The sequence below is a fragment of the Bubalus kerabau genome, chromosome 7, assembly GCF_029407905.1.
Source record: "Bubalus kerabau isolate K-KA32 ecotype Philippines breed swamp buffalo chromosome 7, PCC_UOA_SB_1v2, whole genome shotgun sequence".
In the NCBI taxonomy this organism is placed as follows: Eukaryota; Metazoa; Chordata; class Mammalia; order Artiodactyla; family Bovidae; genus Bubalus; species Bubalus kerabau.
Genome location: NC_073630.1, coordinates 43137741 through 43209829, shown reverse-complemented (window position 1 = coordinate 43209829; position 72089 = coordinate 43137741). Strand labels below are relative to the sequence as shown.

The window sequence follows — 72089 nt, the reverse complement described above, 5'->3', positions numbered from 1 at the left end:
ATCCAGCTCTACCCACCAGAACACAGAAGCAAGCTTCCCTAACCAGGAAACCTTGACAAGCCACTAGTCCAACCCCACCCACAGGGAGCAACCTCCATAACAAAGAGGAACCACAAACTTCCAGCCTACAGAAAGGCTATCCCAAACACAGAAATCTAAACAAAATGAAAAGGCAGAGAGATATTCAGCAGGTAAAGTAACATGATAAATGCCCACCAAACCAAAGAAAAGAGGAGGAGATAGGGAGTCTACCTGAAAAAGAATTCAGAATAGTGATAGTAAAGATGATCCAAAATCTAGAAAACAAAATGGAGTTACAGATAAATAGTCTGGAGAGAAGGATTGAGAAGATGCAAGAAATGTTTAACAAGGACCTAGAAGAAATAAAAAAGAGTCAATCAATAATGAATAATGCAATAACTGAAATTGAAAACACTCTGCAGGGAACCAACAGTAGAATAACTAAGGCAGAAAATGGGATAAGTGAGGTGGAAGATAGAATGGTGGAAATAAATGAAGCAGAGAGAAAAAATAAAAATGAATTAAAAGAAATGATGACAACCTCAGAGAACTCTGGGACAATGTTAAACCCCCCAACATTCGAATCATAGGAGTCCCAGAAGAAGAAAACAAAAAGAAAGGCCATAAGAAAATACTTGAGGAGATAATAGTTGAGAACTTCCCTAAAATGGGGAAGGAAATAGCCACCCAAGTCCAAGAAACCCAGAGAGTCTCAAACAGGATAAACCCAAGGCAAAACACCCCAAGATACATATTAACCGAATTAATGAAGATCAAATACAAAGAGTAAATATTAAAAGCAGCAAGGGGAAAACAACAAATAATGCATAAGGGGATTCCCCTAAGGATAACAGCTAATCTTTCAATAGAAACTCTTCAGGCTAGAAGGGAAATGCAGGACATACTTAAAGTGATGAAAGAGAAAAATCTACAACCCAGATTACTATACCCAACAAGGATCTCACTCAAATATGAAGGAGAAATCAAAAGCTTTACAGACAAGCAAAAGCTGACAGAATTCAGAACCACCAAACCAGCTCTTTCACAAATGCTAAAATATTTTCTCTAGACAAGAAACACAGAAAAGGTTTATAAACTTGAACCCAAAACAACAAAGTAAATGGCACAGGGATCATATTTATCAATAATTACCTTAAATGTAAATGGGTTTAATGGCCCAACCAAAAGACAAAGATGGGCTGAATGGATACAAAAATGCACCTATATATGCTGGCTACAAGAGAGCCACCTCAAAACATACAGATTGAAAATGAAACGCTGGAAAAAGATATTTCATCCAAATGGAGACCAAAAGAAAGCAAGAGTAGCAATATTCATATCAGATAAAATAGTTTTTGAAATAAAGGCTGTAAAAAGAGACAAAGAAGGATACTACATAATGATCAAAGGATCAATCCAAGAAGAAGATAAAACAATTATAAATACATATGCACCCAACATAGGAGCACACCAATATGTAAGGCAAATGCTAAGAAGTATGAAAGGGGAAATTAACAGTAACACAATAATAGTGTGAGACTTTAATACCCCACTCACACCTATGGATAGATCAACCAAACAGAAAATTAACAAGGAAACACAAACTTTAAATGATACAATGGACCAGTTAGACCTAGGATATCTGTAGGATATTTCACCCTAAAACAATGAATTTCACCTTTTTCTCAAGTGTACATGGAACCTTCTCCAGGATAGATCACACCCTGGGCCATAAATCTAGCCTAGGTAAATTAAAAAAGCAAACAACAACAACAACAAAAAAAAAACTGAAGTCATTTCAAGCATCTTTTCTGATCACAATGAGGTAAGATTAGATGTCAACTACAGGATAAAAACTATTAAAAATACAAACATATGGAGGCTAAACAACACACTTGTGAATAACCAACAAATCAGAGAAGAAATCAAAAAAGGTATCAAAATATGCATAGTAACAAATGAATATGAAAACACGAGAACCCGAAACCTATGGGATTCAGTAAAAGCAGTGCTAAGAGGAAGGTTCACAGCAATGCAACTTACCTCAAGAAACAAGAGAAAAATCAAATAAATAATCTACTTTACACCTAAACCAACTAGAAAAAGAAGAAATGAAGAACCCCAGGGTTAGTAGAAGGAAAGAAACCATAAAAATTAGGGTAGAAATAAGTGAAAAAGAAACAAGGAAGACTATAGCAAAAATCAACAAAACTAAAAGCTGGTTCTTTGAGAAGATAAATAAAATAGACAAACCATTAGCCAGACTCATCAAGAAAAATGGGAGAGAAATCAAATCAACAAAATTAGAAATGAAAATGGAGAAATCACAACAGACAACACAGAAATACAAAGGATCATAAGAGACTACTATCAGCAAGTATATGACAATAAAATGGACAACTTGGAAGAAATGGAAGAATTCTTAGAAAAGTATAACCTTCCAAAACTGATCCAGGAAGAAATAGAAAATCTTAACAGACCCATCACAAGCACGGAAATTCAAACTGTAATAAAAAATCTTCCAACAAACAAAAGCCCAGGACCAGATGGCTTCACAGGTGAATGCTACCAAAAATTTAGAGAAGAGCTAACACCTATCCTTTTCAAACTTTTCCATAAAATTGCAGAGGAAGGTAAACTGCCAAATTAATTCTATGAGGCTCCCATTACCCTAATACCAAAACTAGACAGTTCAGTTCAGTTCCGTCGCTCAGTCTTGCCCGACTCTTTGCGACCCTATGAATCACAGCATGCCAGGCCTCCCTGTCCATCACCAACTCCCAGAGTTCACTCAAACTCATGTCCATCAAGTCAGCGATGCCATCCAGCCATCTCATCGTCTGTCATCCCCTTCTCCTCTTGCCCCCAATCCCTCCCAGCACCAGAGTCTTTTCCAATGAGTCAACTCTTCACATGAGGTGGCCAAAGTACTGGAGTTTCAGCTTTAGCATCATTCCTTCCAAAGAAATCCCAGAGCTGATCTCCTTCAGAATGGATTGGTTGGATCTCCTTGCAGTCCAAGGGACTCTCAGGAGTCTTCTCCAACACCACAGTTCAAAAGCATCAATTCTTTTTTGCTCAGCTTTCTTCACTAGACAACGATGCCACAAAAAAAGAAAACTACAGCTCAATATCACAGATGAACATAGATGCAAAAATAATTAAAAAAAATTCTAACAAACAGAATCCAACAGCATATTTAAAAGGTCATACATCATGACCAAGTGGGCTTTATCCCAGGGATGTAAGGATTCTTCAATATTCACAAATCAATCAATGTGATACACCACATTAACAAATTGAAAGATAAAAACCATATGGTTATCTCAATTATTGCAGAGAAAGCCTTTGACAAAATTCAACATCCATTTATGATAAAAACCCTCCAGAAAGTAGGCATAGATGGAACATACCTCAACATAATAAAAGCCATATATGATAAACCCACAGCAAACATTATCGTCAATGGTGAAAAATTGATAGCATTTCCCTTGAGTCAGGAAGAAGACAAGGGTGCCCACTCTAATCACTACGATTCAACACAGTTTTGGAAGTTTTAGCCACAACAATCAGAGAAGAGAAAGAAATAAAAGGGATCCAGATTGGAAAAAAGAAGTTAAAACTCTCACTGTTTAGAGATGACATGATCCTCTACATAGAAAACCATAAAGACACCACCAGAAAATTACTAGAGTTAACAATGAATATAGTAAAGTTACAGGATATAAAATTAGCACAGAGAAATCCCTTGCATTCCTATAGACTAACAATAAGAAAACAAAACAAGAAATTAAGGGAACAATTCCATTCACCATTGCAATGAAAAGAATAAAATACTTAGGAATAAATCTACCTAAAGAAACAAAAGACCTATAAATAGAAAACTATAAACACTGATGAAAGAAATCAAAGATGACACAAATAGATGGGGAAATATACCATGTTCATGGATCAGAAAAATCAATATAGTGAAAATGAGTATTCTATCCAAAGTAATCTATAGATTCAATGCAATCCCTATCAAGTTACCAAAAGTATTTTCACAGAACTAGAACAAATAATTTCAAAATTTGTGTGGAAATACAAAAAATCTCAAATAGCCAAAGCAATCTTGAAAAAGAAGAATGAAACTGGAGGAATCAACCTGCATGACTTCAGACTATACTACAAAGCTACAGTCATCAAGACAGTATGGTACTGGCACAAAGACAGAAATATAGATCAATGGAACAAAACAGAAAGCCCAGAGATAAATCCACACACCTATGGACACCTTGTCTTTGACAAAGGAAGCAAGAATATACAATGGAGAAAAGACAAGACACACTTTAACAAGTGGTGCTGGGAAAACTGGTCAGCCATCAGTAAAAGAATGAAACAAGATCACTCTAACACCATACACAAAAATAAACTCAAAATTAAAGATCTAAGTATGAGACCAGAAACTAAAACCTCCAGGAGGAAAACAGGCAAAACACACTCTGACATAAATCACAACAGGATCCTCTATGACCCACCTCCAAGAGCAATGCAAACAAAAACAAAAATAAACAAATGGGACCTAATTAAACTTAAAAGCTTTTGCACAATGAAGGAAACTATAAGCAAGGTAAAATGACAGCCTTCAGAATGGGAGAAAGTGAAGTCGGTAAGTCGTGTCTGACTCTTTGAGACGCCATGGACTGTAGCCTACCAGATTCCTTAGTCCATGGAATTTTCCAGGCAAGAATACTGGAGTGGAATGCCATTCATAATGGGAGAAAATAACAGCAAATGAAGCAGCTGACAAAGAATTGATATCAAAAATACACAAGCAGCTCATGCAACTCAATACCAGAAAAACAAAGGACCCAATCAAAAAATGGACCAAGAACTAAACAGACATTTCTCCAAAGACATAAAAATGGCTAACAAACACATGAAAAGATGGTCAATATCACTCATTATCAGAGAAATGCAAATCAAAGCCACAATGAGGTACCATGTGATGCCAGTCAGAATGGCTACTATCAGAAAGTCTATCCACAATAAATGCTGGAGAGGGTGTGGAGAAAAGAGAATGCTCTTACACTTTTTTGGAAATGCAAACTAGTGTAGACACTATGGAGAACAGTGTGGAGATTCCTTAAAAAACTGGAAAGAGAACTGCCATATGACAGCAATCACACTGCTGGGCATACACAATGAGGAAACCAGAATTGAAAGAGTCATGTGTACCCCAATGTTCATTGCAGCAGTGTTTACAATTGCTAAGACATGGAAGCAACCTAGATGACCCTTGGCAGACAAATGGATGAGAAAGCAGTAGTACATAGAGACAATGGAATATTCAGTACAGTTCAGTTCAGTCGCTCAGTCATGTCCAACTCTTTGCGACCCCATGAATCGCAGCATGCCAGGCCTCCCTGTCCATCACCATCTCCCGGAGTTCACTCAGACTCACATTCATCGAGTCAGTGATGCCATCCAGCCATCTCATCCTCTGTCATACCCTTCTCCTCCTGCCCCCAATCCCTCCCAGCATCAGAGTCTTTTCCAATGAGTCAACTCTTCCCATGAGGTGGCCAAAGTACTGGAGTTTCAGCTTTAGCATCATTCCTTCCAAAGAAATCCCAGGGCTCATCTCCTTCAGAATGGACTGGTTGGATCTCCTTGCAGTCCAAGGGACTCTCAAGAGTCTTCTCCAACAACACAGTGCAAAAGCATCAATTCTCCGGCGCTCAGCCTTCTTCACAGTCCAACTCTCACATCCATACATGACCACTGGAAAAACCATAGCCTTGACTAGACGTACCTTTGTTGGCAAAGTAATGTCTCTGCTTTTCAATTTGCTACCTAGGTTGGTCAAAACTTTTCTGCTGAGCAGTAAGCGTCTTTTAATTTCAGGGCTGCAATCACCATCTGCAGTGATATTGGAGCCCCCAAAAATAAAGTCTAACACTGTTTCCACTGCTTCCCCATCTATTTCCCATGAAGTGATGGGACCGGGTGCCATGATCTTCATTTTCTGAATGTTGAGTTTTAAGCCAACTTTTTCACTCTCCTCTTTCACTTTCATCAAAAGGCTTTTTAGCTCCTCTTCACTCTCTGTCATAAGGGTGGTGTCATCTGCACATCTGAGGTTATTGATATTTCTCCCGGCAAACTTGATTCCAGCTTGTGCTTCTTCCAGCCCAGCGTTTCTCATGATGTACTCTGCATAGAAGTTAAATAAGCAGGATGACAATATACAGCCTTGACGTACTCCTTTTCCTATTTGGGACCAGTCTGTTGTTCCATGTCCAGTTCTAACTGGTGCTTCCTAACCTGAATACAAATTTCTCAAGAGGCAGGTCAGGTGGTCTGGTATTCCCATTTCTTTCAGGATTTTCCACAGTTTATTGTGATCCACACAGTCAAAAGCTTTGGCATAGTCAATAAAGCAGAAATAGATGTTTTTTTCTGGAACTCTCTTGCTTTTTCCATGATCCAGCGGATGTTGACAATTTGATCTCTGGTTCCTCTGCCTTTTCTAAAACCAGCTTGAACATCTGGAAGTTCACTGTTCATGTATTGCTGAAGTCTGGCTTGGAGAATTTTGAGCATTACTTTACTAGCGCGTGAGATGAGTGCAATTGTGCAGTAGTTTGAGCATTCTTTGGCATTGCCTTTCTTTGGGATTGGAATAAAAACTGACCTTTTCCAGTCCTGTGGCCACTGCTGAGTTTTCCAAATAGGCTGGCATATTGAGTGCAGCACTTCCATAGCATCATCTTTCAGGATTTGAAATAGCTCAATTGGAATTCCATCACCTCCACTAGCTTTGTTGGTAGCGATGCTTTCTAAGGCCCACTTGATTTCACATTCCAGGATGTCTGGCTCTAGGTCAGTGATCACACCATTGTGATTATTTGGGTCGTGAAGATCTTTTTTGTACAGTTTTTCTGTGTATTCTTTTCACCTCTTCTTAATATCTTCTACTTCTGCTAGGTCCATAGCATATCTGTACTTTATCGAGCCCATCTTTGCATGAAATGTTCCCTTGGTATCTCTAATTTTCTTGAAGAGATCTCTAGTTTTTCCCATTCTGTTGTTTTCCTTTATGTCTTTGCATTGATCGCTGAGGAAGGCTTTCTTATCTCTTCTTGCTATTCTTTGGAAGTCTGCATTCAGATGTTTATATCTTTCCTTTTCTCCTTTGCTTTTCACTTCTCTTCTTTTCACAGCTATTTGTAAGGCCTCCCCAGACAGCCATTTTGCTTTTTTGCATGTCTTCCATGGGGATGATCTTGATCCCTGTCTTCTGTACAATGTCAGGAACCTCATTCCATAGTTCATCAGGCACTCTATCTATCAGATCTAGGCCCTTAAATCTATTTCTCACTTCCCCTGTATAATCATAAGGTATTTGATTTAGGTCATACCTGAATGGTCTAGTGGTTTTCCCTACTGTCTTCAGTTTAAGTCTGAATTTGCCAATATAAGGAGTTCATGATCTGAGCCACAGTCAGCTCCTGGTCTTGTTTTTGCTGACTGTATAGAGCTTCTCCATCTTTGGCTACAAAGAATATAATCAATCTGATTTTGGTGTTGACCATCTGGTGATGTCCATGTATAGAGTCTTCTCTTGTGTTGTTGGAACTGGGTGTGTGCTATGACCAGTGCATTTTCTTGGCAAAACTCTATTAGTCTTTGCCCTGCTTCATTCCATATTCCAAGGCCAAATTTGCCTATTACTCCAGGTGTTTCTTGACTTCCTACTTTTGCATTCCAGTCCCCTATAATGAAAAGGACATCTTTTTTTGGGTGTTAGTTCTAAAAGGTCTTGTAGGTCTTCTTAGAACCATTCAACTTCAGCTTCTTCAGCATTACTGGTTGGGGCACAGACTTGGATTACTGTGATATTGAATGGTTTGCCTTGGAAATGAACAGAGATCATTCTGTCGTTTTTGAGATTGCATTCAAGTACTGCATTTCAGGCTCTTTCGTTGGCCGTGATGGCTACTCCATTTCTTCTGAGGGACTCCTGCCCGTAGTAGTAGATATATGGTCATCTGAGTTAAATTTACCCATTACAGTACATTCTAATTCACTGATCCCTAGAATGTCGACATTCACTCTTGCCATCTCTTGTTTGACCACTTCCAATTTGCCTTGATTCATGGACGTGACACTCCAGGTTCCTATGCAATATTGCTCTTTACAGCATCAGACCTTGCTTCTATCACCACTCCCATGCACAACTGGGTATTGTTTTTGCTTTGGCTCCATCCCTTCATTCTTTCTGGAGTTATTTCTCCACTGATCTCCAGTAGCATATTGGGCACCTACTGACCTGGGGAGTTCCTCTTTCAGTATCCTATCATTTTGCCTTTTCATACTGTTCATGGGGTTCTCAAGGCAATAATACTGAAGTGGTTTGCCATTCCCTTCTCCAGTGGACCACATTCTGTCATTAACATTCTGTAATGGAATATTACTCAGCTATTAAAAAGAACAAGCTGGAATCAAGATTGCCAGTAGAAATATCAATAACCTCAGATATGCAGATACCATCCTTATGGTAGAAAGTAAAGAAAAACTGAAGAGTCTCTTGATGAAAGTGAAAGAGGAGAGTGAAAAAGTTGGCTTAAAGCTCAACACTCAGAAAACTAAGATCATGGCATCTGGTCCCATCACTTCATGGCAAATAGATGGGGAAACAGTGGAAATAGTGACAGACTATTTTGGGGCTCCAAAATCTCTGCAGATTGTGACTGCAGCTGTGAAATTAAAAGATGCTTACTCCTTGGAAGAAAAGTTATGACCAACCTAGACAGCATATTAAAAAGCAGAGACATTACTTTGCCAACAAAGGTTCATCTAGTCAAAGCTATGGTTTTTCTAGTTGTCATGTATGGATGTGAGAGTTGGACATAAAGAAAGCTGAGCTTCAAACAATTTATGCTTTTGAACTGTGGTGTTGGAGACAACTCTTGAGAATCCCTTGGAGTGCAAGCAGATCCAATCAGTCCATCCTAAAGGAAATCAGTCCTGAATATTCATTGGAAGGACTGATGTTGAAGCTGAAACTCCAATTCTTTGGCCACCTGATGCGAAGAACTGACTCATTTGGAAAGACCTTGATGCTGGGAAAGATTGAAGGCAGGAGGAGAAGGAGATGACAGAGGATGAGATGGTTCAATGGCATCACTGACTCAATGGACATGAGTTTGAGTAAACTCCGGGAGTTAGTGATGGACAGGGAAGCCTGCTGTGTTGCAGTCCATGGGTTCGCAAAGAGCTGGACAGGACTGAGTGACTGCACTGCACTGAACTGATTAAAAAGAACTCATTTGAGTCAGTTCTAATGAAGTGGGTGAAATGGGAACCTATTATACAGAGTGAAGTAAGTCAGAAAGAAAGACACTAATACAGTATATTAACACATATATATGGAATTTAGAAAGAGGGTAATGATGACCCTATATGTGAGACAGCAAAAGAGACACAGATATAAAGAACAGACTTTTGGACTCTGTGGGAGAAGATGAGGAAGGGATGATTTGAGAGAATAGCATTGAAACATGTATATTACCATATGTGAAATAGATCCAGTCTGTGTTAGATGCATGAAACAGGGCACTCAAACCTGGTGCACTGGGACAACCCTGAGGGATGGAATGCGAAGGGAGTTGGAAGGGTGGTTAAGCACAGAGGACACATGTACACCCATGGGCGATTCACGTCAATATATTACAAAAACCACTACAATATTGTAAAGTAATTAGCTTCCAATTAAAACTAATTAATTAATTAATATTTTAAAAAGCTAAAAAAAGAAAAAAAACAATTAAATGTTCATTCAAAAAATTTAGACAATAAATGTCATTTATCCCTGGTATGATATTTTTTAGCCTGCTGTGGTAGACAGATGCCCCTGGTAGCCATGTTTAACACAATGACCCAGGTGATGTTGTTCAAATTTCATCACTTCTCCAGGCTTCCAGTCGATCACTTATAAATTAGTGGGAGTTAAAATAATGACCACCAGGTTTCACTTTGTATCATGATTCTATTCAATTGGTCTTGGCTGCTTGTTGCACTGGACTTTGAAGGATTTTGGCTGTATTGAGATTCAGAAGAAAAACATTCTATGATTAATGGGAAGGCAGAGTAGAAAGAAATGACTATAAAGTTGCAGGGCATTTGCACAAGATTCCTGTTTTACCTAAGGTAGGTGAATTGCTATATCAAAGAGACTACAAAATATAACAAAATAGAAATTTGTTTCTCACGCTCATACAAGTACAGGACAAGGGGACAAGGAGGTGTGATGTCCCCTCCAAAGTGACCCAGCCCGATGGACATTATTTCAGATCTACCCAAAACATAAAGAAACTGCAAAAGTTCCGGAGAAGGCAATGGCAGCCCACTCCAGTACTCTTACCTGGAGAATCCCATGGACAGAGGAGCCTGGTAGGCTATGGTCCATGGGGTCTCAAAAGGTTGGGCATGACTGAGAAACTTCACTTTTTCTTTTCACTTTCATGCATTGGAGAAGGAAATGGCAACCCACTCCAGTGTTCTTGCATGGAGAATCCCAGGAACAGAGGAGCCTGGTGGGCTGCCATCTATGGAGTCGCACAGAGTCGGACACGACTGAAGTGACTTAGCAGCAGCAGCAGCAGCAGCAAAGTTTCCCCACAACCGGCATTTTTATGGTCCAGCTCTGAAAGTACCATCCAGCACTACTACTTACATATGTTTCAGTATCATTTCACCTGATCAAATCTAATTGAAATAGAGGCTGGATTCATAGTTTCTCTGTGTCCATGGATAAAAATAAAAATATAGATTTTGTAATCAGCTGTCACAGTATCTAAAACACCTTTCAGCTTGGTTTCAATTTAACACATTCTCATTTATTCATTGTGCTACTGACTCAAGTCACAGCTCTACTTCATTATGAATTTGAGGATTGGTTCATCTCTAAAGTGGCAATAATAACTGGCAAAATGACCTGTTGTTTAGCTCAGTTGGAAAGCATGCTGCTGCTAAGTCACTTCACTCGTGTCCGACTCTGTGCGACCCCATAGACGGCAGCCCACCAGGCTCCTCTGTCCCTGGGATTCTCCAGGCAAGAACATTGGAGTGGGTTGACATTTCCCTCTCCAATCATGAAAGTGAAAAGTGAAAGTGAAGTTGCTCAGTCGTGCCCGACTCTTAGCGACCCCATGGACTGCAGCCTACCAGGCTCCTCTGTCCATGGGATTTTCCAGGCAAGGGTACTGGAGTGGGTTGCCATTGGAAAGCATAGGGCAGTAGTAAGTCTTGGGTGGGTGTTTCAAAATTGATGTTAATTGTCTAGCTTTACTCTAGTGAAATAGTTTTCTAATTTTTCATTAGAATATCAATTTCAGAGTGTAGGTGCCTCATCTATCTTGTTACTCAATGTATGCCCAGCAACTACAGCGGGGCCTGTCACACAGAAGATACTCCATATGTATTCACTGAATGAATCATAATTCAGGCCATAGAGCTATTATCATATGTAATAAATTCACGGGGAGTAGTCTTTAAAACTATTCCCTATAAATATCTAAAATACATAGTGTTATTATCATTAATATCAATAATCTAGAAAAACTCTAACCCTCACATGTCCATGCCTTGTCTTGTCTTGTCCTCATGCTCAGTCACATCCAATTCTTTGGACTGTAGCCCACCAGGCTCCTCTGTCCATTGGATTTTCCAGGCAAGAATCCTGGAGTAGATTGCCGTTTACTCCTCCAAGGTATCTTCCCCATTCAGGATCGAACCTGCATCTCTTATATCTCCTGCATTGTAGGCTGATTCCTTAACCACTGAGCCATCATGAAAGTCCCTCACTGCCCTTCAAAACAACCACTGGTATGTCTATGAGGCAATCTCATATAAACAAAAAATTTTGGGCTAACAATGGGATTAATAACAATAATCATTAATCCTGAACAGTAAGAAAGGTGACTGTATCCCAGTAGGCTTGAGACTGTCATGATTTCTATCAGTTCATTCAGGATTTTATCTGGATGCTGACTTTTTCATCTCCATAAATATCCCAGTGTGCATCATAAATTACATGATTATTCTAGTAATAAGATTTTTGTTTGCTTTTACTTTTGAATGATATTATGTTTTAATCCTTCCTGATTTCTCTTGGACAGGTATAACTTCATTGAAGCTTATGTCTCTATGATAATTTGCATGGTTGCTTTAAATAGCAAATTCATGGCTATAAATCATGCTCTATTTTATATAATATTTTGTTACTTATAAGCATTTGTTAATTGGCTAAATTGACTATTCCAGATAAGCAAAGTGAAAGTCATTAAAATGTAGTACTGTGAGTTAAGATTTACTTGGCAACAGATTTCCCAAAAATAATTGTATCTGGTAGCAGCTACAGCAGAACGCTACAGCTGAAATTTCAAACATAATTCATGATAACCAATAAATTGGCAATGGACTTCCTGAGCATAATTAGGCACAACCAGTAATAACTATGCATTAGGAATAGATCTCGCAAGCACAACTGGGAATAGCTAACAATAATTAATGAATTGGCAATAGATTTCCTAAGCACAAATGTATCTGGTAACAACTACTGATGAATGTCAGAACTGAAATTTCAAACACAATTCATAACTCCATTGTTTTAGGTCAGATGACATTGTTCTTAACTAAATATTTTCTAGTGTGGTTAAATGCTTATTTTGGCAAATTTTTGAAGACAATAAATAACTGTCAATTGCAATAACTCGAGTACTAGGCTTGTCTTAATTAGTAGAGTTACTTTTGGCTTAAAATCTAGTCCTTTGGGCAACTGAAAAAACAAGTACTTAGCTTTTCTCCTTCATCATATAAAATCTGTATTTTTATAATTATTGTTACTTAATCTCTTCCTTGTGCATACCTGTGTGTGCTCAGTCATGTTCAACTCTTTGCAACTCTATGAACTGTAGCTCATTAGGCTCCTCTGTCCATGGAATTTTCCAGGCAAGAATACTGGGGGGTGGAGGGGGTTGCCATTTCCTCCTCCAGGGGATCTTCCCAACCCATGAACCCGCGTCTCCTGCGTCGACAAGCAGATTCTTCACCACTGAGCCACTTGGGGGGATTATTCAAATGTAAAACCTCTATAATTCTAGATTTACCAGATACACCTAATATCACACAGCTATTATTTTTTCCCCCTGGCAAAATCCACTCAGACCTTTTACATCTCCAAAAATGTTGATAGTCTCCCTCTGAGCTCTTTGCCTAGAGACATTACAGCCACAGTATTTAATGTTAAGCCCCCCAGATTGTTCTTTAAGTATATTAATAGTAGGGCTTCCCTGGAGATCTAGTGGTTAACACTTCACCTTCCAATGCAGGGGCTGCAGATTCAACCCCTCATCAGGGAGCTAAGATCCCTCATGCCTTGTGACCAAAAAGCCAAAAGATAAAACAGAAGCAATATTGTAACAAATTCAATAAAACCTTTGAAATTGATTTACATTAAAAAATCTTTAAAAATACATTATATGTCAGGGATACCTAAGGGCCTCACATATAATAGATAAGTGTTTTCATACACATTGCCTCATTTGTTTCCCATTATAATCTTGTGACATATATATTGTACATTGCTCCTTACGCATTTGGTCATTTTCAAAAGAATAAACATCCTGGACACCAGTACCCATATGCTTACCCTAAGATTAATCTTGGCATGCAGTAGATACTTAATAAATAGCTGTTGAGCAAAAGTCTTAAATCAGAGCATATACATATGCAATTTCCGTTAGGTGTTTATTGTTGCATAACTATAGTACTGCAGAGAAGGCAATGGCACCTCACTCCAGTACTCTTGCCTGGAAAATCCCATGGATGGAGGAGCCTGGTAGGCTGTAGTCCATGGGGTTGCTAAGAGTCGGACACGACTGAGCAACTTCACTTTCACTCTTCACTTTCATGCATTGGAGAAGGAAATGGCAACCTACTCCAGTATTCTTGCCTGGAGAATCCCAGGGATGGGGGAGGCTGGTGGGCTGCTGTCTATGGGGTCACACAAAGTAGGACACGACTGAAGTGACTTAGCAACTATAGTACTGAAATCTTAGTGGTTTCAAACAACATGTATTTATTGTCTTGCAGTTTCTGTGGGTTAGGAATCCTAGCTTGCCTTAGAAGGGTCTTCTGTTTTGGGTTCTCACAAACTGAATTCAGTGTGGTAGCTAGGACTGCAGTGTCATCTGAGCTTGACTGGGGCATTATTTGCTTCCGCAAGCTCACATAGTTGTTGGCAATATTCAGTTCCTGGCAGGTGGTTGGACTGAGGGCTAGAAGTCTCCATCAGTTTCTAGCCATGTGAGACTTCCCCCAATGGTGACTTACTCCTTAAAGTTGGCAAAAGACAGAGTGTCAGAAGAATGGGTTTATAACTTACAGGATGTAATCACCTACACATAATCACATACATCTCCTCACTGTTGCCAGAGTCTGTTGGTTAGAAACAAGTTACAGGCCATGCGTCTCCTCAACAGAATGGGATTATGCAGGAGTATGACAACTAGAAGTTGGGGATCACCATGGTCACCCAGAGTCTCCTCATATAGTTTTTCTACCAAGTTTTCTGAAAGGAAACTAGTTTGAAACTAGCATCTCCAATTCAATGGGCATGAACTTGGGTGACCTCTGGAAGATGGTGAGGGACAGGGAGGACTGGCATTCTACAACCAATGGGTTTGCAAACATAACTTAGCTACTGAACAACAACAGCATAGCTTTTATCAGAAAGCACATGCTTATAATAAGAGTAAGACGAAGTTTTAAAATCTGGTCAATGAGAATTTGATACATGGCTCATTGAGTTGAGAGTAGGGAGCTGTATGTGAGGTTAAGTTTGCTGTACAGAATATGTCTACTTTCCTTCCACACTCCTTACAGTATGAGGGCACATTATTAAAATATTTATACAACTTACATAACTGCATCTAGAAATTATGTATTTGATGTAATCTATTCAGCCACATTTTATTTTTACTCTTTCTTTTAAAAGCATTTTTGGCAACATGAGCTCACCTGCCTTGCAAACTTCAGAGAACCACGAGCTCTGTGGTTTGCCAGGTAGCAATCTAGATGCTGAATTCATTTTAAGTAATAGCAGGATAGGTCCAAAGGAGGACATAGTAATGAGAGGAATTCAAATTATTGTGCCTTAATCTTTATAGGAATTCTAAACTGCCTTCATATTTTAAATTCCAGCTGATGAAATTTCTTATAGAGAAACATTAAAAGTCGTAATAGAGTATATACAGATGCCCATGAATTCTCATATATATTCCTTTATTCTCCTAAACATGGCATTTCCACGTTTAGTAAGATTTCATTGCATGTGTAAGCACAGTTTTACTGAAGCATAAAATTCATTTTGTGTTGCAGTAAAATTCTTCCCTTTCTATCTCTTCTCATATCTTCCTTTCAATATTGCTAACAGTGAGATATTTGTAGTTAAATAAATGTGAGTGCCATTTCCAGCTCCTTGACTTACTAGTTGTCTCATCTTGAAAATTTACATAATCATTTGAGCGTCTATTTCCTCATCTGTAAAGAAAAAAAATAGGAAGAAAAGAAATAAAAGGGTAATTACACCTGCCTCATAGGGTGGTAGTGAGGATTAAATAAGATTGAATATCTAAAGGGCTTAATGTAGTTCCCAGCACAAGGTTGGCATGCAGTCCATGTTTTCCTCCTTCTGCGTTACATTTATCTTTCACTTTTGCAGTCTAAAAATGATGATTCCATTTGAATTGTTTCTCGAAATGAAATCCAGGCTTCCATAAAAAGATAGCCCTTACTGAAACTGAGATGACTATCATGACTGCACCATTTTAATACTCTGACTATAAACTCTGTTAAATGCTTCTCAATATGTTTTTATATTAAATCAATTCTAAAGTTTCAAACGGTTCCTTGCAGAGTTTTGTTTTAATTTTTATTTAGCAATTTCCCCTTCTACCTAAATGAAATTCAAGTCACTGATTGCCTACATTTGTAAAGATTTGTCTAGCTATGTACTTCTTCCATTATATTTATATAAAAATAAGCCTTTGAAATATAATGCTTGAGTATTTTGTAAAGTCTTTTGGTTCATATCTTCATCAAACATTTTTTGAATATCTATGTGAAATTCACTGTATAGATCAAAGGGAAAAAAAGGCAATTTTAAGAATAATAATGTTACTATTAATAAACTTTGAGCACTTACTAGGCAACAGACACTCTCATAAGTAATGTGTCTATTTACTTATTTAAACTTCTCATCATCTTTTAAGGTGGATCTTATTACCTGAATTTTATATACGTGAAAACAGAGGTCCAGAGAGTTTAAGTAAGTTCACTATATAGTTTGATGTAGGTCACACAGTTCATAATGAGCAAAGCCAGAATCCACACCCACAAGTCTGACTCTAGAATCTCTGCTTTCCATCAGCAGTCAAAGGCTTACATACAGAAGTGCATGATTTAGTGTATTTCAAATATCTTTCAGGGACTTCCCTGGTAGCTCAGACAGTAAAGAGTCCGCCTGCAATGCAGGAGACCTGGGTTTGATCCCTGGGTCTGGAAGATCCCCTTTAGAAGGGAATGGCAGTCCACTCCAGTATTTTTGTTTGGAGAATTCCATGGACAGACCATGGGGTCCCAAAGAGTCAGACACAACTGAGTGACTTTCACTCACTTTACTCACTCACTCAATATCTTTTAACCCATTAGATAAGACATTTATTTTAATAATTTTTTAATTACAAAAATTCCCTCTCCATCCTCAATCATTAGTTGCTGCTGCTGCTGCTAAGTCGCTTCAGTCGTGTCCAACTCTGTGCGACCCCATAGACAGCAGCCCACCAGGCCCCACCGTCCCTGGGATTCTCCAGGCAAGAACACTGGAGTGGGTTGCCATTTCCTCCTCCAATGCATGAAAGTGAAAAGTGAAAGTGAAATCACTCAGTCGTGTCCGACTCTTAGCGACCCCATGGACTGCAGCCTACCAGGCTCCTCTGTCCATGGGATTTTCCAGGCAAGAGTACTGGAATCATTAGTTAGGTGTCTACAAAACAGAAGAGACTTTGTAGAACTATTATGATAAAGTCACGTTGAATGGTCCTGTATGACCATCCCAGTGTGACTCCTGGAAGCCTTTTTCCAATGTTCCTTGCTTATAATGCTCTTTACTCACCATGCTCTTTACAAGTTAATTAATCTCCTGCAATGCCGGAGACCCAGGTCCGATCCCTGCTTCAGGAAGATCCCCTGGAGAAGGAAATGGCAACCCACTTAAGTATTCTTGCCTGGAGAATTTGTTGGACAGAGGAGCCTAGCAGGTTACAGGCGATGGGGTCGCAAAGAGTCAGACATAACTGAGCGACTTTCACTTGCACTGTTGACAGAATGTTTGTTTTCTCTCAAAATTCATATATTGAAACCTAGTTCTCAGTATGATGGTATTTGTAGGCAGGACGTTGGGGAGGATAACTGGTTCACAAGGGTGGAATCCTCATGAGAAGGATTAATACCTGTATGAAGAAACTACACAGAACCCCCTTGCCCCTTCCATCATGTGAGAACACAGCAAGAAGAGGGTAATTTATGCACCAGGAAGAAGGTCCTCAACAGACACTGAATCTGCCAGCAATTTGATCTTAGAATTAGCCTCCAATACTGTGAGAAATAGAAGTTTGTTGTCTAAGCAATCAGTTGATGATATTTTTGTTAGAGCTCCCCTCGTGGCTCTGTTGGTAACAAATCTGCCTACAGATCTCTGGGTCAGAAAGAAGGGAGAGGGAAGAAATATTGAAAAGGGAAGGGAGAGGGAAGAAATATTGAAGAAAAATATTCATCCCCTGGAGAAGGGAATGGCAATCTACACCAGCATACTTGCCTGGAGAATTTCAAGAACAGAGTAACCTGGTAGGCTATTTGTCCATTGGGTTGCAAAGAGTCAGACATGACAGATAATTTCACTTTCTTTCACTTTTGTTAGAACAGCCAGAATGAACCAGGATCAAGGCCTTTGATTCTGCTCTGCAGATTCAGTCTTTCTCTTCTGAGTGTTATTCCAAAATGATACCTAAGGAATGGGGAGACTGGAATGCATCTACCACCTTAGCTTTCATGAGGAGTCAGACTCCTTAGTTTTATATCACAATTGATTCCATACTTTGTTGAGGAAAGGGATGCTGCCTATTTGCCTTCTTGGAGATACCATTTATGAGCTCTGGCTTTACCTATATTAAAGTGAACCACACTGAAAGTATAGTTAGTTATTCCTGAAAAGGACAACCTCACCTGTTTCAGAGTCAATAAGACTCAACTTCACTTCTAAGCTTTCCTTCAGAATTAATATTTATGAAATAAATGCTGACATTTATTGACTGCCTATTTATGCAGCATGCATTTCATAATTCATTGAATCTTTAATGCAAACCTGTGTCTTATGTCTTCTTATTAATCCTTTTTATAAACAGAGAAAAAGAATAACAGAGAAATCAAGTAACTTGCCCATATTCTCACAACTACTGATAGTATCAAGCTTTGCACACTGTAATCCTTGTCTCCAGACATGCTCACTTAATCTTATATCAGGTAAGTGTCCTTAACTTTCCTGATTCACACTATATGAGTTCTAGTGATATAAATATAAAATCAGGGCATGGATGTATTTTTGAAATAGTTATTTATATAATCTTAGCTTTTTTTTTTTAACTTACCAGAAGGAGAGATATTTAATTAAGTTAGGCAGCTCCCCCTTGTCCAGGCTGGTAGAATCCTGCCAGATATAATCCTTTCCCCTGCTTCTTGTTTAGCAGCCAAGAAAGCTTTGCATACAAGGTTTTTGGGGGGCTGGGTGGAGCCCATATATACAGTGGCAGACTTGCTGGTAATAAAATACCTTAATGGGTGAAACAATAAATTCTAGCCAAAGAGACACCTCCAAAACATCTAGAGTGTCTGAGGGACAGCCAAGATGAACAGATGATGTAACTTGTGTATGATAATCAGCCCTCCAGGCCAGGGCTGCTTCTGACTGGTTTGTGAGAAAAAGTGTTTGTCTCAGGTTCATCATAGAGAGAGGGACAGCCATGCACAATTAATTTTGTGAGTAGTTAAGAAGTAATGTTGAAGAAAAATATTGAATTGGATTTGTCAACGAGTGATAATCTTGGAAAAATTACTCTCCGACATACATCACAGCAGGATCCTCTATGACCCACCTCCCAGAATATTGGAAATAAAAACAAAAATAAACAAATGGGACCTAATTAAACTTAAAAGCTTCTGCACAACAAAGGAAACTATAAGCAAGGTGAAAAGACAGCCTTCAGAATGGGAGAAAATAATAGCAAATGAAGCAACTGACAAACAACTAATCTCAAAAATATACAAGCAACTCCTACAGCTCAACTCCATAAAAATAAATGACCCAATCAAAAAATGGGCCAAAGAACTAAATAGACATTTCTCCAAAGAAGACATACAGATGGCTAACAAGCACATGAAAAGATGCTCAACATCACTCATTATCAGAGAAATGCAAATCAAAACCACTATGAGGTACCATTTCACACCAGTCAGAATGGCTACGATCCAAAAGTCTACAAACAATAAATGCTGGAGAGGGTGTGGAGAAAAGGGAACCCTCTTACACTGTTGGTGGGAATGCAAACTAGTACAGCCACTATGGAGAACAGTGTGGAGATTCCTTAAAAAACTGGAAATAAAACTGCCTTATGACCCAGCAATCCCACTGCTGGGCATACACACTGAGGAAACCAGAATTGAAAGAGACACGTGTACCCCAATGTTCATCACAGCACTGTTTATAATAGCCAGGACATGGAAGCAACCTAGATGTCCATCAGCAGATGAATGGATAAGAAAGTAGTGGTACATATACACAATGGAGTATTACTCAGCCATTAAAAAGAATACATTTGAATCAGTTCTAATGAGGTGGATGAAACTGGAGCCAGAAAGAAAAACACGAATACAGTATACTAACGCATATATATGGAATTTAGAAAGATGGTAACCAGAACCCTGTATATGAGACAGCAAAAGAGACACTGATGTATAGAACAGTCTTTTGGACTCTGTGGGAGAGCGAGAGGGTGGGATGATATGGAAGAATGGCATTGAAATACGTATAATATCATATATGAAATGAGTCACCAGTCCAGGTTCGATGCACAATACTGGATGCTTGGGGCTGGTGCACTGGGCCGACCCAGAGGGATGGTATGGGGAGGGAGGAGGGAGGAGGGTTCAGGATGGGGAACACATGTATACCTGTGGCGGATTCATTTCAATATTTGGCAAAACCAATACAATATTGTAAAGTTTAAAAATAAAACTAAAAAAAAAACAACAGTGAGAGGGAGCCAACCATATTTCATTTTCATTTATTTTCCAAAAACATATTTCTTTAAAAAAGATCTTCCATTTGTTGAAATTATAAAGTCTCCTTTATATTTAATATCCTATATTTTCTAAGCACTGCATTATTGAATTGTCAGGAAAATGTTTCCTTAGAAGTTTAAGTAATGACTGGTTGTTTTCTTAATAACCTCCATCCTTAGACTTGCTATGGAATAGTTTGATTGGCTGGTGATTCCTACATGCGTGCTAAGTCACTTCAGTCATGTCTGACCCTTTGCAACCCCCTGCCAGGTTCCTCTGTGGATTCTCCAGGCAAGAATACTGGAGTGGATTGCCATGCCCTCCTCTTCCAGGGGATCTTCCCAGTTAGGGATCAAACCCATGTCTCCTGCCTCACTTGCATGCAGGCAGATTCTTTATGGCTGAGTCACCGAGGAAGCCTTGGTGGTTCCTAGCAGTTCCCTAATTCAAGTTGGTAAATATTTCGAATGAGAACCATGCTGGGCATTTCTGACAGGATATAAATATATATACTTTAGTTCCTGTTCTTGTAATGTTTGAGTTAGTTGGCAGGATAATAAATCAATAATAAAAATGGTTAAGTTTTATTGAGGGCTTACTTTGCACCTTGGAATGTTTAAGCACTCTACATTTATTGAATCATTTAATTATAAAAACAACCAGATTTCTCTTTTCATCCTTATTTTATATATGGAAACTGATACTTGGAGAGCTTTAGTATTGTGCTCCAGATTACATAGCAAAAAAAGTTGGTAACTGCTGCTGCTGCTAAGTCGCTTCAGTCATGTCCGACTCTGTGCGACCATACATGGCAGCCCACCAGGCTCCTCTGTCTCTGGGATTCTCCAGGCAAGAACACTGGAATGGGTTGCCATTGCCTTCTCCGAAAAGTTGGTAAACTAGATTGCAACTCCAGGTATGTTCGTTTCCTACAGCTGCTGTAACAAAATACTTCAAACTAGGTGACTTGAAATAACAAAAACTTACTCTCTCACAGTTCTGGAAGGCAGAAGTCTGAAATCAAGTTGTCAAAAAAAACTTGTAACCTCTAAGGGAGGACACTTTTTTTGCCTCTTCTAGCTTCTGGTGACTGTTGTCGTTTCAGTCTATCTCTGGTGTCTATGTAACTTCAGTCTCTGCCTCATGTCTTCACAAGACCATCTCCTCTCCGGTATCATTTCTTCTCTCTCCTTTAGGATATTTGTCATTGAATTTAGGGCCCAACCAGAATAATACAGGACAATCTCATCTTAAGGTACTTAATTTAATTACATCTACAAAGACTCTTTTTTCAAATAAGGTCCCATTCATAAGTTCTCTGGGTTGAGATGTGGAGATACCATTCAATGGACTCCACCAAGCATTCTGATTGCAATGCCCTTTCTATGGCTCTCAATGTGTAAATATAAATAGATTGAAGGGCATAGTAAGATACCTCTCAGTGGGAGGGAGCAGTAGAAAAGACAAAAGTACTGGCATTAGACAGAAAGGAATATGAGCTTGGCCTTTACTGTAATTATAGTCTGTTTCTCCTTGGGCAGGTTACCTATTAGTTCCAAGTTTCAGTTTTGTCATCTATAAAATGTGCTTTACTATATGTTTTGCCACATCAGTTTTTGAAGATAAAGAAAAACTAAATAAAATCACCAGTCTCATATCTATTGTTAGAGGAACCATTGACTGAAACTGCCCACCCTGTCCAGGCATGATAGTAACCATGTGCATGAATTATCTTACAATAGGAAGTCCTGGTAAAGAATGCATAACTAACAAGTTACTACTAACCAGAATAATTTGTGAAAGGTCAAAAGGAGAGAGGAGATGTCAATTAATGTGTCCTACCAACCTCCCAGAATCCTTCATGCTGGAATCCATCTTGGCAGGGCAATGCCGAAGAGGCTTTCCCAATAGTCTCTTGCTTTGTCAGCACATGTGTCTCCTCAGAAAATTCATTTCCAGGTTTTAGACAAGAGCCAATTCTCAGGCCCTGGAAGGGATCTCCCCTTTTGCAACAGATAGATACAAAATGTTAGTGTCCCTTTACTGCCCAGGAACAAACAAACCAAAAAATGAGGGAAAAGGAAGATAAGGAGTAATTCGTCTCTGGATGAGACTCAAGAATAGAGTTTGGAGACTGCTTCACTTAGGTATATCTTGATAGACTGTTTGATTTTCTACAGATGAGGACAACCTATGTGCTCTCTAGAAAAGGTGGATAAAATAGCATTTATTTTGAAAAAAGAGTATTTTTACAAGAACATTATAGAAATGATTTCAATCTGAAAAAATAGATTGCTACAGTGCCAGGAGAACTTTAACTTTTAGGATGAGAAGCCTGTAGAGAAATCTCAGGAATCTGTTATAAAGTTTTCAAAGACATTAAGATATTAAGTTTTTCTGTTTTCTGGCAAAATATTTTGTAGAGTAGAATTAATAGTCATGATACAAAGAACAATTATGTAAATGCCCAAAAGCAAACAATTCAAGAGGAAATGAGCAGACAATTTTAAAGAAGTACTTTACAGGTGTAAAAGTTTATATAGTCAGTGTCATCTATGAGGACATCTATGATATGACAGTGATATTATTACAGAAGGAATACACAACCCCATTAACAATCAGTGTGTGCAATTAAAACTAATGACTGGTTAAAAAAACAATTGGACTAGCAAAAACTAAAAAATATGGAAAAATATATTCAGGAAGTAAGAGTAACAAGTGCTTAGGAAAGTATAACCTAATTATGAAAGTATAAATTGAAATATCTTATAGTTTGAAAATACTTTGGCATTCTCTAAGACACAATATTTCCACTCTTAGAGAAAAAAATGTATGCACATTTACTTCAGGCTACATCTATAAAACTGGTCATAGGAGCATTGTTAGTAATATTTTCAAACTTGAAACTGCCCAAATGGTCACCAAAAGTAAAAACGTCAAAAATACATTAAATAAGGAATGCTATATGATAATAAACATTAATGAAGTACAAACACACACATCTACAAGAATGTATCTCAATAACATGCTAAGTGAAATAATCATGTCACAAAAGAATACACAATGTGATTTTATTTATATAAATTCTAATTGCAAAAAAACTAAACTATCTGCTTATGATGGATATATGAAAGAGAAAATTGCAAAGAAAAAAAAAAAAAAAAAAAAACAAGAAATCCAGGAGATTTTAAAACAAATTTCAGCATAGTATCTGCTTGTAGGAGAGGGAATGGAAAATACAGCAAGTCCTCTACATGCAAATGAATTCCATTCCAAGAGCACATCCATAAGTCCAATTTGTTCTTAAATCCAAAGTTAGCCTAGGTACCCAGTTAACATAATCAAATATACAGTACTGTACTGTAATAAGTTTATAATACTTTTCACACAAATAGTACATAAGAAACAAATACAGAAAGCAAGAAAATATTTTAAATCTTATAGTACAGTACCTCAAAAAGTACAGGAGTATGGTACAACAGCTGGCATATAGTGTCTGCCATCTAATGAAGAGGCAAGAAAAGTTATTGACGAGGAGGGAGACGAGGTGAGAGAGGATAGAGATGAAAGATTATCAGCAATAGAAATGGAGGGCAAGCTGCAATTCTGATGGCACAGGTTTCCTGCTGGATTCAATTCTAAATATTCTCTTGAAAAAATTATGCAGTGATGTCTAGGTAGTAGCTCTTTTTTTTCTCATCATGGATGACAGGGTACAACTGTACTGCTCCCTGAATGGCTGATGCAATCTTCGCATACCATTCTACGTTCAGGTACCACGCCTCAAACACTAACAGTGCCTCCTCAAATAAAGAAAAAACTCTTGCCATTTCCTGCATCATGAATCTCTTTGGTTCTTCAGTGACTTCTTCATCCTATCTCTCTTCATCTTTTCACTGGGACTTTAAATGCATCAGGTCTTCATTAGTAAGCTCCTCGTGTTGCACAGCAAGGGGTTCAATGAAGTAGTCCTTGCATGTTTGCTTCTTTGAAAGTTAACAACTTGAAGGTTTGTATGTAGGCTTCTGTGACTGGGTTATGGTGCTATGGCTTCCAAGGTACTGGGGAAATTCAGGTTTTTCTAAAAACTTAATGGTGTTATTCATCTGCTCAATTTAACCTACTTTTTTTAAAACTTTATGTTTACATATGTACTATATGTATAGGTATACATGCGTTTTGGGTGGTTTTTGTACAAACATCTCACAATTTTTAAAATAACACAAAAAGATAATCCACTTGACATACTAGATTTTAGAGTTGAGTTAGATAGCAATTTGACTCAATAAGATACTCGGTCATTTACCTAATATCAGTTAAGAAGGAGCTAGACACTTGCCAGAACTGTATCTTGAATTAAAAAAACAAAATAGTCAAGCAAAGATGTCAATGTAAGATGTTCCTATACTTACTTCCTATCATAAGTACACTGAATCTACTGTTATACATGGAATAATTTCTTTCAAAAGAAATACAGAAACTGAATTACACATCATGTGAACTAGAAAATATCTACAGTGAAATGGATAGATAATGTTGAGAAACATTCTCACAGTAAATCACAGCCTAGCATAGTAACATGGTATAGAAAAGGGACATACAATCCTCAGATTCTCTCTGAGAAACAAAGGGTTTAGACCAAGCATCTAGTGCCCTGATTTTTTAAGACTTCTATCTCATAGGTAGGCCTTAAAACCATCTAGTTCTGAAAATTAATGGGGCTTACTTCCACAAGACCCACAAGACTATACAAAGGAATATTCCTTAGTGGGATCAGGAGATTTGCTGTGTCTTTCCAGTGTTCCCCTGAAAAAGATCTATTTGCATTCTTTAAAACTATTGCCTGAGGGTTAGGCTTCTAATATATCCCACTATTAGGGCTTAATAGTGATCTTCCCTTAAGACCCTCTGGCAAGGCCGGCAGGCACTGTCTTCCCATAGTCCTGATGGCCCACTCTAGGTTCCCAAGTAGTAGAATGAAGGAAATGACAAAGATCAGAGCTGATATAGGAACTAAAAAGACCATACAAAAATCAATAAAATTAAAAGTTGGCATTTTGAAAATATAAACAAAATAGAGCAAACTTCAGCTAGACTTACCAAGGGAAAAATGATAGAAAAATGAAAGCAAAGACATTACCGTTTATAATAAACAAACATGAATTCTTAAGAGACTGCTATAAATAATTATACATTAAAAATTGGACAGATAAGATAAGAATAGATAAGAATAGATAAATTCTTAGAAATATGCAAACCACCAATACTGAATCATAAAGAAACAGAAAAACTGACCAGATCATTTACTAGTAGAAAGATTGAATCAGTAATCAAAAATCTCCCAGTGAAGAAAAGCAGAGAATTATATAGCTTCATGGTGATTTCTACTATATATTTAGAGAAGAATTAATGCCAATCCTCCTGAAACACTTCCAAAAAATAGAAGAGGAAGGAATCCTTTTAAAATTATTTTATGAGACCAAAATTACCCTGATACTAAAACCAAACAAGAACACACAAGAGATTATTACAGGCCAATATCCCTGATCCACATGGATGGAAAAACCCTCAACAAAATATTAGTAAAACAAATACAAAAATACACTGAAAGAATCATTCATCATGATGATCCAGTGAAATTTATTCCATGGAGGTAAGGAGGTAAGGTGATTCAATATTTGCAAATTAATCAATGAAATGTACTACTTTAATGAACAAAAAGGATAAAAACCATATGATTATTTTAATAGATGCAGAAAAAGCATTTGACAAAATTTAACACCCATGTATCATAAAACAGGGCTTCCCTAGTGGCTCAGTTGATAAAGAATCTGCCTGCAATGCAGGAGACCTGGGTTCAATCCTTGGGTTGGGAAGACCCCCTAGAGAAGGAAATGGCAACCCATGCCAGTAATCTTGCTTGCAGAATTCCATGGATGGAGGAACCGGGCAGGATATAGTCCATGAGATCACAAAGAGTCAGACACAACTGTGTGACTAATTTTGACTTTGACTTTTTGTATCATAAAAATTCTTAATAAACTGGGTATAGAGGGAGAATACCTCAGCATAATAAAGGTGACATATTACAAGCCCACTGGGCTTCCCCAGTGGCTCAGTGGTTAAGAATCTGCCTGAAATGCAGGAGTCACAGGAGATGCAGGTTCAATCCCTGGGTTGGGAAGATCCCCTGCAGGAGGGCATGGCAACCCTCTCCAATATTCTTACTTGGAGAATCCCATAGACAGAACAGCTTGGTGGGCTACAGTTCATAGGGTCACAAAGAGTTGGACATGACTGAAACAACTCACATGCACACACATTTCAAGCCCACACATAACATCATATTCAATGATGAAAAGCTGAAAATTTTCCCTCTAAGACAACGAGCAAGATGAGAATGCTCACTTCTACTGCCTTTACTCAACATAGCACAGGAAGTTATAGAGATATCAATCAGTCAAGAAAAAGAAATAAAAGTTAACCAAGACTGAAAGGAAGAAGTAAATTATGTCTCTATTTGTAGATGACATGATGTATATAGAAACCTTGAAGACTCCACCAAAAAACTATTATAAATAAGAAACAAATTCAGTAGAACTGCAGGATTCAAAATGAATATATGAAAATCAATTGTGTTTTATACACTAATGAATTAACAGAAAGAGAAATCAAGAAAACAATCCCATTTATAATTAAATAAAAATGAATAAAATACATAGGAATAAATTTTAACAAAGCTGTCAAGGTCTATATGTGAAAACTATAAAACACTTATTAAAATTGAAGTGAAAGTTGCTCAGTTGTGTCCGACTCTTTGCAACCCCATGGACTGTCCATGGAATTCTCCAGGCTAGAATATTGGAATGGGTAGTCTTTCCCTTCTCCAGGGGATCTTCCCAACCCAGGGATTGAAGGAGGCACCAATAAATGGACAGATATATCATGTTTGTGGATTGGAAGAATTAATATTGTTATAATGTCTATGTTACCTAAACCAATCTATGGATTATATGCAGTTTCTCTCAAAATTCTAATGGCATTTTTCACAGAAATAGAATAATCTTAAAATTAGTATGGAATGACAAAAGATGTCAAATATCAAAAGCAATCTTGAGAAAGAGGAACAAAGGTAGAAGCATCATGATTGCTGATTTCAAACTATATTACAAAGCTACAGTAATCAAAGCAATATGTTATTGGCATAAAAAGCTATAAATAATCATAAATACCAACAGAACAGAATCAAGAAATAAATCTTCACATATGCAGTTAACTAATATTTAACAAGGAAGCCAAGAATACTCAATAAAGAAAGAATAGTTTATTTAATAAATGTTGCTAGGAAAAATGTATACACACATGCAGAAGAATTAAATTACTAATAGATCCCCACTTACACAACTCACAAAGATTTAGTTGGAATAGATTATAGGTATAAACATAAGACTTGAATCCATAAAATTCTTAGAATAAAACACAGAGAAGAAGCCCTTTAACATTTATCTTGGCAATGTTGGTTATGATAGCAAAACAAAGGAACAAAAGCCAAAATTAAAAAGTAGAACTACAGCAAATTAAAGTGCTTCTACAGAACAAAGGGAACAATCAGCAAAATGAAAATGTAACCTACAAAATGAGAGAAGATATTTTTAAACTGTCTATGTAATAAGGGATCAATGCCTCCAAATGTATGTATATATAATGGACTCATAGAACTCAGTAGCTAAAGAAGCAAAGCAATGCTATTAAAAAAATGAGCAGAGGAACTGATGTGGCGGATTCATTTTGATATTTGGCAAATCTAATACAGTTATGTAAAGTTTAAAAATAAAATAAAATTAAAAAAAAAAAAAATGAGCAGAGGAACTGAATAGACATTTACTCAGGGAAAACATGCAAATGGCCAACAGGTATATGATGAGGTGTCCAAAAGTACTGATCATCAAGGAAATACAAGTCAAAATCACAATGAAATGTTACCTAATACCTGTAAGAGTGGCTATCATCAAAAACACAAGAAAAACCAAGTGTTGTTGAGGATGTGAAAAAAAGAAACCTATGTGCATTGTTGATGGGAATGTAAATTGGTAGAGCCACTATTGAAAACATTATGGAGGTTCCTCAAAAAATTAAAAGTAGAACTAGCATATAATCCAGTAATCTCACTTCCTGGTATATATCTGAAGAAAATGAAAATAAAAACAGGGTATCCTAAAATTTATATGCCAATTATACCAAAATTAAACTGAAATTTAAAAAATAAATGGAGCACTTTATAAACTAAATGTATTTAAATGGTACTTTCACTTTCCTTTGGACATCTGAGAATATCTCTGATTATTACAAAGTAAAACCATTTTTGTGTGTAGATCAAAGTTTCTTCTATTCCTACTCCTCCTTCTCCTCCTCTTCTTTCTCTTTTTCTTCTTCTTCCTCAGCCCCTGCCCCATGCCTTCCTCTTTTTCCTCTTCTTTGATGATGTATGTACTTTTTGTCCTATGCCAAAAAATAAAGAAACAAACAAAAACTCTTCTATCTCAACCAGAGGTTAAAAAAAATCATATCTAAGCAACTTATCTTAACAATCAACAGGACATTTGTTTGAAAATTGTACATATGGTGAAATGAATGAAAGTTCCTGGAACTTTGTAAGGTGTGACTTAGATTCAGGGAAAAATATTTAAATAACTAGTAAGCTACTTATCTTGCTAGGCATGAAGTATTTCACAAACACACGCAGAAAAACAAACAAATAAAAACAAACAAAACAAAAAAACTTTTAATATTACCATTCTAATATCATAACTATGTGCACAATTAGATTTTATTTCATCATTCTAGAATTTGCTTTCTGTGGTATATCTTGTTATTTGTTTGACAAGATATTTTTGGCAGTGTATTGATAGTTTAATAGCCAAGCATGTAGGAGAGTGAGAGATTTTCCGTCTGTTGATTGAGAAAGCCAAAGGGAGGAAAAGCCATTGCACAATTCTAGAGCAGGGTGATTATTCAGAGAACTTCACAAGGTGGCTTTTATCATACTTTTTAAACAGATGAGTATCTACTGAAAATCTGATATCTCATATTTTTCTTTAAAAATTTTTTTCTTTCATTGCAGCTTTGCTCATCTTTGTTACAGCTTTGGTGGTCAGAGAAGTAATCAATGAAGAGTCACATGAAGAACACTGACGGATACAAGGTACACTGAATATGGGAATGTGGGAGTAGGAGCCGAGTTTTGGGAAAAGGGAGTGACTGGACGCCTCAACTTTGACTGAAGAGTACAATATTATCTTTTGTCTTCAGTAAATGAGTAAGAAAAAGTTTTGTGGTTGAAAAAGAAAAAATATTTTTAAAATTTCTACACTTGGCATTTGTGTAGTTTATTTAAAGATATCAAAAAGTGAAGTGGTTTAAGAACTAGCATAGGATGGGATGACTTTGGCTTTTTATTTATAAGTAAGAGAATTATGGTTGATGACACAATGCATTATCCTTAAGCTATAAACCATTTTGTTTCAATTTCCTATGCAGTTTAACACCTAACACTTCCTTCTGCCCTATAAATATTGGTACAAATTATAACTACTCATACAGCACAAAATATATAGAAATTAACTTTAATGTCCATACTGAGAAATTGTTGGAAGTGAATCATGACTGTAATAAAAGAGTAAGCTTTGAATCACTTTCCCAAAAAAGGTTTAATGTGTACAATTCAACATTGATTATAGGACATGGTTCAAGAATGAATTCCCCAAACAACTGGCAGATGTGATAAGGCAGTTTGAAAAGACAGAAGAAAATATGAAAAAGTACATTCAAGGCAATATTTATTGAACAATGAGAGACCACACAGACCATTCACCTGATAAATGTGATATTCCTAACATACCAAACCAGAACCAGAAATGAGTTTTTGAGTTGATATGAAAGATTAAAAGAGAGAGGGAGTGGGAGAGATAGAGATACTTATATGAGGATATCAAGCCCAAACAACCTAATTCTTAGTTGAAAATACTCAATGTTTGGATAATATAAGAAATATGCAGGGATTCAAGTAGCCAAAGCACAAAGGTAAGAATACGTGTTTGAGATATAATTTTGCCATGAGGTGAATAAATGTGGATTTGGGGTTTCTTTTTGTGACTTCCTAGAGTCCAACTCCCTATCTGATCTATTTCTGGATAGTTTTTTGTGGAATCATTGCCTCCAATCTTATGTATTAATGGGGGAGGATACTTTTAAGGATATGTCCTTCACTAAGTCTGTAAAGGAATCTGAACTCACTCTTCCTTCTCTATCACAGCCAGGGGCAGGAAGACAGCCCAAGGACCAACATGAAAGCCTCTTCATGGACTTTGAAAATTGAGAAAGGTACACACAGGCCTGAAATGGAGAGAGGCATAATGGAACTCAAAGAGTTGATATTTTAGGACATGACATAAATGCCGAACCAAATTCTAATTAATAAGTTTGAAGAATTATGGCATCCAGTGCTTTCTCCTTGATGGCAGATATCTGTGAACACTTCTTGGCAAAGTAAAGTACATTTTAGATGGTTTCAAGCTGTTTAAATTGATGTGAGAACAGGTAGAAATTGTAAAAGGATTGGTTCTACTTCACTATGTCAGTTTCTATTGTGATAAATAAATGGTTATCAGCTTTCCCAGCAAGTAGATGTCAAATGTGAGTCAAAGCTGGGATTACCAGAGCTGTTCAATCCTGAAAAATTATCAGCTATTTTGAAAACTATCCCCATAGAATTTACTGATATTTGTATAGCTATCATCAGAAATATGCTTCTTGTAATGATCCTTTTATGAACATCAGATTTATGTTATTTGTGTTCAATTCACAGGATAAGCATTCTCTTTTCTAATTTACTGTTAAATTTCTTACTTCTCTGGACCACTCATTTAAACTGTACAATGTGGGATTTTGATTCAGACTAACCTAAATACAACTTTCAATAACTAACTTTTCTGATTTTACTATTATTTATAACTCTAAAGATGATTAATCTCTAATTTAATCTCTTTTTGTGACACAGCAAAAATTTCTAAGATATTCCATATAAAATATGGATAGAAAATTTATGATTTTAACTTAAACACTAGCTATAAAATGTTGAATTTGCTCAGTTCATTTGATCATATTAAATTCTCATTTTTTATTATCACTCATAGGCCTCATAAATATCAGTACATTCTATTATACTTAGATCATTAGCCATTAAACACCAACTCACTTATTTGTCATACCAAAATTGGTTGATACATCTTTAAATTTCAGGAAGACATATCTTTTCTTACCAAAATCTGAAAGAGTTGTATAGTTAGGTCAAGTTGAGCCATAGGCAGTAGGCAGACTGATCTTTCTTTCTCTATACTGCTTTGGTTACTATACAAATAGATAGATAACGTATTTTTCCTTTTCACCTTTGAAGAGGCTAAGTTGGAGGCGATCCACAGCAGGAGGAAAATTGTAGGCAATAGAACATGCCATCTGGTAGGAGTATGCTGGAAAATCTTCAGCTTTCTCATTTCCAGAAAGTAAAAGTAAAAGTCTATTAATTCAGCTCCTTGCTTGGCTGAGAAATAAATTCCAAAAGTCTCAAGTTGCATCTGGTTTACTCCATGTCTGGCTCTAATATGTACAATGTAAGCCAGACAATTTGGATGAAAATATTGCTCCTCTCTGAGCTTTTAGCAATTGGAAGGAATAATAATGTTTTTCATGTCTTAAATTCAGACACTGTCTCTGATATTGATCTGGAATGCACAGCCTGTCTGGGCTGTTCCTTAAGTGGTGGGATATAGTCTAAAGATCTCTTCCTGAGAAGGAGAGGCTAATGATGGAAAAGATGGTTTCATAGATCAGCTTACCTGCCAGTGAATCCTATTACAAGACCATCATCAGTTCTCTGTGCTTTACACTGGTAAGACCTCTGAATCTGCTCTTTGGGGCATACAGTTGCCTTTGGAAGCTACCATGGCTTCCTACTTTTATAAAATTTTGACCATACCCTTCTTTCTATTTTCTTTTCTATTTATCTATAAATATGAGTTTTTAATGCAGAAGTCATGCTAACATGTATTTATGCTCTCTACAGGGCTTCCCATAGTCTTAAATGGACATGAAGCTTTTCTAACTATTCTGCTGATCAAAACAAATGTTATCCTTTTTCTCTTTACCTCATGGGCACAAGATAGCTGGCACAGTTCTAGGCATCAACTACATATTCAAATTAAGAAAAAAAGTGATAATTGGTCATCCAATCCTTATCTATCCTTTTCATCAGAAATAATACAACCTTTCTAAAAGTTCCTCACCAATAGTTATCTAACTTAGGTACCATTAGTCAGAACTATGTCACATGACTATCTTGCAAAGGAGGATAGGTATGTGGTTATTTTTCCAGTCTCTCTAGCAGAGGTAAGAAATTAAGTTTTGTAATAAGTATTGGGTATTGGTTTAGTTAGTCAACAGTTCCTTTGACTTGCATGAAAAGCAGTTAATACAGAGTTCACTTTAGTTCAGTTCAGTTGCTCAGTCATGTCTGACTCTTTGCGACCCCATGGACTGCAGCATGCCAGACCTCCCTGTCAGTCACCAAGCCCTGGAGTTTACTCAAACTCATGTCCATTAAGTTGGTGATGTCATACAACCATCTCATCTTCTGTCATCCCCTTGTGGTCCCATCTTTAATCTTTCCCAGCAAATGAGTCCATTCTTCACATCAGGTGGCCAAAGTATTGAAGTTTCAGCTTTAGCATCAGTCCTTCCAATGAATATACAGGACTGATTTCCTTTAGGATGGATTGGTTGGATCTCCTTGCAGTTCAAGGGACTCTCAAGAGTCTTTTCCAACACCACAGTTCAAAAGCATCAACTCTTCGGCATTCAGCTTTCTTTATAATCCAACTGTCAAAACTCTCTCTTCTTTATAGTCATGTACATCCATACATGACTATTGGAAAAACCATAGCTTTGACTAGACGGACCCTTGTTGGCAAAGTAATGTCTCTGCTTTTTAATATGTTATCTAGGTTGGTCATAACTTTTCTTCCACACAAATCAATAAATTGCAGTTGTTCCTAGCTACTAATTTGACAGAAAAAGCTTATTTAGTTCATGGAAATCAACAAAATATTTCATAGCTTCACGTTATTTTCTCACGTTATTTCATCCATGTTCTTACCCTTAGTTTGTGACAAACACTATCTATTCCTTAAACCCTATCCCAGGACCTAAACTGTTGCCCGCCAGGCTCCTCTGTCTATAGGATTCTTCAGGCAAGAATACTAGAGTGGGTTGCCATGCCCTTCTCCCGGGTGTCTTCCTAACCCAGGGAACAAACCCGTGTCTCTTATGTCTCCTGCATTGGCAGGCAGGTTCTTTACCACTAGCGCCACCTGGGAAGCCCAAGATCTAAACAACTCCTTCTTATATTGCTCTACATGCCATTACTGTTTATTTCCGTTATTCAACAAATATTTTGAGAATCATATCTATACAATAAAAAAAAATATTTCATAGCTTCAAAAGATAGAAAAAAGTACATAATTTAAGTTAATCAGTAGGCACTTCTTTAAGAATTCAAATTCCATGGTGCCTAATCTTATTATGGAGAAGGCAATGGCACCCCACTCCAGTACTCTTGCCTGGAAAATCCCATGGATGGAGGAGCCTGGTAGGCTGCAGTCCATGGGGTCGCTAAGAGCCGGACACGACTGAGCGACTTCACTTTCACTTTTCACTTTCATGCTTTGGAGAAGGAAATGGCAACCCACTCCAGTGTTCTTGCCTGGAGAATCCCGGGGACGGGGGTGCCTGGTGGGCTGCCATCTATGGGGTCGCACAGAGTCGGACACGACTGAAGCGACTTAGCAGCAGCAATCTTATTATATCCAGAGGAAAAACACTGTATGTGGGAATTATTTATAATTTTCCATTCACTAAGGGCTTCTAAAAATTAAACATAGAAACATTATTAAGGCAGTGTAACAAACTAAAATAATTCATATCTTAAATTGAAATTCAGGAAAAATCTAAACAGAGCCAAAGAACTTGCTTGTTATCTTTGCAGGAAATAATCTGATGCTCACCAGAGCCAAAAATACAAATCAGGCATCGTCAATCTTTATTCAAGACTATCACCTATAAAGGCAACATCTTTTTAATCTGTAAGTACTGGTTGCCCTGGAATCTAAGTCATGTTGTGTAGGAGTGGTGGGGCTTCTCTGGGGATATGAACCATCCTAATTTGGGGTTAGAGACATCCCAGGAAAGAATAAATCAAGAATGAACACCAGAGATAAAGCCCAGAGCAAGACCAGAGTAGGAAAACTTTTGCCAAAGTACCAAGCCAAAATTAAATGAAATATAGACTGTACAGTGAAAACATACTCTATTGCAGTCAGAAATATGTATTAATATTCAGAATATTGGCCTCATTGTCCACTCGCTATGTGTCTTTGGACAACTTGCTTAATTGCTCAAAATTTAGCTTTCTTAATATTAATGGAGAAAATAAGTCATAACTTTTAGATTGTGGTAAGAATTAGAGAAAATATAGATAAAATATTTTACAGATTATTTATCACAGGTAATTATTTGTCTTATTTTGGGATTGTCTTAAAAGTAGGGATTCAAGTAAGGCTTGCATTCAAGTAGCTCATATGGTAGATAGACCCAGGGAAAGAAATGGAGGAAGAAGGGAAACTGTGAAGATAAGAGGGAAGAAATAAAATTCAATGCAAGGATGTTATAACATTTACCACCAGAGGCATCAGGGCTTGACTTGTCTGGGCCTGCTTAGGGAACAAACAGAATGCTTCCCAGATTGGGTGACTCAAGGAGCAGAATACTAGGGCACTCAACCAGTCTTCTCTATTGGTTGAAAGTTTCCATTTTACATTGAGTGTTGCCCTGGAAGAGTAACCCTTCATAAAATCAGGCTGTACTGTATTTGTGGGCTCAGAGATCTAAGCAGATAGAGCAGACTCCTCTTAAATAGAACATTCAAGACAGAAAGCAAAAATATTTAAAAGTTTATGGATGAAGCTAAATGCTATCAGGGTTCCATGAGTCTGAGCTCCTGGGAAATAATGGTCAGCTCTTGCCACAGTCCCTGGTAGCTTGGATGGTAAAGCGTCTGCCTACAATGTGAGAGACCTGGGTTCAATCCCTGGTTGGGAAGATCCCCTGGAGAAAGAAATGGCAAAACACTCCAGTATTCACGCCTGGAAAATCCGATGCACCGAGGAGCCTGGTGGGCTACAGTCCATGGGGTTGCAAAGAGACGGATATGACTGAGCAACTTCTCTTCACTTCACTTCACTTGCTACAGTTGAAATTAGTGGCAAGTCATAGAGATATAACATGGGTAATAGAGGGATCTGCTATAGTTTTTGATAAGCTTATTATTATAGTGGTGAAATTAAAGGACATAAACAGGCTTTCGGCAGTCATGCCATAAGGACATAAATCAGAAATTAAGAGCTTGAAAGACTGATCCAAGTGGCAAATGTCAAGGTGCTTGAGAAGTAATATCTTTGGACAGTGTGTTTTTAAATGGTATAATCTGTCTCTGTTGTGGCAATATTTTTATCTTCCTAAAGTGGCAGTGTTAGTGAGTTACTGCTGCACATAGCTACTGAGAATTTAGTTGTTTCAGTGGCTTATTTGCCTGGCTCCCCTGTCTATGGAATTTTTCAGGCAAGAATAGTGGAGAGCATTGCCATGTCCTCCTCCAGGGGATCTTCCTGATGCAGGGGTCGAAACGGAGTCTCTTATATCTCTTGCATTGGCAGGTGGATTCTTTACCACTAGAGCCACCTGGGAACCTCCTTGCCAATACAAGAGACATAAGAGACTCAGGTTCGATCCTTGGGTTGGGAAGATCCCCTGGAGGAAAGCATGGCAACTCAAACTCCAGTATTCTTGTCTAAAAAATCCCATAGACAGAGGACCCTAGCAGGCTACAGTCCATAGGGTAGAAAGAGTCAGACACAACTGAAATGACTTAGCATGCAGTAGAGGTTTAGAAATATTATATTCAACTATTTTCATCTTCTTTGCCACAAATTCAATATATAGATCTACCTCTAAACCATGTCTCAAATATCGTCATTTTGTTCCATTGTCAGCATCACCACTCAAATTCAAGGCTTCTTTGGTATAATTGTCATTCTTTCTCTATAAACATACTATGGCGACAATAAAACATGTCAGACCATTCAAACCCTCCAGTCTTTCCCTTGTTGCCATTGTTCATGTGCTAAGTCATGTGCTAAGTCTTTGCAACCCCATGGACTACAGCATGCCAGGCTTCACTGTCCTTCACTGTCTCCTAGTTCTGTTCAGTTCAGTCACTCAGTAGTGTCCGACTCTTTGCAATCCCATGAACTGCAGCGTGCCAGGCTTCCCTGTCCATCACCAACTCCCACAGCTTGTTCAAACTCATGTCCATGGAGTCTGTGATTCCCATCTAACCATCTCCTCCTGCCTTCAATCTTTCTCAGTGTCAGGGTCTTTTCCAATGAGTTAGTACTTCACATCAGGTGACCAAAGTATTGGAGCTTCAGCTTCAGTCCTTCCAATTAATATTCAGGACTGATTTCCTTCAGGATGGACTGGTTTGATCTCTTGGCTATCCAAGGGACTCAAGCATCTTCTCTAGGACCACAGTTCAAAACCATCAATTCTTTAGCACTCAGCTTTCTTTATGGTCCAACTCTCACATCCATATATGACTACTTGTAAAACCATAGCTTTAACTAGATGGACCTTTGTCAGCAAAGTAATATCTCTGTTTTTTAATATCATGTCTAGGTTTGTCAAAGCTTTTCTTCCAAGGAGCAAGCATCTCTTAATTTCATGTCTGCAGTCACCATCTGCAATGATTTTTGAACCCAAAGAAAATAAAGTCTGTCACTGTTTCCATTGTTTCTCCATCTATCTCCCAGAGTTTGCTCAGATTCATGGCCATTGAGTCAGTGATGCTATCTAACAATCTCAGCCTCTGTTATCACCTTCTCCTCCTACCCTCAGTCTTTCCAACCATCAGGGTCTTTTCCAGTGAGTTGGCTCTTTGCATCAGTGGCTAAAGTATTGGAGTTTCAGCTTCAGCATTAGTCCTTCCAATGAATATTCAAGACTGATTTCCTTTAGGACTAACTGGTTTGATCACCTTGCAGTCCAAGGGATTCTCAAGAGTCTTCTCCAGCAACATAGTTTGAAAGGATAAATTCTTAGGTGCTCAGCCTTCTTTATGCTCCAACTCTCATATCTGTACAGGACTACTGGAAAAACCACAGCTTTGACTATATGGACCTTTGCTGGCAGAGTGATGATTCTTCCCACTAATCTTGGATTAAATTCCAATTTCCTTTAACTTGCATATAGAACCCTATGTTATTTGTCCTCCAATTACCTCTGTGGATTTATTTTACTACTTTTCTTATTGCATACATACAACAGTTTAGCCACAAAGATGTTCTTTCTGCTCTTCTAATTCCTGAAGATTATTGCTACATTGAGAACATTTCACTTCCTTTTTTTAAATTTTAATCCCGTAATGCTTTTCCCTAATTATGGCTGGTTCTTTTTTATCATTCATATTTTAGCATTTTCTTGGCTACCCAAACAAAAAATGTCACTCTGTTATGTCTATCGAATCACCCCATTTTAATTCCTTCCATAACACTAATCAGTTTTCTAAATCTTTTCTTGTTTATTTGCTTGTTTATTTTCCAGTTTCTTTTACTAGGATATAAACTATATGAGTGTGGAGATTTTTCTCTTGCTCAAGCCTGTATCCCCAGTAACTAGAATAGTGTCTGGAACCTCTTGTTTGTTCAAAAATTATTATTTAAATTAATGAATGAATGCATGAATCTAGTTGTAAGCTAAATACTTTGAAAAGTATTGCTGAAGACGCACTGCTTTTTTTTTTGTATTTTATTTTATTTTTTAACTTTACAATATTGTATTGGTTTTGCCATATATCAAAATGAATCTGCCACAGGTATACATGTATTCCCCATCCTGAACCCTCCTCCCTCCTCCCTCCCCATACCATCCCTCTGGGTCGTCCCAGTGCACCAGCCCCAAGCATCCAGTATCGTGCATCGAACCTGGACTGGTGACTCGTTTCATATACGATATGATACATGTTTCAATGCCATTCTCCCAAATCATCCCACCCTCGCCCTCTCCCACAGAGTCCAAAAAACTGTTCTATACATCAGTGTCTCTTTTGCTGTCTCACATACAGGGTTATCACTACCATCTTTCTAAATTCCATACATATGCATTAGTATACTGTATTGGTATTTTTCTTTCTGGCTTACTTCACTCTGTATAATAGGCTCCAGTTTCATCCACCTCATTAGAACTGATTCAAATGTATTCTTTTTAATGGCTGAGTAATACTCCATTGTGTATATGTACCACTACTTTCTTATCCATTCATCTGCTGATGGACATCTAGGTTGCTTCCATGTCCTGGCTATTATAAACAGTGCTGCGATGAACAATGGGGTAAATGTGTCTCTTTCAATTCTGGTTTCCTCAGTGTGTATGCCCAGCAGTGGGATTGCTGGATCATAAGGCAGTTCTATTTCCAGTTTTTTAAGGAATCTCCACACTGTTCTCCATAGTGGCTATACTAGTTTGCATTCCCACCAACAGTGTAAGAGGGTTCCCTTTTCTCCACACCCTCTCCAGCATTTATTGCTTGTAGACTTTTGGGTCGCAGCCATTCTGACTGGTGTGAAATGGTACCTCATAGTGGTTTTGATTTGCATTTCTCTGATAATGAGTGATGTTGAGCATCTTTTCATGTGTTTGTTAGCCATCTGTATGTCTTCTTTGGAGAAATGTCTATTTAGTTCTTTGGCCCATTTTTTGATTGGGCCATTTATTTTTCTGGAGTTGAGCTGTAGGAGTTGCTTGTATATTTTTGAGATTAGTTGTTTGTCAGTTGCTTCATTTGCTATTATTTTCTCCCATACTGAAGGCTGTCTTTTCACCTTGCTTATAGTTTCCTTCGTTGTGCAGAAGCTTTTGTTTAATTAGGTCCTATTTGTTTATTTTTGCTTTTATTTCCAATATTCTGGGAGGTGGGTCATAGAGGATCCTGCTTTTAGTCCCCAAACCTAGATTCTTTGCAACATAAATTTAAGGGTCTTGAGTATTTGTCCCAAAGAATAGGGAGGAGTTTATTCCTTCCTGAGTTCACTCTAGGAGTCCAGATGATTCTTAAATTCAGGAGCAACCCCTCCTTCTCATCTCATTTCAGGACTTTCGTACCCTACATGAATCTTGTAGTGCAATGCCCCTGCGTTTTTTTTTTAACTGATGTTCACCCAGCTACCGTTTTCACTGGTCTTTGATGAGTACAGAAATTGAAAGCACACATTTACAAACTTTTGTAGCAAATTTGACATCATCATCCCAACTAAGTGTATGAACATTTTTTAAAATTATTATTTTATTCTAAAGAGATTCAGTTTGTGATGGATTAGAGAAAAATAAAAGCATGTCCTTCATGACAAATAGTTGGAAAAGCTGCTATTTTAAAGCCAGAGTAGATATGAAGCTCAGAGAAGACTTGCAAAGCCCAGTGCCAGCTCAGAATCATGACAGCCAGAATTTTTAGATAATTAATGAAGAGTTTCTCAAATTTGAGAGTGCTCTTAGACTCCTTATATGTCCCTAAATTATTTATAATATAATATTTGAATTTATAAGCAAAAATACATGAACTCTTCATGTGCATAGATTTTATGCAACTATAAAACCAAGATAAGTTTAAAATTTAAAAGTTCAAATAATTACCATTCATGTATGTAACTTATTTCACAGAAACTAAATCGATACTTATTTGGGCATATGATAATAATTGCTATGATGCAGGTTTTAGAGAAATTTCTAGAGCAGGGATGATTCTAGAACCTTTTTCAATAAGAATAAAATAGCAAATATGTTCAGATTTTTAGTCATATGATCTCTTGCAACTACTCAACTCTGCTATTGTAGCATGAAAGTAGCCACAGACATAAAGTACATGAATGGTCCTTTGGAATACACTGGTTTTCAATGTTGACTCTGGATTCCAGGTAATAGCAGAGAGTGAATAAGAAATCTGAGAATAGTAATACAGGTCTTGTACAAGCACATGGCTTATAGACTAAATGATGTGAAAGCAAAAGCAGGGAGCCACTTGAAAGAAACCTGAAGAACGCTACAAAATAAAAAGATATAGTGGAAGGGAGCTATTCTTTTTTATATCTAGTTGTATAATTTCCCCAGGTTCTCAGGGAAGAAGAACAGAAAGTTTGCATTGTATTCAACAACTCCTCAGTAATAATAACAAATAATAATGATTCACATACATTGAGTGTTTATTAGATGCAAGAGTCCTTCGTATCTGGGTTAATCACTTAGGCTATCTGGCTCTATTGTCTTGGTCAGCAGATAGGTTCATTTAACCACATCAGATCGGAGATGCGAGTCAGTTGTAAGATACACAAGCTTAGAGTTTAAGGAGGTTCTGGCTATAGTTATTGATAAGCACACAGATGGTACTGTGAACATGAGATCACACTGGGAAATACTATAGACAGGTTAAAAGAGTTTAGCACCAAGCCATGGAACTATACATATAGAGATCCAGAATCAGATCACATTCTATGGGGACACCAAATTTCCCTCTGTGAACTATGAAGGATAAAACTACACAAGATAAGAGCACTTGGTAAGCCATGGATTTTGCAAAGAATGGAAAAATAAAGGTTATCTGGATTTGCATGGAAAGAAATAATTATCACGAAAGCCCACAGGTCACTGTAGATTCAATTATATGTTAGACACTCAAACTCACTTTAAATTATCAAATGAGAAAATGCAGTGTGGACTAAGGATATTTTATGAAAAAAAATCTATTTTCCAAAGATTCTATCTATATTAAGGAAAGTCATCTTGAAGTGTCTGCATCATCATTGTATAATTAGCACCCCAGGTTATATTTATTTAAGCCGTTGAAAGTCAGAAGAAGCACAACTCTATCTGGCAATACCATGATGAATAATACTCCTAATGGGGTTAAAAATTGAAACTAATTGGTTTGTGTGATTGTTATTAAGTCCAATTTAAGTTAGTTAATGGAATTTTGTTTGGCAAGGGAATAGAGTTTATCTTTGCAGATGATATTTTTATCTTTGCAATAAGTTTCTGTCACCCTATTGAATTCATGTATCTAAATAAAGTTAAAGTGATAATGTTCCTCTGCATGCCTCAGGTCAATGGTTAATTTTAGAGAAAACGTAGTAAGAAAATTCATAACATTCCTGGTACAGTGGTATCTCTATCTAGAATACCGACACACTCAATCTTCATTTTCAACAGACTCCATGTAAGATCAGGTCACTTAAAACAGTGTGACAGTTTAGTGGAATATAAGTCCATAACACAGTTGCCTAAATAGATTCCAGTGTCACCCAATGATGAAATAAATGATCTTTCATGAAAACCAGATTTGGCAGGAAACCCAAAAAACCTAATTAAGTAAACAATATACAACCTAGGTAGTCTTCTACACTATTTATTATACTTCATGCATGATTGTTTCTTAACTGACTTGTGTATATAGCCTGGCTAAACTTTGAAATGAGTATTCACATATGTCATATCTTTTTGCCGTTTCACACTGTTCATGGGGTTCTCGAGGCAAGGATACTGGAGTGGTCTTTCATTCACTCCTCCTCCAGTAGACAAATTTTGTCAGAATTCTTCACTATGACCCATTCATCAAGGGTGTTCCTGCACAGCATGGCTCATAATTCATTGAGATATGCAAGTTCCTCAGCTACAACAAGGCTGTGGTCCATGAAGTGGTATGACACCAGATGATGAGCCTCCCAGGACAGAAGGTGTCCGATATGCTACTAGGGAAGAGCAGAGGGCAGTTACTAATAGCTCCTAAAAGAATTAAGTAGCTGGACCAAAGCAGAAATGATGTTCAGGTGTGGATGTGTCTGGTGGTGAAAGTAAAGTCCAATGCTGTAAAATATTGCATAGAAACCTAAATGTTAGGTCCATGAATAAAGATAAATTGGACATGATCAAGCAGAAGATGGCAAGACTGAACGTCAACATCTTAGGAATCAGTGAGCTAAAATGGATGGGAATGGGCAAATTTAATTCAGATGACTATTATATACACCACTGTGGGCAAGAACCACTTAGAAGAAATAAAGTAGCCCTCACAGTCAACAAAAGAATCTGAAATTAAATGAAAGGATGATTTCAATTTGTTTCCAGGGTAAACTATTCAACATCACAGTAATCCAAGTCTATGCCCCAACTGCTGATACTAAAGAAGCTGAAGTAGACTGTTTCTATGAAGATCTACAAGACCTTATAAACTAACACACACACACACAAATAAGTCCTTTTGTCATAAGAGATTGGAATGCAAAAGTAGTTGAAAGTCAAGAGATACCTAGAGTAACAGGCAAGTTTGGCCTTGGAGTACAAAATGAAGCAGGGCAAAGTTAGCAGTTTTGTAAAGAGAGTAAGTTGGTCATAGCACACACCCTTTTCCAACAACCCAAGACAACTCTACTCAGGGACATCACAAGATGGTCAATATCAAAATCAGATTGATAATGTTCTTTGCAACCTAAGATGGAGAAATTCTATACAGTCAGCAAAAAACAAGACCTGGAGGTGACTGTGGCTCAGATCAGGAGCTTCTTACTGTAAAACCCAAACTTAAATTGAAGATAGTAGGGAAAACCACTAGACAATTCAAGTATGACCTAAATCAGTACAGTGGAGGTGATGAATAGATTCAAGGGATTAGATCTGGTAGACAGAGTGCCTGAAGAACTATGGACAGAAGTTCATAACATTGTACAGGATGCACCACAACTAACCCAGAGATAAAGAAATTCAAGAAGACAAAGTTGGCTGTCTGAGGAAACTTTACAAATAGCTGATGAAAGAAGAGAGGTGAAAAGCAAGGGAGAAAGGGAAAGATATACCCAACTGAATGCAGAGTTACAGAGAATAGCAAGAAGAGATAAGAAGGCTTTCTTAAATGAACAATGCAAAGATAGGAGAAAATAATAGAATGGGTAAGACTAGAAATCTCTTCAAGAAAAATGAAGATATCAAGGGAATAGTTCATGCAAGGATAGACACAATAAATGACAAAAATGGCAATTGCCTAACAGAAGCAGAAGAGATTAAGAAGAGTTGGCAAGAATACACAGAAGAATTCTACAAAAAAAGGTCTTAATGACCTGGGTAACCATGATAGTATGGTCACTGATCTAGAGCCAGATATCCTGGGGCATGAAGTTAAGTGGGCTTCAGGAAGCATTACTATGAACAAAGCTAGTGGATATGACAGAAATCCAGCTGAACTACTTAAAATCCTAAAAGATGATGCTGTTAAAGTGCTGCACTCAATATGCCAGCAAATTTGGAAGACTCAACAGTGGTCACGGGACTGGAAAAGTTGTTTTCATTCCAACTCCAAAGAAGGGCAACGCCAAAGAATGTTCAAACTACTGTACAAATGTGCTCATTTCACATGCTAGCAAGTTTATGCTCAAAACCCTTGACAGCAATACATGATCCGAGAACTTCCATATGTACAAGCTGGGTTTAGAAAAGGCAGAAGAACCAGAGATCAAATTGCCAACATTCACTGGATCATGGAGAAAGCAAGGGAATTCCAGAAAAACATCTACTTCTGTTTCATGGACTATGCTAAAGCCTTTGTGTGGATCACAGCAAACTGTGGAAAATTCTTAAAGAGACGGAAATCAAATCCATTCTCATGGCATAGTTGCCACTGTGCTTTGGATCATTCCCCCAATTCAAAGTAGCTCTGGATTCTTGTTTCCTTCTTTAAACAGTTTTTCTAGGCATCACATCCATATCTCCCCAGTAAAAGCAGAAGAAATTTATGGGTTCCCAAGTAGTTTGCTACATGCAAAACATTGAGGTGATGCTGAAAATTCTTAGGATCTGTGAGCTTGTTAGTAAGGCATCTAAGATTAACAGTTGTGCTGAGATACACAGACACTTTAAGCTACTATATAGATTTCTATTTTGTTTCATGACCTCTAATTTCTGAAGTGTTAAATGATTTCCTTTTCTATGTTTGGTTGCTCTTTATAAGATTTTCTTCCTTTCTAATCTATATATTTTTTAATTCATTTTATTGGGTTCTTGTCTGGGGGAGGGAATTCTATTCTGCCTTAATTCTGAAGATCTTGTTCCTCCCTTTTTAGATGGCTCATAAGGGCTTATAAAGGCCCAAATAGAGGTGTTTTAGAGAGGCTTATTTCTGGATTAAACAGTCATCACTTATAATTGCCATCCTAATGCCCCCAACAGGAAGCTTTACAAAAGGTGACTTTCTTTTCTGGGAGTGCCATCACTAATATCAGCACTATCTTCAGCATGGCTAGAATAAAGGAATTTGACCTAGCTGTCTGCAAGAAGCATGCCATTTGGCTAAGGAAAAATAAGTGACAAAACTTGAATGTCATTTTTAAAAAAATAATAAATGCAGATGGAAATGACCAATAATTTTTGAAGGAGTAAGGAAGATTACAAGGAAATATAAATTTAAATCCCTTGGATAATGTTAAATGAATTTGAATAGGAGTTTTAAGGTGGGATTTAGACTTTTGACAATACAAAAAGTACTCCTTGAGGTCAGGGGTACATTGTGAGCAAAAAAGAGAAGAGGGGCAGCATGGGTGTATATATACACCGTATTAATCAGCTTGGCTCTATTATGAGATACAAGAAGCAAGAATGTGCAGTCATGTTTTAAAAAGACAAATTATAAAGACTGAGTGATGACCTTAGTGATTTTATGACTTTAACCTTCAGCTTTGGAGACTGCCCCCACCCCCCAAATTTAAGATACACCTCATGTCAGATTCCATGTCTTTTCAGTTGAACATTTAGATTCTTTTCCTCCTGTTGAGAAAAATACGCTTTTTCAGCTAGCTAACCCCACCTTATTGAGTTCAGATACTAGCAGGCTGACATTAGTAACAAGAGATTAGAGGTGTGAACTTCCTCAATTTATGTTAACAAGGTGCTAAATGCAAAGGCCAATTATGAGTACCCCTGAATGTCAACTTCCTGTCGCCTGAATATCCAGTGAATGAGCTTGATCAGGGTATAGCCCTTGTCCTGTGGTATTTATAGGATTCTCAGCTGAAACTTATTGGATTCCTGAAAGTGTGGCTTTTAAATTCTTCAGGGTATTGAGGAATGTTGTGGGTTCTCTATAAACGCTCCAGATGCTGTCCAGAACACCTGGCAATAAATTCCAGCCTCTCTGACTTCCCATTTCTTCTGATGCAGGGTTATTAAATATGAAATATTGCATGCTGAAATTCACATAAAACAGCCTAATTAGTAATAGGAGGAAGTGAGAGCAAGGGCACATGTGGTAAGAAAGGGATCATGGAGGGGGTAAGGATAGGGATCTATAATTGCAAAAACACAAGGAACTCACTCGCCATCCATTCAGCACCCTGCCCTGCCTAACTATACCCTTCTGCTGACCTCCATTGTTCAGGTCACTCTTTTTTTCATGATTTTTTAAAGCCTCTTTTTAAATATATATTTTACTGTAGGACAGTTTTAAATTAACAGAAAAGTTGTTAGGATAATACAGAGAGTTTTCATGTAAGTCTCACTCAAATATTGGCTTACAAGGAAATACTAAGACCCAGTTCACTGTAGGGAAGAAATATTTTTCCCTAATTCCTTTCCTACCTTCGTCATACACAATGTTATGCTCTGGTTTAGAGTCTCAAAAATTCTGATAGAATAAGCTTAGTTAAATGATATTATGACTCATAGTGCTATTTGTGCTGCAAGAGAGTTACCTAAAGCATGGTCAATGGACTCCTTCCAATTTACAGAATGTTTGTAACCAGTCTTCAAAGAAAGAAGCAGCTTATGACAGAACTTAAATTCTCTATTTTGCTGAGTTTCTTATAGCAAGACCTTTATTTTTTTTCTGTTTTAGTAAGGAAGCCATGCATTTATTTGCATTCTGTTGTTATCCTCTGTTACGTTCCAATAGCCTCCTCTACTACTCATTGTTCTAAATCAACTATCTGCATTACTTTTCCTGTGAAGCCTCTAGAACTGCAAGGATGGCCCCCCTCCCCTAGTCTTTCTTTTAATATTGAACAGCCTTTAAAATTTAAACACCTTGAGCATAGGGCAAAGTCCTAAAATTTTCTTAAAGAGTTAGGCAAATGGAAGAGGGTCCCTAATGCTTCTTGAATTGTATAAAAGTCCGATACTGGATTAAATTGAAAAACTGCCTATCCCTTGTTCCCCTAGCCAGGTCATGAAATAAATAAGTATAATTCATAGTGTAGTTTAATGTTGAAAAAAATTAATAAATTTTGATCTGATTGGACTATTGACATGAATGCAAAATAGCATTAAATTAATTTAAAATTATTCATAACCTTAACTCTTCAGCAATTTTTTTTAGGTTGATCTTCCATTATCTATCCTTGGTACTCACTGCTTATTACTTATAATGACAACATTATAATACTCTTGAGTTCTCACCTTCTGTATTTTTCAACAAATGAAAAAATCTTGATTTGAATTTTTTAATCTAGAAAATCCTTTTTTAAATGAGAGAAAATGACACTAAAGGGAAATAGGATTTCCTTCCTAGGTTCTAATCATATATATTTTTATCAGTAATAACACTATCAATAAAAGGCCATCTTCCTTGTACCAGACTAAACCCATTAATCACTGTAAGCAGGTAGACAAACTCAAAGTTCTAATATATTATGGTCTAGATTACAGTCTTATCAAGAGTCCTCTTGCCCCACTGGTGGTATTTTGCAATGTTTGGAGGCATTTCTGTTTGCCACATTTGGGCAGGGGCAATTACAGGTGTGCAGTGCAAAGAAAGGAAAGCATATAGGGCAGCCTTCAAAGCGAACAACTAGCTGGCCTAAAATGTAATAGTTTCAAGGTTGAGAAACCATGGTGTACATGACCAATACAGGATAAACTTTGGTCAAGAGAATAAAGGTGGAATGGGTTTTATAGGATGAGGAAGGACATGAAAGCACATTAAATAGCTTGATATCTGAAGGAAAATTTATGCAGTGGTTTTAACCAAATGCAGGGGAAAGTGGGTGGATGTGATGGTACAAAGTAGTGAGGTACATTCTAGGTTATTGGAAGTTTTATACTTCTCAGAAGGGAACCTCTGGAAGATGAATAAGATGACTAAGGGCATTTTAGATCAAGGACTTCAGAATCTGAGATGTAAAACCTATATGTAAGATAAAATTTAATACAGTGCTTTAAATGTTATGATAGTGATATACACAGGGAGGCAAGACAGCATATAAGACAGAGAAATCACCAAAACAGAGAAGGATTGGAAAGGCTTTCTCAGTGAGATGATGTGGTTCCATTTATACTGAATTCTAAAGGATGAGTCACAGTTAGCTAGAGGACAGTGGAAAGTGGTAAGTAGTTTATTACAGACAAAAAGAAAAGTACACAGAGCAAGAGGGTAGAAAGAGTCTGGAAAATGTCTTGTTTTAAGTAGTTCAGTATGTATTCCTCTTATTGTAAGAAATAAAGAGAATGTTGAGGGATGAGGCTGGAAAAGAGGGAGTAGAAGTCAGAAGATAATGAAATTTCTCTTATGCCAATACTGACATTTGTAGTGATCATGGAATGCCATTGAAAAATATAAAGCAAGTGAGTAACTTCATGATTCATGCCTTTGGAAAATCACTCTGTCTAGAGAGTGTGGCTGGAGGGACCAGGCTTGGGGTCAAGGAAGTCAGACAGGATACTTCAGGACCATCTGAACAAGAGTAGCTGGTGGTCCCACTGAGATACCCTAACTTACCTGGCATATTATTTGGTAGTTTTCAAAATGTGAAGGAGATCAGATATCTATGAATAAGTATTTTTAAGGGCTTTAAGTCATTCCCCTAAGCATATCACCATTCTAGAAAACGTAGACATGCAGGTGAATCAAACATGGTTACTGATCTCCACAAGTTACAGGAGAGATAGGACATGTATATATTAATTGATACCTAAGTAAGAAATGATACACTCCACAACAAGGGTGCAGGTACATTGCAATGCAAATTTAGAGCAAGCAAAGGATGATTGCTCCATAGAGAATAAGAAAGGGCTCTAAGACAGTAATGAAAATAGAGCACACTACTAATATCACAGTAACATAATAAAATAATATGTGAAAGTTATTAAGCATTTATTATTAGTAAATGCTTCATTTAATCCTTATGTGATTCCATGTTAGGTACCTTTTTCAGATGGGGAAGCTGAGGTTGTAAAGAGGTTGAGAGATTTGGCCAAGGTCACCTAACTGCTACATGGAAAAGTTAGGAATTAATCTAGGTGTGGATGAAGCAAGCACCCTTTAGAAATGTTGAGAAGAAAGGAACAGGCTTCTCTGTGGAAGGAGGAACATCATTATAAGCCCTGAAGTAGGGCATCCCAGAGTACATATGGAGAAAATAGAATGGTTTATTTTGCCAGGAGCCTGTGTGGATAAAATATCTACAAATAAGCAGATTTTTCTGAGTCATGTGGTCAAACAAACACCTTAGAACTTTCAAAATTTAGATTTTTGGTTTAACACCATTCTATAAATAAGCCATACTCCTATGGTGAATATAGCTAGACTTCCATTGCTTTGTTCCAGCTCTTTGAGTTAGGCCATCTTGAAGAATTTAGAGCAATTATTTGATCACACATTTCCTAATTGACAAAAAAATGTTAATAGTATCTTCAAAATCCCTTACTCCCTAGCTGCCAAAGGAACGTGCATGGAACAGATGCCAAAGACAGCTTGGAAACTTTCGAGAGGGTTGGAAACAGCAGTTCCTATTAGTCTCTCTATCTACTGTATCCAGGGTTGGCATCAGAAGCAGTCACTGTGCTTGCCAAGGACTCAGGTGGCATCCTGAAGGGACTACTACTTATGAAGCCATGTGGTGATTTGTATTCCTTTCAAATTCCAAGACAAAAATAGAGACCATGTATATGGATGCTAACCCTTAATTGGGAAAAAAAAAAATTGTTTCAATAAAATGTTGTCTTTTAATAGTTTATTCCAAAGTTCATGCTCAATATTGGACACTGATCCAACAGATTGTAGCAAGGTTTTGTGCAAAATGACCACCTTCTTCTAATTTGTCTGGCTGAATATTTCCTGTACCTTATAAAAGAGGGATAGGATGTCCTGGGTGAAACCATCAACATCAGGTCTGCAGTCACCTTGAGAGCCACAGCTCCCTGCTTTTCCTCACCCTCTGAGCTCTGACTTCTACAGACCTTTCTTTCTTGTTTATATCTGCCACTATCTGTCTTGCTGAGGTCCTACTGTGCTTTCTTACCCTATGCCGTCTCCTCAAAACTATTTTCTCCAACTCTATTTCATACTACCATTTAATTTTTCCTTCAGTTACACCTTTCATAAATACTTCCATTTTAGTCCTTATACTAAAGTCTGACTTGCAGGCAAACTGCAAAAGCAATAAAAACAACCCCTTTCTATGCCTCAATTTTAACACCTATAGTATAGCATTCTGTTTGTCTATTGGTATATCAGTATCACCACCTAGATTTTGACCTCTGTGAAAGCTGACGCTAGATCATATTTACCACTCTCCTTCTAATCTTGGCTTTGGAACTGACACATAGCAGATGATGAATCAATAATGGTTAAATAAATGAGAGAAAAAAAGGTCCTTATTCTTTAAGGAAAAAAAAAAGCTTTCTATACATAAAAGAGACAGTTAAGTTTTATTTTCTATATTTCTTACCAAAATGTGGCCCCTGGGGTCAAATCCTGACTCCTTCACTTGGTACCTGTTTTACTTTTTCAAGCTGATTCAGTTCAGTTCAGTTCAGTGGCTCAGTCATGTCCGACTCTTTGCAACCCCATGAATCGCAGCACACCAGGCCTCCCTGCCCATCACCAACTCCCAGAGTTCGCTCAAACTCACGTCAATTGAGTCGGTGATGCCATCTGGCCATCTCATCCTCTGTCATCCCCTTCTCCTCCTGCCCCCAATCCCTCCCAGCATCAGAGTCTTTTCCAATGAGTCAGCTCTTCGCATGAGGTGGCCAAAGTACTGGAGTTTCAGCTTTAGCATCAGTCCTTCCAATGAAGACCCAGGGATGATCTCCTTTAGAATGGACTGGTAGGACCTCCTTGCAGTCCAAGGGACTCCCAAGAATCTTTTCCAACACCACAGTTCAAAAGCATCAATTCTTCGGCGCTCAGCTTTCTTCACAGTCCAACTCTCACATCCATACATGACCACTGGAAAAACCAAACCTTACTTTGTTGGCAAAGTAATGTCTCTGCTTTTGAATATGCTATCTAGGTTGGTCATAACTTTCCTTCCAAAGAGTAAGCGTCTTTTAATTTCATGGCTGCAGTCACCATCTGCAGTGATTTTGGAGCCCAGAAAAATAAAGTCTGACACTGTTTCCACATCTATTTCCCATGAAGTGATGGGACCAGATGCCATGATCTTCATTTTCTGAATGTTGAGCTTTAAGCCAACTTTTTCACTCTCCTCTTTCACTTTCATCAAGAGGCTTTTTATTTCCTCTTCACTTTCTGCCATAAGGGTGGTGTCATCTGCATATCTGAGTTTACTGATATTTCTCCCAACAATCTTGATTCCGGCCTGTGGTTCTTCCAGCCCAGCATTTCTCATGATGTACTCTGCATATAAGTTAAATAAGCAGGGTGACAATATACAGCCTTGACGTACTCCTTTTTCTATTTGGAACCAGTCTGTTGTTCCATGTCTAGTTCTAACTGTTGCTTCCTGACCTGCATATAGGTTTCTCAAGAGGCAGGACAGGTGGTCTGGTATTCCCATCTCTTTCAGAATTTTCCACAGTTTATTAAGCACTGTAAAATAAAAATATTAATAATGACCACCTTGAGGAGTTATGGCAATAAATAAATGAGATAATGAATATAAGGACCTCACCCTTGTGTCTAGTGTAAACTGAATTCAATTAATATTAGCTTGCAACATATTTATTATAGATAAACAAATAAGCTTCTTAGTTATTTCTAAGTTGTATTGGGCACATAGATGCATTTGGGTCATGTTATGTTCACGAAAATAATATAAATAAATAATTAAGCTGATAGGATGGTTAACATTCTCTCATAAAAGGATAAATAGAATCAAATGCTCTAAATAAATAAATTTTTCACTGGGACGACCCAGAGGGATGGAATGGGGAGGGAGGAGGGAGGAGGGTTCAGGATGGGGAACACATGTATACCTGTGGCGGATTCATTTTGATATTTGGCAAATCTAATACAGTTATGTAAAGTTTAAAAATAAAATAAAATTAAAAAAAAAAAAAAAATAAATAAATAAATTTTTTAAAAAAGAATGTCATTTAAGACTACTTGGCTGTATTTTTAATGTTAGACTATATTCCACTATGGATGAATAGTAAAATTTGTATATTTTAAAATCAATTCGAATAATTCTTTCCTCTGGGTGGTAATGTCACCAGGTTTCTATTTCAATTTTTAATTTGCTTTATTTACAGTGCCATTTAATTTTATTTTGTACTATGTTAAAATGTATGTGTTTCTAAATTCATAGCTGTGTAATAAGGTATATTTAGAATGTTTGCATTTTTTCTTTTACAGATTAGACTTTATTAGTATTTTAGGTTGTAATAGAGAATTTCATAGACTATATAATTAGATGTTTAGGAAAGAGAAAATATTTTGTTTTGGTCATAATTTTATAAATGTTTCATATTGCTTAATAATAAAAATGCCTCTTCTAATTTGTTGTTTAAACTATCTTTCAATAGGAACACCTCATTTGTGAGGTGCTATAAGCAAAATCTTATAAAAATAAAGAAAATATTATGTACATGCATTTTTTTATTGCAGTAAAAAATCCATAATGTGAGACCTATCCGCCTAACAAATTTTTAAGTGTACTGAACAGTATTAACTATAAGCATAATGTTTTGCAGAAGATATCTAGAACTGTCTCATCTTGTATAACTGAAATTTATATCCATTAAACAGCGACTCTCCATAGTTACTCATAGATAGTAATTTATGTGTTTTTTCTTTAATGTTAGCCAAAATAGCTATGTGCGGCATGTCAACTCCTGCTTCCTGATCACCAGCTATGATAAGTTGTTTAACACCTGTAATAAAATTTTCCCATAGGAGGTAAAATTATCACTATTACTATTATTGTTATATCTAGCTCTATGCTTAGTCTGAATAAAAAATATAGAAAGATAGTGTATATCATTTAATAACATAGTATATACCATAAAATTTGTATTGATGATACAATTATTTTATTCTATTGATATGCATAAAGGTATTGGCATTAATAAAATCTACTGAGTGCAAATAGATTGTCCATCACCAAGCTAGGGGTTTTCTATGTATTTGCTCATTTAACCTCATGACTACTCTATGTGGGAAAATTTATTATTACTCTTGTTTTATAGATGAGGTCACTGAAACTATTTAGAAAATAGTCTAAAATCATACTAGTAAGTAGTGGGTCTAAGATCTAACCCAAATCTACTTGATGAAAATCATGCACTGTTTTCTCTGGTATTATAATTGAAATTCAGAGAAATTAACTTAGATCACAAAAGTAGTGCATAGCAGTTTGAATTTGAAAGTCTGTATGGTCCCAAAGTCTGTTATTTCTATTCTATTATGTTGTTTCCAGTGGCACGTTTACAACAGTTCAGTTCAGTTCAGTCACTCAGTCATGTCCTACTCTTTGTGACCCCATGAACCGCAGCACGCCAGGCCTCCCTGTCCATCACCAACTCCCGGGGTTCACTCAAACCCATGTCCATCGAGTCAGTGATGCCATCCAACCATCTCATCCTCTGTCATCCCCTTCTCCTCCTGCCCTCAATCTTTCCCAGCATCAGGGTCTTTTCAAATGAGTCAGCTCTTCGCATCAGGTGGCCAAAGTACTGGAGTTTCAGCTTCAACATCAGTCCTTCCAATGAACACCCAGGACTGATCTCCTTTAGAATGGACTGGTTGGATCTCCTTGCAGTCCAAGGGACTTTCAAGAGTCTTCTCCAACACCACAGTTCAAAAGCATCAATTCTTTGGGCTCAGCTTTCTTTATAGTCCCAACTCTCACATCCTTACATGACAACAGAGACAAGATTAAACATTAATAGCAACTCGTATTGTTTATAATCTAATGTAAAAATGTGTGGATCAAATTAGCAACACTTTGGTGACCATTGTTACAAACTAAAGGTTTTTACCAATTCATTCAAGAAATATTTTTTTTAGCATGTACTTCATGAAAGGTACATTTCATATAGCTTGGAAAATAGCTTCCATTCTAAAGGGAAAGACAGATTTTGAAGAAATAATAATTTAATGTCAGAGAATGATCCATGCTATGAATAAAAAGGAGAATAAGGCACTTCCAAACACTATAGGGATTGGGGACGACAGAGGATGAGATGGTTGGATGGCATCACTGACTCGATGGACGTGAGTCTGAGTGAACTCTGGGAGTTGGTGATGGACAGGGAGGCCTGGCGTGCTGCGATTCATGGGGTCGCAAAGAGTCGGACACGGCTGAGTGACTGAACTGAACTGGACTGAAACAGTATAGTATGGAATGAGGGGATAGTACATTGTAACTTTACTGACACTAACAATCTCAAACAAAGCAATGGAAGTTAACATCAGTAGAGGTAAATCATACTGATAACTTTTGCCCTTGATAATGTGGTGAGAATTGCACCTTACTCTTGTGATCTTCCACCGCTAAACTCATTACTCCAGTCTAATCATGAGAAAAACATTAGTTCAGTCCTTATAGAGGGACATTATACAAAATAACTGACCAGTAATCCTCAAAATTGCCAAAGTCATTATGAACATTGAAAACTGAGAAGTTTTTACAGCCAAGAGGAAACTTAGAAGATTGAATGTAATGTGGGATACTTGAGGGATTCCAGAGCAGAAAAAGGACATTTGAGAAAAACAGAAGAAATCTGATTAAGTGTGGAGTTTATGGTGGCTCAGATGGTAAAGCATCTGCCTGAAATGCAGGAGACCAGTGTTCATCCCTGGGTGGGGAAGATCGTCTGGAGAAGGGAATGACAACCCAATCCAGTATTCTTGCCTGGAGGATCCTGGTGGGCTACAGTCCCTGGGATCGCAAAGAGTCGGCCATGACTGAGCGACTAACATTTTCACTTTCACTTTTAGTTAATAACAACATGTCAAGTTTATTAATTATGATAAATATACTATATTACTGAAAGATATTAATTAGGAATCCTGAGTGTGGGGTATATTGGAATTCTTTGTGTTACCTGCACAACTCTGTATATCTAAAACTATTCTTAAATAAAAAGTTTATGTAAAATCTAAAGGTCAGAGACAGATAAATAACAGATCCAAAGCATAAGCTATATTTCATGTATCCTTGCTGACATGCAAGTGGAGGCAATATGTGGCAAGGGATGAAGGTGACCTCTGGGAACAGTGTAGTCCCTGGCTGACAGCTTTCAAGAAGCCAGAACCTCAGTCCTACAAAGACAAGGAAATGAATTCTTCTGGCAACAAGAATGAACTTGGAAGTCTATTTTTCCCCCCAGAGCCTCCAGATAAGAAATCGGTTTTTCCAACACTTGATTTCAGCCTGATGACCCTGAGCAGGACTGACTCACATAATTTTTAGCTAATAAACAGGCGTTGTTTTAAACCTCTAAGTTTATGGTATTTTTTTTCTTATTCAGCAAATAAAAAGCTAATACAGAGATAGAATTAGAAACACTCCTGTTATCTTTTAACCCATGCCTACCATATGTGTATTTCTTGCATTTGTGAGTGTGAGAGAAGCAAGCAGGTAAGACTGACTTAGCTCCTTCCTCACACTTGGGTCAGCTTTCTGCTGAGATGAAAAATTCTGGTCTTCTCTCATTAGCTCACCTGGTGATGAGCTACCCAGGGTTGGGTCTGCTCCTACAAGGAAATATCTACAGTTGAAGTGGTTAAGTTAGAATAAGGGAGAGAGAGAAAGTTTGAATACATGGCAGCAATTACAAGCCATGTTTTTCTCTGTCTACTTTTTAGTAATAATGTTGATACTTCTATGAGAATCTTGATGGCTCTCACATCTGAATTCTCAATTGTTTCTGAGCTAGAGAGAGCAAGACAGGGTTGTTTATTGAAGTGTTGGTTTTCGGCAGTCAAAATGAAAGATAAACAGAAAATACTCCTTTCTAAAAAGTGTATCATTCTCATTATAACTAACAAGGAGAGTAGGGTCAGGTTACTGAGAACTAAGAGTACCAAGATGAAGCATTTTGGTTTAATGAATCAGAACATTTTTTTCTATAACAAAGGTGTGACACGATTAGAGTGAGATTTCAAAACGATTAGTTTTACAGTGCTAGGCCATGGGGGAGGGGTGGCTTGGGATAGAGTGTGTGGAAACAATTATGCCTATGCAAATATTATATAAAATGACTTACTTCTGAGCTTCATATAAAAACTGATCTTGGCTCAAACTGAGGCTTGCTTAATAGGCAAGAAGAAAGAATAGTCTGAAACATAAAACTGACTCCTTAAAGGCTTGAGACAGGCATATGTGCTTGTAAAAGTTGAATTTTTGCCAACTAACTTATAAAGAATAAAATGTCATCTCACTACTCTTAGCACTTGCAGCTGTATTTTCATTTCCATGCTTAGAGAAATGATTTTCGAAGAATTTTTCATAATACTTAAATTCGGCAAAATATAATATCTGTCATTTAGAGGCTTCAAGTTTTTAAAGATGGTGGTCATACAATCCTTCAAAAAGGTACATCGACCTTGAAAAACTGACTCTTCTTACTTCAAGTGTGAAAATTGGCCTATTGCATTAACAAAGTGAAATTTTAATCACTCTAAGCCATGAAGCGCCTTTGGTGAAATTTTGGACCCTGACACTTAAAAGCTAGTAAGGGAAATACAGTTCTAATTTTGCCTTCTTATAAATTTAAAACATTTTAGATGCCATTCCAGTCATGGATATCCCTTTAGGGCCATGGTCACTCAGATGTGCCGCAGAACTGCAAACACAAATCTGATTGGTATCAGCAGTCAGATTCCAGGTCCAATTTAGATGATGGGTGGAGGTTAGGTTATAGGCCAGAGAAAACAAAGCATTTCCCAGTCCCTACTACACTCCACAGAATTACATCGACAGGTTCCATGGCTTTCCCTGTGCCCTGTCCCTGGCATACACTGGTATATTGTCATATTCTTGATTCTCTTTCACTGTGACCATCAGATTTCCCAAAGCTTCTCAGGGTTGGATCATCAGCTAACTTTTATCTAACATGTAACCTCTAGACAACATAAAAGAGTAGTTAAATGGGTTAAAAAATAGCATTATGTTTCCAAATTTCAGATCCTGTTTCCACCATATAATGTCTCTGACCTTAACATACATGACTTTGCTTCTGGAGGTCTCAGTTTCTTCATCTGTTGACTGGGGTAAGTAAAATGGAGCTAAGAAAACAATATCTTCTGGCTCAATAAATTATTCTCTGTAATTTAACACATAATCAGTTAATCTGTGTATGAGTAAGAATTCATACACAGGAATGTATGGGGAACAGAATCAATAGGATGTGTAGATGTAGAAAGAGATTTATTTTAAGAAATTTAGTCACATGATTATGCAGGAGAACACATCCCAAGATCTGCAGGGTGAATCAGAAAGCTGGAGACCTGAGAGTCAGTGGTTAAGCTCCAGTTGGAGTTTGAAGGTTTGAAAACCAGAGAGTGGGTGGTGTGGTTCCCATCCAAAGGTCGGCAGGCTTCAGGAATAGCTGATAGTTCAGTTTGAGTCCAAAGGTAAGAATACAAACTGATGCCCCAGTTCTCTAAGATCACAAGGCCACTCTGTAGCAGAGCTAGAATTCAGAATTTAGAACTTTTTGGCTACAAATTCCATGTTCTCATAAGGAAATCACATTGCCAGTCTTTCTTTTTAAATAGAAAACAAACTGAGAAGGCAAAAACCAGAGCCCACAAAACTCCCTTCCAGTCCTATAGGTCCCAGTGCAGCTCTTTGCCAGTGTATGCATTTATATATAACCATGTGTGAAACATCTATGCCGTTTTTCTGAGAAGTTGAGTAGGTGGCATGTATTTCGACAGCCCATCTCTACCAAATGAGAGCTATAATATATATTTAAAGATGATGTCAGCCTTTCTAAATATAATTTTCAACTGTGCTGGGAAAAATATAAACTGCAGCACTGTAATAATCAACATATAAATAGCTCCCACATCTTTGCCATGCAAATTTGGATGATATTATGGAAGAAGGCTATCAAAAGGGGCCTTCTGTTACCACGGTTTCTGCTCACCAGTGAGCAGCTGGGATTGATGACATTTTTAGTTAAAGCCAGTTTGGAAAGGCTTTTATCCCAGAGAGATAAGCTAAAACCTCAAAATAAAACAATTCCAAACTGCCAATGTTTGATTGGTTTGAAGTTAAAACGATGGTATTAAATGCCTGGTTTTCTCACAGTTTTATAGAAAAAAATACACAGTGTTCCATTGCCCTTTGACTGTTGACAAACTGAACTTTCAGTTCTTTCTCTTGTGGGCTTTTCCTCCACCTGGAAGGGTTCAGGACATCCAACACCTCACTTCCAGGGCTAGGAGTGGAGTCTCATGCAGACTGAACATCCCTCAGGCCTCCTGGGCAGACAGTGCCTCCTCAGGAGGCACCAAACACCATGACCCTGGGAAGAGGTAGATATGCTGGTGATCTCATCCTTATCAGAAACCCATTGGGATTTCTTTTGAGAACAATGTGGAGAGATTCTTACTCATCCCCATCTCAGCTGTATAAGGGCAGCACTCTGGTGGAATTGTTGCTCTTGTTGCTAATTCCAGCTAAAGATAGGCAGGTATTTATTAATATATGGCAGAGGTCACAACCTAGAGGAGGGCATGGCAACCCACTCTGATATTCTTGCCTGAAGAATCCCCATGAACAGAGGAGCCTGGTGGGCTACAGTCTATGGGGTCGCAAAGAGTCAGACATGACTGAACGACAGCACAGAGGTCACAAACCAAATAGGTAGCCCTTGGCTATATCTGACTCTGAGGCCGATTTTTTATTGGGGGCAGCACAGTATTATATTTTTCCTTAACTTGGATACTTTTAGATGAGTCATATAATTCATCTTACTCCAGGCTCTACATTCTTGTTGTATATCTAGTCAGGCTCACACTTTATATCACCTGCCTGACTCTTTCAAGTACTTGAGTTTGGGTCTCTCTTTATGGAATTTTTGCTGTTGAACAACACTGCAGATAAGTTTTTTTTTTTAATATAAATTTATTTTAATTGGAGGCTAATTACTTTACAATATTGTATTGGTTTTGCCATACATCAACATGAATCCGCCACGGGTGTACACGCAGATAAAGTTTTGAAGAACGACTGCGTAAACCAAGTGATCTGGATCTAGAGATTCTCATTTGCTCAGAGAAAGCATAAACATAGGCGCAGTGGAAGAAAGACACCAGCTAGGAAGTACACTGTACGTAAGGGTCTTCTCTGTGGGATGCGTTACAATTCTGCCTTTGCTGTTTTAGCTTGTTAGTCAGTCTCTTGGATTGTAGATTATATTTTATTTATTTATTTATTTTTGGCTGCTCTGGGTCTTCACTGCTTTGTGTGGGCTTTCTTTAGTGGTGGCGAGTAGGGTTTCAGTGCACAAGCTTCTCCCTGCAGTGGCTTCTCTTGTTGAGGGTATGGGCTCCAGGCACACGGGCTTCAGGAGCTGCATCGTGTGGGCTCAGTATTTGTAGCCCCGGGCTTCAGAGCTTGGGCTCAATACCTATGGCACAGGGGCTTAGCTGCTCCACTGAATGTGGGATCTTCCCAGACCAGGCATCAAACTCATGTACTGTGAACTGGCAGGCAGATTCTTATCCATTGTGCCACCAGGCAAGTCTGAATATCATGTTTTTTAAGTCAAACTTTCTTGCCTTGGTCTGAGCTCTGTACCTTTAAATAAGTTATTTTTCTTTCCTGTGATAGATACTTCGTTCAGTTTATTTTTTCCCCCAAAGTAACCACAATAACTCCTCTCTAAAGCACATATCTTTGAAATGTAACTGTGCTATTCCTCCTGTCATAATATAGCTCTATTTCTCTTGGACCTGGGCATGGCTATGTGACTTGCTTTGGCCAACAGGACATTAGAAATTTTAACACAAACAGAGATTTGAAAAGTATTTCCTCACTAAGACTTGTCCTCTCTTTTTCTTTTTTTTTTTTAATTTCACTCCACAACATGAATGAGCCCAAATTAGACTTTCAGAGCAATCACATGGAGGAAAGCTGAAGGTCGCTGACCAAAAGCCTACAAATGACTGAACATGTGAGTGAAGCCATTAAAGACCATCTGGTGCCAGGTATCAGCTGACTGCAGAGATTAGTTGAGTTAACTCATAACAGAAGATCTAGTTTTTGAATGCACAGAATTCTGAGACATAAGAGATTCTTCTTGTTTCAAGCCATTAATATGGGGGGTTGTTTGTTACACAGTAAAGTTAATCAACTACCCTCCAGTGTTACTTTGGAGTTATAAATAATATCCATAGATGACTGACCCAGAGACAGTTCCCCATAAATGAGATCTATATTATTCACTAGTTATCAATCTGAATGAGCTCCTAAGAACCTTAATTTTTAAGACAAATTGAGTTCTGCTTTTATTTTCCTTTTTTTGAAAATTGATCTTGACTCTCAGTAGTTCTTGATTCTGATGACTTGGTTTTAATGTTCCTCAAAATGACAGTATCACACCCCCAACCTTCCTTTGATAAATTCATCTCCATCACAGAAGCTTAGAGGAAAAGCCTCAAATTACAGTCCTGACTTTTTGGAAATAAAACTAACAACAAATGACAAAGTTAAGCAGCAATGATTCTCATCAAGTCAGAACTGAAAATCAATTTTGAGTGTTGAGGCCCAATAAATTAATTCATTGTAGTTGAAGAAACCCTTGGAGAGTATCTATTTTATTCAAACCATGAGTGTGTGGCTGTGCATGAAGGTGAATGGATATGCCTAGTCCTTAACCACCACTTTGTCAGAAGTTACTAAAGAGACTTATGCAAACATGGCTATCCTATAAAACAAACTATATAATATGATCTAACAGGACATAAAAATACATCACAATAAGAAAATGAGTTGGTGATTAAGAAGAAATATTATTATGTTAAAGACAGGATTGAATGGGTTTCCCAAGTATTCATACATTGAGCAAGATATTTTAGATTAATTTTCTTTAAAAGGTCTAAACCAAACCAACTCCAAAAACAAACAAAAAAGGAAGCATAAAACAAAGCCAGTGTTTCACATGTCTGAAGAATTTAGGAGAGCTTTGACTTCAAAGATAGGCAGATCCACAGGTCAGACTGTATCAGGACTCTATCTCTCAGCTCTCTTCTCTGTTCACCATTTGTTAGCTTTATGGGTTTTCAGGTAGAATGGCTTCCAGCAACATACTGATTTCCAACTCCAAGTCTGTAACAAAGTAATTCATTCTTAAAAATTCAAAGGAAAGTCCTAGATCTGACTCTCACATCTCCATGAGCCAGACACTTAAAATGAGAATGGGATAGATCCCTTCAACTCCAGAGTCAGAGAGTAGGAGTGGGGAGGATTTGTTAACCAGAAGAAGAAGAGGGAGGGTGGGCCCTCAACTTTTAAAATGATAAATATTCATCTTGGCTCAGTAGAATTTTCACTTTTGGGCAGCAGCTGGATGGGTGAGTTAGGTCAAAAGAGCAAGTAGGAAAGCTTTCCTTGATAGTTCAACAATTAGACAATTTCAATTAGAAATCAATGTATCTTAATGTTTTACTGTCTTTATAGCAAGTCTCATCCAAAAAAAAGCTGAGGCTGCCATTTTGATGCATTTGATTATGTTTCAGAAAGGAAAAAGCAGATCTGGAGGACCATTGTATGTGTCGTTAATCCTGTGCATTATATTTCAATAGGGTGCATTTCTCTCATTTCCGCAAACAAAGACATGACAATCCCTGGAGTCTTAGCAACTCAGTGGTTACACCTACTCAATTATGTATTTGGCTCACTTGCAAAATGAAGTAATCAGATGAAGCCTGGTACAGACTGGCTTGAAGTAGAACAAATATGAGTGAACTCATCCAACAACATGCCTGAGGGGGAAAGTATATGTAACTTTCATTACTAGCTCAAAAACAGCTAGAATTTGAATGGTGTCACTTTGTATTCCACAACAGAATAGGAGTTGGGATTATAAACACCTAAGTGAGACAGAATTTAGAAGGCAAAAATCAGACATGACTGCAGGCAGGACCCAAGAATAAAACAAACAACAGCAACAGAAAAAAAAATAGGCAAGAAGCCAGATAGGATCCAAAAATGAGAAAATTAGTCACCCAGGCAGCACACACAAATGCTGGGAATCTAGGCAAGGTTTAGAGGATTATCCAGAACCAAGGACAAAAGATCTCACCATTAAGACAAATTTCCAAAGAAGGGTGTTTGGAGACCAGGCAACCCGGTTCTTTGTGGTTGTTTTTATGTTGGTGCCAAACTCATAAATTGGGCCAGATTGATGGAAGGGTAGGTGGGCTGCGTCATGGACAGGTGAAAACCAGGGATGGAACGTAGAAGAACTATCCCATTTCTCACTGCCATCTACCCCTTCCTCCACATCAGACACATGCACACACACACCCCACCCCCCACACACACTTGATTCTCCTGGTTAGTATGTAATTGTTCTTCAAAACTCAGCTGAGCCATCAGATTCTTCAAGATGATTTCCATTGCATCCTTCCATTGCCTTATCTACCAATTGTATTTTATTTAGCTGTTCCTCTATGTCCTTCCAGAAGCCCGAAGCCATGAGTCAATCACACAATACCACCAGGATCTGGAGTAGTCCTCATTTAATGTTTTTTTTTTTTTTTTGGTGGGGTGGGGGTTGTCATTAATAGATCACCAAATTTAAGCTGAGTTCACCTTGCTGAGCAGTAACACCAAAGCGATACCCACTTGTCACTTGCAATGCCTAAGAAAAGTACAATACCACCTTTACCTAAGCTTTTCCAAATAAAATCTATATCCTTGGAAGCTTAGACACAGATTTAAAAATATTTTGATATATGAATTCATATTACTTATGGGTAGAGTTTTTTCCCTAAATTAGTGACCAAATACAAAGGCTATAACAACAAATATTAATTTTGTGTTTGATAGTTCTTCTGCAGATAAGATGATAAAATAATTTCCCAGGCATGATCTCATTCTTGTTTGGAAGCACAATTATGAGAAGTCAGAGGTCTACAACATTAAACAAATTACTTCACCTCGTATGTAAAATAAAAGAATCCATTCCTGCTCTATACTTCTAAGAAGCCGCATGATCTTCAAGATTCTTCTCAGGCTTAGACACTTAAACAAAACATTTTTAAAGATTAAACATTACATATTATTGGTGAGCTCAGTTTTTACTTCAAAATTTATTCTTAATCTTTAATTACACTAGAGTCTTCCAAGGGAATATTCAAAATAAACACTCCTTCTTTCTCTGTTGCAGTGGTTCACACATTTTAGTGAACAGTGAGAACATTTGGCTGTAAGTGTAAATTTCTCAGTTTTCTAGGGATTCTGAATCAGGGGTTGAGCTGAAGAATCTGAATTTTTAAAACGTGTTTTAAATGATATTGATTAAAGTTGTCTGTGACAGAACATACCTTGACTTCCACTTTGTTTCCTGTATTTTTGTTATATGTATATATATATATATATATATATAAATATATATATATATAAATATATATATATATATATATATATATATATATATTTATATGGCTTCCCTGGTAGCCCAGATGGTAAAGAATCTCCCTGCAATGTGGCAGACCTGGGTTCAATTCCTGGTTTGGGAAGATACCCTGGAGAATGGAACAGCTACCCACTCCAGTATTCTTGTCTGGAGAATTCCATGGACAGAGGAGCCTGGAAGGTTACAGTCCATGGGTCGCAAAGATATATATATATATATATATATATATATATCCTCTCCCATCATTATCCTTTAAGTCTGACAAGCATTGTGAATACCATGACTGAGACAAATATACTCAAGAGATATTGTCTAGAAAAGAGAATGCCTGAGTTGGAGGATGAATGAATGTGTAAATGACAAGTGATGAATGAATGAGCAAACAAATTTAAGTCTCTCCAAAGAGTACTTATCATTGTTTTTCTAACAGTCCACATGTTTAGAGACTGTCCAGCCTCAGCTCAAGGCCAGCTCTGGCATAGGCTTGCCAAAGAAAAACCCCAGCTGACATTGCTGTTCATAAGTCCAGGAGGGAAGAAGACATGATCAGGAAGCTAGTAAGACAGAGACCCTCAGGGATCGTTAGCAGAGGCTAACATCCTAACGCATAATAGGCAAGAGCTGTCATTTGGAACTAGCCCATGACAGCCAGCTGGTTCTTTGCCTCCACCAATTTAGTTTCCAGTTAAGAAAGTTACTGGCCTTGAAAGAAATTATTTTCTGGGTTGAACTGGTTCAATATAAATAGTAAGGCTACTTGGGGAAGCTTCTTTTTAACTCATTGTTATTACTTGTGCTCTGTTTCTATGCCTGCAATTACATAATGAGTACACAAGTAAGTTGGTCATTTAAAAACTTGACATTAAAACAAAGAGAAATGAACACTTATATTTTATAGATGTAAGGGCATAAAGAATCTGCCTTTCCAGAAGGCCTAGTTTTGAAACGTGGTTCAAGAAGATCCCTTGGAAAAGGAAGTGGCAACCCAATCCAGTATTCTTGCCTTGGAAATTCCATGGACAGAGGAGCCTGGTGGGCTACAGTCCATGGAATCACAGAGTTGGACATGGCTGAGGATTAAGCACATACACAATGGCATAAAAAAGGGGTGATATTAGGAACACAGTTCTTAGAAATGATGCTGGTTTGCCTAGCTAGGCTTTGAGAGGGTGAATGTAGTTAGAAACCTCTGTAGGCCCCATCCCCACCAAGCTGTCTTAGCTTCATTTTCATGCTTGTTAACAGTTGTGTAACAGTGTCTTATGGGGCTTCATTCAAGAGAATGCCTGCTTTCTCTCCTGCTGTCACTACAAGGTTCATCTTCAGCTTGACTCTCCTTGATGATGGAAGGCTGTTGGTTTGCAAGTGGTCTTCATATTTTTCCACCAGTATTTAAGGCACTTTGTAGCTGACTTTCATCTTCTCCTTTTGACATGATTTCTGCTCATGACTGTTCCCATCAGAATAAAACTAAGGACTCCTCCACTCTCATCATTTTGTCTGGAAACTTCAGAAGTAATATCGACCCTCTTTTTTCCTTACTCTCATTTGCAAGGTTTGCCTTTTAAAGTTGTTTCTTCCACTTCATTTCCACTATTTACACCATAGTGCTAGCATGTATGGAGAAGGCAATGGCACCCCACTCCAGTACTCTTGCCTGGAAAATCCCATGGATGGTGGAGCCTGGTAGGCTGCAGTTCATGGGGTCACTAAGAGTTGGACACGACTGAGCGACTTCACTTTCACTTTTCACTTTCATGCATTGGAGAAGGAAATGGAAACCCACTCCAGTGTTATTGCCTGGAGAATCCCAGGGATGGGGGATCCTGGTGGTCTGCCATCTGTGGGGTCACACAGAGTCGGACATGACTGACACGACTTAGCAGCATCAGCTAGCATGTATCAACTGCTCCTGAACAACAGGCAATCCTACTGGCTTCCTAATCGGTTTGCAGGGTCTCTACCCAGACCGCCTTTCCCTAATTCTAGCATACATCTTTCAACACTTTGCTTTTCTCTTGTCAACATTGTCCTTGGAAATTTTCAGGTGTGCTTTACCATGCTTAACTGAGTTGACTTCAACAAACATTTACTGGGCATCCATTGCATTCCAAACATTATTCTGGAATATAAAGGAGATAAGAATATGGATAATATAGCTAGCAGAGGGAACAGACTCAGGAAGAGATGGTTAATGAGCAATGAGTAAATGTAATATCAGTTGGAGATTTAGCAGATTAGGAAAGGCTTCCAGAAGAAGAAACACTGAGTTGAGTTTGAAAGGATGAACAAGAGATGGCACAGTGAAAGGAGCATGGGCATTTTAGTAGCTAGTGCAGTGTGAACAAAGGCATGGAGGGGAGAATGGACAGAGTTATGGACAACTTGAATCTGGAGTGGATATTTCAATTCTGGGCAAGGATAGGAAAGAGACATAACCAAATAAGGTCAGATTGTGAAGGATTTTTTTCTGTCAGGCTGGGGAAAACATTTAGCATAATCTGAATCTAGTTCTTACCAGGTAGTCCTCAATCTACTTCTTACATCCACAGGGTGTGTGGCAAAGGAGGGGAGTAATACTCACTAACATGTTGATAGTATGAAGAAACAAACTTTTTAGATGGCATATAATTCATAAAGTGATTTTATGTGTAAATAAACAGCTATAGGGGCTTCCCCAGTGGCTCAGTGGTAAAGAACATGCCTGCAATGCAGGAGTCCTAGGTTTGATCCCTGGGCTGGCAAGATCCCCTGGAGGAGGGCATGGCAACCCACTTCAGTATTCTTGCTGGAAAATCCCATGGACAGAGGACAGAGGAGTCTGGCAGACTATAGTCCATAGGGTCACAAAATGTTGGACATAACTGAAGCAACTGAGCAAGCAAGCAAAGACAGATATAGGTACTGTATATTTCAAAGTTATTTGGATTTCTTTAAGAAACAGAAATGTTAAAAAAAAATTAAAGCTCTCAGTAGGTTATGTTAATTTGGACCCTAATGGCTACTGATCACCTACTCTCTTGTGCTTTTAAGGATGTATAAGAAAAGGCTCAGAGGTATTGGAACCAATGATTCCAGTCAAAGTATTACCCAGATTACTTTGCTTGGAAGAAATGAGCCTAATGTAGGTGCATGAGTAAGATTCAGAGTTGCTGATTCCATAGTTTCATGTATGAAAATATGCACAGTTTTCTGGTTGCAAGGTTAATTACAGTCATAGAGTCCCCAAATAGTCCAAATGATAGAAAAATGAAAAGGTAGATATATTGGTCATAATTAGATATAATTAAAGATAAATAATAATAGATGGATGGATGGATAGATAGAAGATATAGGGAATGAATGAGAGAAGAGTTCAAATTAGGGTGCCAACCTGTGCTAGTCCATCTTTTTCATATTTTTTTGTATAACACTTTTACTCTTAGACTGTCCAACTACAACTTTTTTTTGGCCTAGAAATGAGATAATTTTTAAGTGTTCATTTTAGGTATCACAAATTTATTTACTCTTATAGACAGCCCTGATTATGGTTATATTTTCGTTCATCCACAATGCCTTCTTTCACCTGAGTTGAAAGACCACTGAGGGAACAAATATCATCTTACCCTTTGACCCTCAAACACAGTCTAGCACTAGCTTTTACTAGATGCAATGAGTAGTTCATTGTGACTTCATGGACTGCAAAGTCAGACACGACTGAGCAACTGAACTGAACTACTCACTACATCTAGTAAGATCTAGTGCAATGAGAAGTAGATGTACACTAAAACCATGGACTGTATTTTATTCAATTTAATAATACACACTGAATAGACTGGGCTAGATTCTGGTGCTGTAAGATGGCAAGAATACACTTCTGGAAATTGAGATACTTGTTGGTTTCCCTTAAGAATAGCTTTCAAAAGTAAAAAAAGAAAAAAAAACAAGAAATATTTCTTAAGAACACTCAGATCAGTCGCTCAGTCATGTCCGACTCTTTGCCACCCCATGAATCGCAGCACGCCAGGCCTCCCTGTTCATCACCAACTCCCGGAGTTCACTGAGACTCAAGTCCATCGAGTCAGTGATGCCATCCAGCCATCTCATCCTCTGTTGTCCCCTTCTCCTCCTGTCGCCAATCCCTCCCAGCATCAGAGTGTTTTCCAATGAGTCAACTCTTCCCATGAGGTGGCCAAAGTACTGGAGTTTCAGCTTTAGAATCGTTCCTTCCAAAGAAATCCCAGGGCTGATCTCCTTCAGAATGGACTGGTTGGATCTCCTTGCAGTCCAAGGGACTCTCAAGAGTCTTCTCCAACACCACAGTTCAAAAGCATCAATTCTTCGGTGCTCAGCCTTCTTCACAGTCCAACTCTCACATCCATACATGACCACAGGAAAAACCATAGCCTTGACTAGAGGGACCTTTGTTGGCAAAGTAATGTCTCTGCTTTTGACTATTCTATCTAGGTTGGTCATAACTTTCCTTCCAAGGAGTAAGCGTCTTTTAATTTCATGGCAGCAGTCACCATCTGCAGTGATTTTGGAGCCCAGAAAAATAAAGTCTGACACTGTTTCCACTGTTTCCCCATCTATTTCCCATGAAGTGGTGGGACTGGATGCCATGATCTTCGTTTTCTGAATGTTGAGCTTTAAGCCAACTTTTTCACTCTCCACTTTCACTTTCATCAAGAGGCTTTTGAGTTCCTCTTCACTTTCTGCCATAAGGGTGGTGTCATCTGCATATCTGAGGTGATTGGTATTTCTCCTGGCAATCTTGATTCCAGCTTGTGTTTCTTCCAGTCCAGCATTTCTCATGATGTACTCTGCATATAAGTTAAATAAACAGGGTGACAATATACAGCCTTGACGAACTCCTTTTCCTATTGGGAACCAGTCTGTTGTTCCATGTCCAGTTCTAACTATTGCTTCCTGACCTGCATACAAATTTCTCAAGAGGCAGATCAGGTGGTCTGGTATTCCCATCTCTTTCAGAATTTTCCACAGTTTATTGTGATCCACACAGTCAGAAGCTTTGGCATAGTCAATAAAGCAGAAATAGATGTTTTTCTGGAACTCTCTTGCTTTTTCTATGATCCAGCGGATGTTGGCAATTTGATCTCTGGTTCCTCTGCCTTTTCTAAAACCAGCCTGAACATCAGGAAGTTCACTGTTCACATATTGCTGAAGCCTAGCTTGGAGAATTTTGATCATTACTTTACTAGCATGTGAGATGAGTGCAATTGTGCGGTAGTTTGAGCATTGTTTGGCATTGCCTTTCTTTGGGATTGGAATGAAAACTGACCTTTTCCACTCCTGTGGCCACTGCTGAGTTTTCCAAATAGGCTGGCATATTGAGTGTAGCACTTTCACAGCATCATCTTTCACGATTTGGAATAGCTCAACTGGAATTCCATCACCTCCACTAGCTTTGTTCGTAGTGATGCTTTCTAAGGCCCGCTTGACTTCACATTCCAGGATGCCTGGCTCTAGGTCAGTAATCACACCATCATGATTATCTGGGTCATGAAGATCTTTTTTGTACAGTTCTTCTGTGTATTTTTGCCATCTCTTCTTAATATCTTCTGCTTCTGTTAGGTCCATACCATTTCTGTCCTTTATCAAGCTCATCTTTGCATGAAATATTCCTTTGGTATCTCTAATTTTCTTGAAGAGATCCCTAGTCTTTCCCATTCTGTTGTTTTCCTCTATTTCTTTGCAATGATCGCTGAAGAAGACTTTCTTATCTCTTCTTGCTATTTTTTGGAACTCTGCATTCAGATGTTTATATCTTTCCTTTTCTCCTTTGCTTTTCGCTTCTCTTCTTTTCACTATTTTCAGCTATTTGTAAGGCCTCCCCAGACAGCCATTTTGCTTTTTTGCATTTCTTTTTTATGGGAATGGTCTTGACCCCTGTCTCCTGTACAATGTCACGAACCTCATTCCATAGTTCATCAGGCACTCTATCTATCAGATCTAGGCCCTTAAATCTATTTCTCACTTCCACTGTATGATCATAAGGAATTTGATTTAGGCAAGAGTGAATGTCAACATTCTAGGAATCAGCAAACTAAAATGGACTGGAATGGGTGAATTTAACTCAGATGACCATTACATCTATTACTGTGGGCAAGAATCCCTCAGAAGAAATGGAGTGGTCATCATGGTCAACAAAAGAGTCTGAAATGCAGTACTTGGATGCAATCTCAAAAACGACAGAATGATCTCTGTTCGTTTCCAAGGCAAACCATTCAATATCACAGTAATCCAAGTCTATACCCCAACCAGTAACGCTGAAGAAGCTGCAGTTGAACGGTTCTGTGAAGACCTACAAGACCTTTTAGAACTAACAACCAAAAAAGATGTCCTTTTCATTATAGGGGACTGGAATGCAAAAGTAGAAAGTCAAGAAACACCTGGAGTAACAGGCAAATTTGGCCTTGGAATACGGAATGAAGCAGGGCAAAGACTAATAGAGTTTTGCCAAGAAAATGCACTGGTCATAACAAACACCCTCTTCCAACAACACAAGAGAAGACTCTATACATGGACATCACCAGATGGTCAACACCGAAATCAGATTGATTATATTCTTTGCAGCCAAAGATGGAGAAGCTCTATACAGTCAGCAAAAACAAGACCAGGAGCTGACTGTGGCTCAGACCATGAACTCCTTATTGCCAAATTAAGAACACTGCATATGGTAAATAAACATTGGGGGACAATTAGACATAATAGAAATAATGTCTCATTCATTCTTAGAAAATGAAATTCACAATAGCTAAAATGTACAGAGTAAAATTTGTTATTGGACAAAAAATAATGGAGGAATAAAATCTTCTTAAAGAAACAATTTTTTTTTTAAGTTTTAAATTGAGAAGATTGGACTTGATAGAAATACAAAAAGGAAAACTTATCCTATTTGATGTGGAATTTTAAAAAAGTAATTGATGAATTAAGTATTTGGTATAAAGTTTATGTAAAAATGAACTTGATAAAATAATTCTAATACAATAAAAAAGGAAATGGAAGAAAATTGTTTAACCCTACTATGTGGTCATAGGTATTTGATTCAAAAATTAAATTAGCATAATAAAGTTCTAGCAAATACCCTATAGAAGAGGAGTTTGAAATGTTGCTCTCATTCTAATGAGAATGTCTGAATTAATCATACAATGAGAAGGTTCTTAGAGGTCAAGAGAATGAGGAAAGAACATCTAGGGATTAAATTAAAATAGGACTTTGAAAATTGGAGGATCACAACATCTTGTATTCATCAAAATCAACTAAGTATTTGGTCAAATAAAGATTTTTCAGTTGTAAAAAAAAATGACCTTTAATAGATTCTATAATTTTACTTTGATATTCTCACTAATTATTTTCTATTATCTGGAAACTCTTTTCATAGGGCTCCTGGTTTCCTTAAGAGTAAGATGTGGATGATAATAACCATAATAGAGTGAAGCTGTTTGCATGTTTCAATAAATTATAAAAGAGTCCTTTAAACAGGGATGAAATTAATAAATTCCAAATTATTAGGTCATTTATTTCAAATATATTGAGGCAAAATTCAAGTTTTTAAGTATACAATAATATAGTGAGTCCATTACTGTGGTCACGTTTCAATTATATTACTGATATATTAATATCATATAAAATTAACATTATATTAATTCAGATGAAATTCTGGTAAATGTGCAAACACATATAATAGACACTGATGCTTACTCATTAACAATATCCATATTCTAAAGAATGCAAAAGCAGAAGATCCTGTACATTTTGCATTATTATGCGACACATTAAAAAAATGCTTTAATCTATAGTTTAGTCTAGAAAATTGCTAGGATGATTGAACTAGTTATTCTAATTATGCAATTAGAATAATTTACAACTGTTGCAGATTTTTTTAACTTTTCAAATTACACTCATATGTATTATTTAATGGTATTTACAAAGGTGTATATACTTAGCAAAAATGCTACTTGATAAGTAGCATAAGGGTTGTCTTTACTGACTGATGCTGATATTGAAAATAAGGATATGGAATGGATGAGAACCAGAATAACATGCCATAGCCAGAATAATATGCTATAGCATCACTAGCATACTAGAAGAAGAAGCAGGTCTGTAAACCAGGAGAATCTATATTCAGAGAATACTAGACATGTCTAGCATCACTATCTACAACTTTGCTGAATCTGAATTGGACCATGTAGCCTTACTCTCTGCCATCCTCAACCAATCTAACCTAACCAAGGCATTCACTTATCACTTATCAAGTAGCTTGAATAGTTGAGTTGATCATTGAGTTTCTTCTATTAAGAATTTCAGAAATTTGAAGTTTAAGCACTTAAAGACAGGGTTAAGTGACTGCAAGAAGTTCCTGCAGAATCTAGGGTAGAGATTATCACTTTACAGTCATGTACCACAGTAAGCCCAACAAACTGATCAACAGTTCATGGAAAAAGAAAGAAATACAGAGAGCATCAAAGTGGTCTGTGAGAAAGAGAAAAGTAATGGCAGACTTTACTAGCGATTTCTCAAGTACCTATCTCCCTTTTCAATTTTCCCATTCTGGCAGAGAAAATTCCTATTCTATAAGATGATGATGCCAT

The 72089-nt window shown here is 37.6% G+C and overlaps 1 long non-coding RNA gene across 1 annotated transcript; it reads left to right on the top strand.

Annotated features, from left to right (window-relative positions):
* The first annotated feature begins 17850 nt into the window (after window positions 1-17850).
* Window positions 17851-49598, top strand: LOC129657187 (uncharacterized). The gene is made up of 5 exons (XR_008716589.1): window positions 17851-17973; window positions 18531-18648; window positions 29585-29665; window positions 30776-30843; window positions 49363-49598. It is a non-coding gene; the product is annotated as an uncharacterized LOC129657187 (long non-coding RNA).
* The last annotated feature ends 22491 nt before the right edge of the window (window positions 49599-72089 follow it).